Source organism: Argiope bruennichi, chromosome 3 (assembly GCF_947563725.1).
Source record: "Argiope bruennichi chromosome 3, qqArgBrue1.1, whole genome shotgun sequence".
NCBI lineage: Eukaryota > Metazoa > Arthropoda > Arachnida > Araneae > Araneidae > Argiope > Argiope bruennichi.
The window spans coordinates 44502014-44559587 of NC_079153.1; the positions used below are offsets into that span (position 1 = coordinate 44502014).

Sequence of the window (57574 nt, forward strand, 5' to 3'; positions counted from 1 at the left end):
TATTCTAAAAACAATAATTCCTTACAAAAAATAATAATAATCTGTTAGTTTTATTGATTAATTATTTTTTTATGTAATGACTGCATATGATATGTATTCAAAAGTATTTCTTAAAGAATTATCAGTTTAATGAAATGTGAAACTTACAAATGATTCATATAGTTAAATGGATAGCAAATTGAAAATTGAATTAATACAATGTTTAAATCGATAATAATGTTAAAATAAATCACCAGTTGGATGTGCACTATTATAATAAAAGTATGAAAACTATTTTTATTGTCTGTTCATTTTCTGTATATATTTATATTAGAAATAATTTTAAAAAATCCGTTAATAAAACATTAATAAAAAGTAGAATAAAAAAAGAGATTCAAATGCAATATATAAAAAAGAGAATGATATATTAAAATTAAAAATTAGTATTCATGAAACAATTAATTTAAAATTAAAGTTCATTTATTTGTAATACAAAGAGAATTACTCCATGATATGTAATTAATTAAATGACTATTTTTACCACTTTCTCATAATAGTCTAGTTTTATTGTGTTGCAAAAATACATAAAAGAAAAGTTATTACTTTAAGTTACCGAGTTGGAACTAATAAGGGTAGAAAAAAGAAAAACTTAATAAGCATAGGTTATCTATAATTAAATAAAAATATAAATTTTAAATAAGAAAGTTAGTATTAGTATCAAAAAAAATTAAAACAAGCAAATAAAGATAACGTATTTAGCTCAAGAGTAAATTTTAAAAAAACAACAACCTAATTTTGAAAAAATATTTAATTTTTATTAATTTGAGAATCTTTAAAAACAGGTAAGTAATAAAAAAAAGGAAATACCTGCCGAAATTTTTAAATCTATATTTACATTATTTTCGGAAAAAGTTCAAATCGAAAAGCACAGGTAAGTACTTTTGTATCTGTCCGAATTCATGAAAAGAAAAAAAAATTATAAGACATTAAAATAATTTTTTTTTCTTTATCCAACATATTACAAAATTAATTGCAGCACGATCGTTCTGAAGTAAATAAATAAACTTCTGAAATAAATAAATAAACTTCTCATGATCAACAGAATTCTGTACTCTAGTTAAAATTCTTACATTTGTTAAAATCAAGGATGCATTAATTCGAATATTAATATCTAAATAATCCAGATTAATGAAAACGATTTTTTTCAAAGAGAAGAAAAATAAAGCATTTCACCAAGTGATATTTTTTTGCGCTATTATCAAACATAAATACTTTATTTAACTTCAATTTGAATTTGAATAATTTTCTAAACATCAAAAAACAAGATTAATTATTTCCAAAATTACTTTTAAAAATAAATAAATTTAACTTTCAGAATTGCACTTCCTTGATATTTAGAAAACGAACATTTGACAGTTATGAAACATTTTTTACTAACTCAATTTCAATATTTTCCTTTTATCTTTCTCATAAAGGAGAAAAAATAAAATTCGAAATGGTATTGTTTATTTTAAATATCAAATGGACTATCCAGAACAGTTCCGATTTAAAATAAAATAGTTTTTTTTTTTTTTTTTTTTTTTTAAACTTTGAAGTAAACAGCAGTTCACTTCTAACAATAAAATTAAACTTCTAAAAAAACTCGCCTTACATGTTTTTGTTTTTTTTCTAAACATATAATACAGACACTGTATTTTAATAAACTTTCTCCGTTCCTTCTAGAAATTTCTTAAAATAATACCAAGTTCAGAAAATACGCTCATGATATCGTTAGTCCTAATGGGCAATAGAAATTGTCAGAACAACCTCAATTTTTCGATATTCTCATTCCCAATTTCTAGAACATTCGGGGCTGAAATTTGAAATAATAATAATAAATAAAATCTTGTCGTTTTTATTCTACAGATATTTTCGTTTCCTGACTTGCTTTCAAATAATAACAACAAAAAATTGATAACATTTGATAAAATATGTAATGATATTTAAATTATATTTATTAATAATGTTTTGTAAGCAAAAAAAAAATATGCACATATTTTATATTAGCATCAAAAACATAAAAAAAAACTATAAAAAAGAATAGTTTTATAATTTAGAGAAAGATAGGAAGACAGATTTTTTTTTCACCTCTTCGAAATCAAGAAAAAAAGAAAACTATGTGTTTTTTTAAAAATAAAGAACCAGCGTTTGTTTGTTTTTTCCTTGTGGGAGTAATTTTACATTTCAAGCAGAATATTTTTCACACCGTCATAATTGACCTTTTACCAGCGTGCGCAAAATTTGTCAACAAGACCTATAATTATACTTATAATTTATCAATGTCATTCTAAAAATATACTTTTTTTTATTTCATATTCCGAGATTATATTCGTGTTTTAAATCAATTTTCTGTAATTCTAGAGGGAAAGAAAACTCATTATAAAATAAAAATAATGTGGAGTTACAGCTATGAAAGAAATATCTTAAAAATGCCTGCACTTTAAAAATGTATAATAAATTGATTTCTGGTCAAAGGATGCAACACACAGTCAGTCAAAAAAGTACTGTGACACCATGCAAGTTCACAAGAATTTATCAAAATACATAATTTAGATAAACAATTGAAATAAAAAATAAAAAGAATATTTTGATAGATTCAAATCAAAGTAATTCAAACAAAATTCATATATTAATGCATTATAATTACAATTGAAAATAAAAGAAATCAATTCAGAAAATCTGCTCAAAAAAAGTATTGAGACACTGATTAATAAATGAAGGAAAAAAAATATGAACTTGATGATTAATATCTGATTTAGGCGAATCTTATACTTAATGATTTCTCGCAGTTAGTTTGATATGGATTTGATCAATTTTGGGCAAAATGATCCCTTCACTTTTTGCAGCAAATCATTACACATATGTTCAATAGGGTAAAGATATAACCTATGGAAGGGATTTTAACCACATTAGGGCAGTGATGAAGGACCTATAACTTGCAAATATCTGCAGTATGTTTGGGTAGTTATCCCGGTACAATTTAAAACGTCTTGAGATTCCCGTTTTGCCCGCAGTTTATTGCAAATTTCGCTTTGAGAACAGCAAGGTAGGCATATTTATGTATTGGATCATCTATAAAACCTAAGTTCTGCACATAAGGTTGCAACTTTCATATTTTGCAGTAGATCGCAATTTTTTTTAATGTGAAATGTATTTGTTTTCATCCACAAAAATGAAATTTTCTCAAAATTTCGTTGGCTGCTTTACATAAATATTAGCAAATGCCTGTCTAGCTTTTCGATTTACTTTAATGATGTAGAGCTCTCTCCGATGAATGCTGCTATGATGGTTACGTTTTCTTAAAATATTTTCGACAGTTTCTAGATTTGCAGATTTTCGGAACCTACTTTTGCATTCCAGGTTTCTGTAGTTCATGAATAAATGCGAGTTTGTCTCACAATTCACCTCTCTTCACGTTTCTTAAATGTCCTTGGACGCTCTGATCATCGCTTTTAGAACCTGCGAATAATATTATTAAAAGCAGCAACATTTACTACGTTTCAAAAAATTTCCTAGACAATGTGCTACTTATTCATTTTCCCACTGACTTGTTACCCGAACCGAACATATTAAGCGAAATATCTTTATTTTTCGCCTTGTTCCATAAGCAAGCTTTCCTACTAATACTTTATGTCTAAAATTATAGTGTAAAAAATCGGGGAAGTAAATAAAACTTTTTATTGGTGCACTATATACTACATAAATTTTCCATTTCAAAAATGACCAATACTTTTTTGCCAACTGTTTGCGTTTAAATATGTTTAAGAGGCTAAGTCAAATCATAATTTTAAATTAGTAAGAAAATTTTCCTTACATTCTGTGCACCAAATATTAAAGTATTTCTTGACTAATTTTGCTTTTGTTCCAATGTGATTAATATTTTTATAAATAACTTTAAAAATATTATGATTGCTAAGTGTGACAATTCTTTTTTTATTGACTAATTTTTTTTAAATCCTTGAAATAGTAAATAAGTAACAAAATAGTAAAATGAATAAAAACTACTGCACATTATTAAATGCATCATAACTCAATGTCTTGTATCATTAGCACCTTATTTGATGAAATCTCACATAATTTACTACAACAGAAAATCTATCTCAGAAATACTTCGAGTTTCTTATGAACATTTAAATCTTTTCTTATACAAAAATAAATAAATAAAAATAGCTCCAGAATTTTGCACATTTCAACAATTTATAAAATCAAATCAATTAAAAGAAGGTCAAAAAAGACTTCTAAAGATTAGAAATGCATCAACTTTTTCAGAAATATAAACACTGCCATTTATTGTATTAAATTTTTTTAGTAAAGCATAATTGAGTCTTACAGCTCCCATTTGACAAATCAGTGTACTAGTGCAATCAGAGATGAACTGCAATTTGATGTATTTCATATTCATTATTGAAAATTTCAGATGATGATATAAAATTATTTATAGAAAATTGAAACTATGCAATTGGTAGAAAAACGTAATACTAAAATCGGTATCGCAAGATTGTAGCAATATCATTTTTCTGTAATTACAACTACATCTCAAATCTATATTTTGTAATTGGTACCAACGTTAAATTATTCCTTCTTTCCAGTAAATTCCTTTAAAGAATATGCAAATAGCACAATGCAAAATTTATACGATTACATACAAATTATGGCTACAAAAAAAATGGAGGAAAATTACACCAAAGTATCCTATAATAAATATTAAAAAGGTAACAATATATTAATATGCTCTTAAAAGTTCTCTTTAAAAAAATCCTGCTTCAACACATTGTTATTGAGTTTAACATAAGCTTTTGAAACATTTCTAAATGCTATTTGATTTAAACAGGTAAACAGAAATAATCAATGTTATATGAAATATCATTTGTATTCAATAACATGCCTGAGTAAAATTGATAATAATAATGTTTTCTGGTCAACAGTGAACGATCCCTGCACTGATTATCATGAGAGTATCTGGCAAAATGCATCACCCACAGAAACAGCAATCATTTCTACAAGTTATTACAGTTTTTTTAGCCCATTTAAAATTAGTAACCATGAAATTGTAAACATCTAGAGTACCTTAACATTTGAAATAAATCAATCATCTCAGCTGTTTTCAATGTTCTGCAGTAGAATCGCACAATGTTCAGGAAATCCCAAACATTTTAAATTTTGTCAATTTGTATCAGAAAGCACATCTAGATCCTTTTTGTAAGATTATTATAAAATAAATCACATAGGAGAAGCAAAAGCTTTATTTCAAAATATCACTTTTACATATAGTTCACATTTTGAAAGAAAAAAAATCCAGAAAAAATGGCAAAACAACCTGATTTACTATTTAATAAACATATATTAAGGAATTAAAACTTAACAATAATAAAAAAAAGTGTGCTCTTTCAACAAAGTATGCATTTGTATGAGCAAAAAAAGAAATAGGTTAAATACAGGGAAAAAATGGACAAAAGAAAAAGAATAAATAAATTTTTTCAGAATATATATAAAGTCATTTACGAATGCAGTTTATGGATATGTTGATTATGAGTATTAATGTTTATGCTATACATAATTGAAATGACAATAAATTAAAGCATTCTTTAAAAATTCCAAACACTCAAAACTGATGATAATAATAATTAAAAGGTGTAATATATGATATAATGAGAAAAATAATGCAAATTGCATCAATTTTTTTTATGTTGTTTTAGATTTCTTTAAACTTTATAGTAAATGATAAAACTTCAAAAAATTTGTCTCAATATCATATATAATTGCATTTTTTATATAAATAAGATGCATTTTGAAATATTATACCATTTCATGATTGTTCATTCATAATATTTTTAAATTTAATCGGATAAAATAAAAGAGAATGATATTTTAACTGTTCTAAAAATATCTATAGCAATGCTAATAAAAGTAACACATCTACAATAATAGAAAATAATAATTGCTAATGATTAACTGATTTCATAGTTACACAAATATTAATAGCAGCTATAAAATATTAAAGAATTTTTACAAAATCTTAACAGCAAAATCAACTGTTTATATATATTTCATAAACAGAATAATAACATATTTTTCTTTTCAATGAAGAACAGAAAAAATAAGTTAAATAATTTTTATTAAAAAAACATTATATGGATACTTATATCACAAGATGATATTGGATCATTGGTAAAATTTAACTAACTTAGTGATCAAATAATGGATATTATCACAGATATTTAAAAATATTTTTGATTTGTTATTTTCTGAACAGCACCTAAATTCGTTCATTTAATATCCATCGTTTCATTCTTTATTTTTTAATTCAATAGAATCTCTTTTTATCCTTTTCAAAAAATCATTTAGAATAAGTAAAAATATTATTGTTACCTGAAAGTACTGAATACTTTAAATATCTACATAAAATATTTAACAATTTTTTTGTATAAAATTTTTTAATGTCTTTTTGAAACTATTTGCAGCTGTGCATATAGTTTTAAATAACTGAAATCAAATTAGATAATTATTATTAAAATCATCATACTATACAGCACCCATTCAATTCAAGGTAAGTACAAAATCCTTATCACATATATAGCATTTCATATCCTTACTATAGATAGATATTTTGCATAGGTTTTAAGAATCTCTTGCAAAATGCTACTTGAAATATATTTAGCTATAATTTATTTATTGAAAGAAAAATATAGAATAATTTGTTTGTTCTTAATACTTTTTCAAGCTCCACAGGCATAAAGAAGCTCATAAGAGAAAAAAAAATTTCAAATGAATTAAGAATTTTTCTTTTAATTTTGTAGTTTAATTAGAAAACTCAGCTTACACATGTCATTTGAAAATTTTCATTAAACAATTTTTCAAAAGGTAGGAATGTAAAATTTTCTTTAAAGGGGGGAGGGGAGAGATTTTATTAAAGTATGAAATACAAAATATTTAATAATAAATATAAATTAAAAGAAAGATTAGTACTTGTATATTAGCCACATGCCAATGACAAAAAAAAAAAAAGTCATGTTTATTGCAAACAATGATAAATCCCCAACAATGTTATGTTAGTCATAGCCATAAATTCACCAATGGTATACAGTGAACATACAAATAATGAGAGATAATAACATTTCCTGTTTTGGAATACAAATTTCAACAATTACAGGAAAAGAATATATAAAGAAAAGAATTGAGTTTAAAATGTTTTTCATCATAATTTTTTGAATTTTGAAAATTTGCAATTTGTTTAGAAGTTTTTATCAAGGAAATATATATTGAGGTCCCGAACAAGACAAACTATCTCAATAAATGTTCTATCAAATATATTCTACAAAAATACAGGCACTAAATGTAATGTATCAGATTCAATATGTATCTTAATGAATCAAAATAATCAATTTTACAAACTCTGAACATTTCAAATAAATATACTTTAGGTTGACAAAAACTGACACAAAAATTCAGTTTCAGATTTTTCAGTCAATTGAGAGATATAAAGTCAAAATTTGTTTTATTTTTATTTCATTTTAATGACATGCAAGGTAGATTGCATGTAAGGTAAGGAAATATAGATTTCTTACCTTATTGTCTAATAATAAAATTTAAAAATACGATACAATTTAGATATAGACCTAACGAGAAAATGTAAATAATGCAGTAATTATCTAATTTCAAATAATTGATGCAACAGATATGTTTTATAAATTATAGTAATGTCTAACATTAAATAACTGTTTAACTTTAAAATACAAACAAACTCAATTTCAGATCTGCTACTAAATGTTTCAAAACACCGAGATTCTAAAATAACAAAAATAAAATTTTAAAAATGCAGGACAGACAATAAATCAATGAACAATAAAAAAAAAGCATTTTTTTTTTCTTAAGTTCCAAATAAAAATGTAAAATAGCAGACTATATTTTACAATAAATATTTTGATAATCAAATCCATTTAACTAGCAATTTTAATAAAAATTTCATAAGCAAATCAATTAAGTAATTGAACAGCAAAATAATCAAGTAATATTTTATATTTTAAATAAAAGTGTGATTATTAGTACAGCATATTTTGAAAAAGTAAGAAATGCAGATTTGAGCTTTAAATATAAAGTAAAATGGTATTAAATATTCAGTAAGTGAAAATATATATAATTAATAATTAAAATTCCAAAAATGAAAAATACATAACATTATCTAAATTACATGTTACAGAAATAATCATTTCTATTCAAATCAATATCAAATCAACTTGTGTCCAATAATTACTTTTGATCAATCTGATTTCTAATCAATCATTTTAAAAATCCATTTTCAGTTTAAAAAAGTATTTAAATCATATGCAAATATTGAATATATATTAAGTAATGCATACAGATAGAAAAAAGCTGTTCTGTATCAAGAATCAAAAATTATTAATACAGAATAGCTCTAGAAGAATACTATTTTCACCAAATTATCTCAGATATTTAATAAGAAAAGTTTTTATGTTTAAACTACAAGACATTTTTATATAATTAAAGAGTTAAATATAAAAATTTTTCTTCACAGTATTACTTTAGATGTACACATTAAAAAAAATGTATAAATAAAGACTACCTGTAACACATAAAAAAGCAAAAATATGTACCACTTAATTTTTTTAAAAAATTAAATGCAAATGAAAGAAATTAACTAATTTCTTAAAATTGTAAAATGTAAAACATATGAGAAAAAAAAAAGACATTCTCTTTCATTTTTGATATTTATCATTTCAGTATAAAAATAATCTTCTCTTCTAATAATACATGAACACTTTTAATTAAATAAGGATCATTTGGCACTTATATATTTAAGTATTCTGATTTAATCCAGCCATAAGTAAAGAAATCTTTAAAAAATTTATTCAATTTAAAATTAATTTAAATCAAATGCATTTTGATCAGAATGGAATTCGTATTTCATTAAAACTAGTAATATTATTTCTTCAATTGTACATATGATCTTTGCAGCATTTATTTTATAAATGTACTTTCAAAGGATATTTCAATATCTTTTAAAATAAATCGATTAAATTTAATCAACTGTAATTTACTATAGTTCCTTGAATTTATAATAAAATCAATTGAAGAGAAGTAAATACTGTTTGTTCTTAAAAAAATCTTTTAAAAAACCGACTTTTTTTTTTTAATTAAAAGGAAAATGTATGTTTAGCAATGATTGAAACAAGTTCCACTTTTCCCAATTTAATCTATAAAGAAAAGACTTCTACAACAAATGCTAAACTGTCAAATAACTTAGAAAAATTTTAGAAAAAGAAATTAATATTTAATTCTAACTGAATTAGTCTAAGTATCAAAAAGCTGATAAGATAAAACAAAAACTATTTTTCAATTTATTACAGAAACTATGAATTAATATTTTTCATGAGAAACCTTGCAAGATATTGATTTTATAATGATTGTCATTATATGATGGAATTTGATCTCTAATTTTGTAAGAAAATATCAATAAAGCACATCTTATATCAGACTAAGAAAACAATGTTTTGGGATGTCCTTTCAGTACCAGAAACTTTGGGGAAAAAATAAATTATTTTTCTATTTTTCATGATTGATGAAATTCATTGAAATACAATGTCTATAATCTGAAATTAAAATCTAGGAATACATAGACATGTATAAATATACAGCAGAAAATATTTCTAATAATTCCTCTTGCAGAAAGAAGGGGCAAAAATGTAAGAAGGGTTAAACATATATACTATATATTTACATGATTTAAATACTTTTTATTATTTGCAGCATATTTTCAAGATTGATGATTGATAATATTACCAGATTAAATATATTCAGTAAATTAAAAGCATATGCAAAAATCAATAATTGCATTGAATCCTAATGGCACCAATATGTCATTTTAAATTCATCTGATGAAAAGTTAAAACTATTATATTTCATTGCATATATGGAGTTATGCAGATGTTGATTCTTTTACAAGTAGAATTAAGGAATATATTATATATATACACACACACACACAATGAAAATAAAATACTAAATATTTTTAATGATAAATTTTATTTTATATCATTAACAAAAAAAATTTGCATGTACAAAATTTTAAAAAAAAATAATTCAAATCCCATTAGTTATTTTAAATCTAGTTTTAGATGATAAAATTGCCATATTTGTTTATATTTAAAATATAATTTAATAATAAAGCCAAATCAAATTTTCACATGAATAATAGAATGTCATTTTAAACACTTTACTGATTTTAAAATAATGGATTTGGTATAACTGGAAAAAAATGAATGAAATTACCAGTGTTTCCAGAAATCCTATTTAATAAACAAAATTTGATCATTTTTTTTTTTTTTAATCCTTCACTCATAACTGAAATTTTAATTTCAACAGAAAAATAATTAAAGTTTATTAATAACATCAATCAGAATTCATGTGGCAGTTATTTATTTCTATTATTAATATCTATTATTTTCTTTATAATGCTTATTAGTGTATTTTAAATTATACAAAATTATACATTTGTTTATTCATATCATTAAAATATGAAAAAACTTCCAATGAAAAATGCAGGTATGTCCCGCAAATAAATAATAGTACTAATGATAAATTCCTAATTCAGCAATTACCCTAATATGAAAATATATGAATACTCATTTAAACCATGATTAAAGTAATAAGATGAGAATGATGTCAATGATTTAAATATGTACATAAGCTATACATGAGTTTGTAAATCAAACTGCTTCAAAAACATGTACTAAAATTTTCTGAAATATGAAACAATATGATAATGAGAGGAAATCTGGAAAATAGGTAAAATGTCAGATTTTCTTTACAAAATAAGTCGAGCTACTACCATTAAAACATATAAACACAAATTGCTCTCAAGGCTCATATACATTATTTACAGAATTGTACAAATATGACTTTGTATAGATTTTTCATCTGATTTGATAACATCACCACCTTTTTTACCAACAACTATTGCAGAATTTCCATAGCAAGAATAAGCATAACTTTTGCGACTATCACCAATGCTCAAAAAATTCAATGGACGAGATTTATTCATTCTTTCCTTGTAAAGAACTAGTGCAGTATCTTCATACCGTTGCTTGATCTCATATAAAGATTCTGCAACATCTGAGGTCTTTGATTTATTCATTGAAGTATAAGGCTAAATCTGAAAATACAATCTATTTATAATCATTTAAAATATTTCATTAACACATCTTAATTACACAAGCATTATAATAAAATATATATTATTTGAAAATACAAATATAATATGATGTCTTTTCTTATTAAATAGCAATACAATGAATTTAGATTAAACTAGTGAAATAGATAATAAGATTTTTAAAGCCTAATATTTTGTCTATATAGAAATTAAAAGAATATATAAGTATGTAAGTGAATCTTATTTTTATGAAAATAGGAGCAATGGTATTATTCATAATTAACAGAATTCTTTGCCATTAATTAACTGGAAATTTTAACTTTCTTACGAAAAAAAGAGCAAAAAAATGAAAAACACTTTTTAACAAAAATATAATTAAGACCTCTTCCTGCCCCCCCCCCAAAGAAAAAACAGTTGTAATAACAGCTTTATTAGAATCTTTAGTTAAAACAATCTTTCACTCTGTTTAAGATTCTTATCAGTTTCAATTTGAAAATGTACAGTGGAGAATATCAAAACATGCTTACAATTTTAGAGTTTTTAAATAATTCCATCCTAAAAGTAAATGCAGATTTGATGTCTGACAGAAATATAATTCTCAAAGATATTCTTGATAAAAAAAAATCTGCTTTTGGGAGGGGAAGAAATTGTAATGATAAAAATTTATTTCATTCTGAAAAAATGAAACAGTGTGATCATAGTATTGCAGAAAAACATTATTATTTCACATATGATTGTTTCAATACAATTGTAAAAATATTACATACATTCTTCTGCAATGATTTTTTTTACAGGATAACACTTTCTAAATACCATATACTTCAAGTTTGAATTTCTGAATTCAAATTTTTATTATTGAAGAATTCAGATTAAGCAATTAATTCAAAATGGGTTTCAGAATGAGCCAATATGTAAAAGAAAACAAAAGGAATATAAATTTTTTACAGAGCAAAGATGCAAATTTAAGGTTTAAAAAATGGAATATTCATTATTTCATTCATTAGAATTTTTCAAGTACTTTTCTATATCATTTGTCAAATTCAAAATCACTATTTCCACTTCTACCCATTGTTAAAAACCATTGGCTCCTAGTTAATTTTTTTAAAACCATTAATAAGTCTTGTAGCATTTTGTCCCCATTTTTTTTTTATACATTTCAAATTTTTGACTCTTCCAGTAGATTTCATTCTAAAGGTGAAGTGTATATATATATATATATATATATATATATATATATATATATATATATATATATATATATATATATATGAGAGAGGGGGGGAGAGTCAGCAGTACTTTAGCTATTAAACAATAAGTATAAAATTCAAAGGATGCATTTTCCTGTGAATAATGAATGAATAAATGATATAGAGCTAGTTTTCTCAACAATTTTTTTATGGATGTTCAACAGAATTTGAACACTAGTATTATTCATAATGCTGGACAGGCTAAAACAGTCCTGTCCAAATTGTAGGTGTCCTCTCAAAATTTATAAACTAAATTGTATTGGAAAATTGAAAAATAATAATAATAATTCATTTTAAATTTTACTTTTTTTTTTTTTTTAAAGATTATGTATAAACATAAATAATAAAAAGTGAGGTTAAATTTACCTATAGTAACACCAAGAATTTCTAAGCCATACCTTATGAAAATTATTTTCATATTGTCCAGAATAAAGATATTTCTTAAAATTATTTAAATAGATAATTTTTAATAAATTATAATAATAATTATAATCCTGCATAAATTTTTATGTCAAAGAAAACCTTTCAAATCAAAGAATTTAGAGTCAAACATAATAGGAAAAAAAGTAACATACAAATATCAATATTTGTTATATGTTTCAAATATGGAACAATTAATATCTCTTTATATATTGCATAAAAATTGTAACTACTAAAACACCCTATTTGATGATTCTTTTTAAATTAAACTTGTTCAAAAACTTTTCATTTCATTCCTAACAATGAAAAAGAGTAACATTAATAAAAGTATCGACTGTCTCAAAGTATAAGGTTAAAACAACAAATTAAATTCAATAATAATGAATCATTGTTATTGAAATATAAATGCACAACAAACAAGATTGTGATGGAGCTACAAAATATCATTCATTAATTATAAAATGCAATTACAAGTCAATAAAATCTAGCAAAGTGTTTCTGACAGACAAGCATAGCAATGGTTGAAAAAAAAAAAAAAAAACACTAAAGGTTAATTCAAGTTTCATAAACAAATATTAACCAGTAAATTATGCACTGTCAGATACGGCAATCAGAGAAAAGCGATTTATATTAACAATATAATTAAGTATTCTTTTTTTTTTAAGCATATTCAAATAAAACTTTCCAAAGTGCAAAGTGAAAAATTAATTACTTACATGTTACTAAGTCTACCAAATTTACAAAAGCCAGAAATATCCAATTCAACAGTTATTCAAAATGTTGAAGAGTTGGTAAGTGTGAATTTAAAATAGTCCTCATGCCAAATGCTTCGATTTCTGAAGTATTTTTATAATAAGCTATGACAACAATCCATTTTAAAAAGGATAAACACAATAGAAAAAGTTAAAAATATTTTGAATAGAAAGGCAATACTATCTTTCATTGTCTTTTTCACTTTTTGCATTATAAATTAGTATATTCATATGAAATCTATGCCAGCAACCAACTCCAAAGATAACATACTAAATAGATTCTTTCATAACATTTGATTATGTCAAGAAATGATATACAATTATTACTAAAGTTTGGTAATGGCAATATGTAAATATTAATAAATTTTTTAAATGAATATATGAAAAAGGAAAAAATTTCTCGATTTTAACAACTTACCTAATTATTTCATATGGTTACCAAAAGCAACACCAAGCAGACCTGTAACAGTATAGTACTATGAAATTTTATATTAGTAAACATTTACAATAATGTAAAATATTTTGAAACACAACAAAATAAAATTTACAGAGAACAACCAAATTCTCGAAAAACATGTATACTTCTCCTCATGAGCAAATTAATTGGATTTAAATATAATTTTGGGGATAAAGAATCAGAAAACAAAAATTTAAATATTATTTCTTAATGCAAAGTGTTAAAAAATGAGGCTACAATATATAGGGGATAGATGATAATCCAAATTTATTAGTATCTATTTTGTGTAATAAAATACAGCTATAGTTATTTACATACATTTTCCAGATATTTAATAGCATTTTTACTTTATTCATCATTAATTCCAATTTCAAGGAATTGTCATTCATAAACTTCAATATTTCTTAGAGGAATTTATACTGAAAATACAGGTTTCTCTGCAGAATTTATGATTAATTTCTAAAATATACAGTTATAGAAATTATCATGACAGACTTAAAAGTCTTGCCTATGTCAGAATTGAAGTATTTAAAAGTAATGTAAGTTGTTAATTGGTTTTCATTTTTTTTTATATCATTCATTATATCTGAAGTAAGAAGATGTGTATACTAATTCCAGATAAAATTTTAATGTAGAAATTCAAACTTATTTTCAATATACTGTAACAGAAACCTTAAAAAATGAAAAAATAAACTGAATAAACAAAACAAATGCTGCTTTAATAAATTGTTTAACAAGTTTGATATTATTTTTTTCCTTGTTCCTTTTCATTTATTTTACTGCTGAAATTTTTAATTCCTTTTATACTATTATTTTTTTACTCTCTAGCACATTATTTAAGCATCTGTTCTTTCCAAATAAAAAATTCAACTAATTATGTAAATTCATGAAGTCTATAGGCAACTTATATATAATAAGTATATAATTACACAAAGTACATAAAAAAATAGCCGCTTCTGAATTTAAAGAGAATGTAATGTTCATAGAGTTCCTTTCCTATAAAATAAAATAAAAACCGCTTTAAAGCATTATTACTTTTCTTTTTTGTATTCCTTATAAATGAAAACATCTATATAGGTTGATAATTATACTTAATAACATAATTACCAATACTTCAACTTTAATTCTAAAATCAAGTGCAGTATTTATAAGTTTAATTCAAAACTTCATATTATTTTAGATTTAAATCATCAGAGATTCTTTTAAATAAGTTTTCTACAAGTTTTTAAACAAAAAAAAAAATCTTTATCTAATGATTTTAATCACATTTTAACTAAATCTTGCTAAATAATAAAGAAATTTGCCTTAATTTTTTTCCAGATCAAAATAATAGGCAAAAATTATAAGGTAACTTTGAACAATTTAATTTTGAAAAATAACCATATATAAACAGTTTATGAGTATTGGTAATTTAACTTACCACAAAATCCTTCAATTTGTTTTCATTCAAAAATTTAGTTCTGTAAAATGTTCGCCTTTAAATCTGTAAAATATTGATAATTAATATATAATAATTAAAGAATTTCAAATATAAAGCTTATGAAGCAAAATAGCTACATAAAATAGAAACAAAAAGGAGTTTATTTAATATGTGCTAATGAATGAACAAAAATTAATTTTTCTAATTCTTCACTCCCTAAACTTATACTATCAGATAATACAAAATTATATACTTTTCTTACATATGCATATTAACGCTGGAAGTCTATTTTTGCATTAAATAAAATCTACTAGATCTATAAAGTAATCAAACTAAAAATTTTATGAAAAAAATTAGTTGTCAAATTAAAAATTATCAGTCGTTTTCAAAAACAATTTCATAAGCCTGCTTGAAACAAGGGAATAATATCTTAGTTTTATTATCATTTTAAAAAATGTGCGTTTCTAAATTTCAGTAATAAGTTAAATAATAAAAATAGAATTTAAAAAATCCTTATTAACAAGGCGTAAATGATGCATTCGTACCACATTATTCTGAGACTTAAACAAGTTCCTGAACAGGAAAACTTATTTTTATCCTAGGTACAGATTTGAACCGTAACACAGGAAAGAGCGTGGGAAATGATTTGTTTCTGTTTCTTATTTACATAACTGCAAAGTAAAAGTACTTTTCACGATTAAAAAAAAAGAGGGGGGATAATTTATTTTAAATATTTTTGCGAATAGTTTACAATTTAGAAATAATTCATATTTACATAAAGGTGATGTTTTAAAGATAAAAGAAATACATTCTAGTCATAAAATGTGTTGTTACCAATTTGAGCCAGATCCTGAAAAAGGATGTGAAAACTTTATCAATTATCCTTTCATCTGCACCTTCTTGAAATGCCAACAAGCTACATTTTTAATCCGATTGAAGGCTTAAAAGAATAAGCAATATTGATACATCAGTTGAAAATATACAAAGGAATTATAAGTAGCATTAACTCTTTAACATCAAAGCACTTTTCAAGCGGCACTTCCTTTAACATCGACTTTCTAAGCGTGTCTCTGGAAGACATGGCCTCTTCCAAGTTGAGGGGTAGTTACCCCCGCACTCGGTAGTAATAAATCTGTCGACGCTCTACCTTGAATAATTGCCTTGTGGTTTTCGACAACGAGATTCATTTTCTATCAGCTTAGGAGTTTTATTCTAATGTATTTACATATTTTTGTGTGAAACGTTTCGCTTATCGTGTTTGTGGGGTATTTTTTTTAACAAAAAATTTGAAAATTATTCCTTAATTTAGAAAATAGGGTTTTTTTTTTTTTTTTAAAGTTCTATAATTTAGAAAATAATAAGTTCTGTAATTTAGAAAAAAGGGTTTTTTTCTTATGAGTTTTATGTTAGGTTTCCAAACCATTTAAATAAAAACTGGCTTTACTAGAAATTTCATAAACATCTTTGTTTCATCAGCTATTACATTTTTTTTCTTTTGCCAAAATTAAATAATATGTCATATATTACCATGTAAAAAATTTTTACATAGTAATGTAGAACATACATTGTACGTATATCAATGCAATTAGAACTTTTTTTTACATAGTAGAGATGTCAATGCAATTCAGTGATAGACGAGATAATGTCTTAAATCTTCATTTAATACCAAAATAAAAACATTTATTTAAAAAAATATTTTATCGCACTTTTTGAAAGACGTTTCGAAAATAATACGTTCTTTCAACACTCAGCTAAGATTTTTTTTATTGTCTTCAGCCTTTTTTTTTTTTTTTTAAGTATAAGCGGTTATCTTCATTGAATTTTTAAATATAAAATATTATTTTGCATTTTCGATAGTGATACTAAGAGAAAATTCTTAGAACTTTAATTAAATTTTTAAAGAAGTTTCACATTTTGTTTCCAAAGCCTTGCGCATTCTTGCTTTTACATTAAATAATCGAAAAAGAATGTGGGGTAAATATACATTCCAAAAATATCTTTATTTTGACACTCATATTTATTAATCTTTTAAAATATAATTTATAAAATCTTTGTCTAACCAAGGGAATATATTACGTCAAACGTTATATATCTCACCTATCGAAGCAATTCGATAGATAGCATATTTTTAAAACTTCATTTAATACTGAAATACAAAATAAAATTCGGGGAAAATAATTACTCAGCGAAATATATTTCGAAAATACATTCCTTCAGTTTTCAGCCTGAACATTTTTCTAAAACATTCGTTACTTCTTCATAAACTAAATATAAAGATATAACACATTATTACATTCATCATAAATATTACTTTTTTAGTATAAACTGGGTCATACTGAATTTTTCAAGCTGAATTACTGATTAAAAAATGTTATGTTAAGTTTTCTATAGTATTGTTAAGAGAAGATAAATTTTTGATAATAAGTAAAGTACATCACATTTTTTTGACTCCTCATCTCTATCTCCCTCGTTCATCTGATCCTCGTTAGTTTCATCTCCTGCTTCTTTGTTTAGAATAAACGAGAGATCAGCTAAATGATCAATTTTTGGGTAACCATCATCTTCGCTGATAGATCACTGTCACTGTCATCAGAAGCAAGTAAAATTGAATTAATTTCTTCTTCAGCGTGTTCACGATTTCTTTTACTCATACTGAAGAAATAATAAACGTTTCAATACAAAAATTATTCTGGTAATCCAAAAACCAGATTCATAGTACGTAAAAAAAAGAGTAGAAATTCATAACTGAGGTGAAATTTTCAGAATAGCATTCGAAAAAGGAACTCAGTATTTATATAACTTATCTCACTCTGTGAAGGGGGAAGATAAAGAATACTCCCAATCTTTCAAACTACAGTAACAAGAGTCGCAACACATTTTGTGAGAAAACTGCGATGTGAATAGGCCGCAGTGACAATGCAATAGTTTGTCTTTATATCATTGCAATAGTCTTAATACAGAAAAGTGCTTCTGATGCTTATCCAAAAAATAAACAACTTGTCGGTATCCTTATATATCATTCATCGTTAACAGAGCACTTCAGTGAAATTTTTTTTATAAATGGCCATAAAATCTTTTCAATTTTGAGCTAACTACACATGAAAATCAAAACTACAACTCTTTCAAAATACAAAATATACGCCAACAACTAGGGATGACGAATATTTTACGAGCGGTTATTACGTAACCAATATTAAAAAGTCATAAATACCAGTGATCAATACTTTTCAGAGGGGTGTGATTCACATCCTTGATACGATCTTACTGGTGATATTTCGATTGCAGATTTTGGATCACGATAGAAAGTAGCAATCGATACGATATCACTGAAATTTACCGGAGCGGTGACTTCACTGGAAAATAGCAATCGATACGATCTCTCCAATGGAAGCTCTCGAACAAAACAGAAAAGGAGAAATCTGTGAATGGATTGAAAAGTGAACGGACCGGTTATTAGAATTATCGTATCATTGAATTGCATATCACCGAAATTTATCGGAGCGGTGATTTCACTGGAAAGTGTGAAGTCGCCGCTCCACTTCATGAGAGTAACCTTGACTTTCCGATATTCACATTTGATGATGCACTATTCCATACAAATAATTTTTAATTGCTTGTGACTTGACTTTGCATATATATTCCGTTTACTGCTGACGCCATCTATTGGTAGAATATAGAATTAAAATAAACAATTTAAAGAAATGACATATATATTGAATTCAAATTTTTCAGAAAATGGTTTACTCCATTAAAGAAATTGAATGAATAGTTTTGAAAAAAAATCAAAATTTAAGAAGTAAGCTGAAATAGATAAATTAATTCAATCACACGTTACTTAAATTAGTAAATTAAGTATTAATTACAATTAATAAATTTTATATTTAATATTACGTAATAATTTTTAACTAATAATATGATCGAAATAACAGATATTTGGAGCAAATATTTAAAATTAACAATAGCAGAATTATTTGTTATTCAAAAAATCGTGGATTATGCATCTCTACCAACAACCTATTTAATGAATCCCTCCACAACCCCTACCGCCCTAAGCACAGGGGAAACTACTGTGAAAAAGCCGCGATTGTCGAAGATAACGAGGACCTTCTGGAGTGTTTAGTAGAATAGCCGCTTTTAATACCCATCTCCCCTAAAACAGCTAGCAGCCGCCCGAAATCTGGCTGGAATTGAGACAGTGACAAATCTGTCTCAAAATTTAATAAGAACCTACCCATTATATTCTAGAAATCAAATTTTATGCACTAGCCACTTTTTGTTTGGTAATTATAATGTTAGTTTGTATTCGGATAGATAAGATTTTCTCAGAATGGCTTTTATTCAAAATTTGATGGAAATATGCAAATTTGGGCTAATGATTGTATTTAAAACCCTTTATCTACTCTAGAGCATTTTAAATTACTCATAGACAAGAATTAGAAAAAAATGTGTTTTAAACTTAGAGAGGTTCGAAACATGGAGATGCATCAAAAGTGCGAGATTGAATTTTTTTTAAAGAGTACAATACTTTTTCTCTGTACATTTTGTAAGGGATAAAATATAAACAGAAAAAATGGGAAGATGACATTTATGATGCACTGTATTTGAATGTTTCATAAATATGTGATTTATAAAACATTCTGAAGCAATAGTGTTGCTGATTGTAACGTCACATAAAAGCATGTACTAAATATTTCTATATATTTGTTTCGAATTTCACATTGTTTTCATACGAGTCTCTTCAGCAAATTAATGGAGAGTGAACTTATTTACAACCAATGCCATTTACTTTTGAGAAAACAATATTAAAATAGCATAGGACTGTCAGTAATTGGGCTGTAATATTGATTTAAAAGGGAATTGAATACCCTTTCTGGATTTCGTGTGTACTAAAATTATTTATAACACAACTGCCTTTTCATGTTTTTGCCCAGTACGCCAGTTTTAATGACAGCCAGCATCATCAGGGTAAAACTTTTTTAAAAATGTTGTGAAAGAATTAAAATATTGACTAAAATAATTCAGATACCAAACAAATGAGAAAATATTTTATTCAAGATACATAAAAATTAAATTTGTAAAAATTATGAAATTAAATACATGCTTATGTATTATACTAATCAGTAAATCAAGAAAGAAAAGAATGAAATAATGAATGCAAAATACAGGAATGGATCCATTATGAATATATACAATATGAAATACAATTCACTTGAAAAGATATATTGTATGATAAAATACAATTTTAAAGTATATGAAACATTTCAGGAATTTGAAATAATATTAAAAATAAATTAAAAATCAATACTAAGAAATAAAGTTTTGTTTTTATTGAAAACCTCACCATTTTAAGAAACAATATTTAACAGATTTTTTTTAAAAAATGAAATGACAAATTATAACAAATAACAATGGGATTTTTATTGTTATAATAAAACTTATTATCAATTAAATATAAACTAAAATACATAATTGCTCTTTGAAATATACGACTAATACTCTATCAACAAAGACAATAATAAAGGAACTTTGGTATATAAGCCTTTGCAAAAGAAGAAAATAAAAATACTAAAACATATCTAATACTGGTAAGTAGGACTATTCAAAGTCAGCGTGAGCTGCCTTTGCGTTTAAATTCTAAACAACAAACTCGTAACAATGTGACTGAAAATTCTGTAATACATATTCAGCTCATCAAGTACACTAACAGAATAGAATGCAATGAAGTGAATAAAACATGGTTTAAATTCACTAATCACCATAGTGAATTGAGTTGCTGTAAAGACAATAAAAAAACTCTACTTCAGAAGCATCTATATCGTCATTCATAGTACAAAAAGTGCCCAGTCCCCAATTAGCAAACGAAATTGGCGATATAGTATTTCTTTGGCGATAAAGAATTACAAAATAGTAGATTTCACCCACATTTAATTTTTAATCTACAACATTTTACCTATAAGTGACAATATATATTAGATAATAATTAAGATGGTAATAAAATTTATGGTCAAGCATACAAAATAATACTCAAGTTTGTATGCACCATTACTTTCTATTGAACTAGCTGCTGCATTATCAGATAAAATGCTATCATTTTCTGGATGTTTCTTAGAAGTCATTGAGATATTCATGCCTGGTGAATGTATAGTACTTTGTACTTTAACATGGCCCATTTCTTTAATTTTCATCGGATAGCTTAATGTAGAAGCTTCAACTGTGTTGTAATCCGATAAAAATACATCATTCTTGGCTTCATCAGAAGGAATGTAATAATCATTTTCATCACTTCGGATTGTTGTACTAGCTTCAGAATTAACTTTTGATGATATGTCTGAATTATAAGTAACAGGAGAAGATTTAGATGACTCTTGCATTTGCACTGTATCTTCAACTGTTGAATCTTTGGCACAGGAATATTTGCCTAATGAAAGCACTGGGATATAAAAATCACTCATGAGTGAAGAAGGTAAGCAGGTGCCACCATCAAGTTTTTCACAGTTAATCCTGGAAAAAAAAATCAGAAGAAAAATATGTTGAACTTGAAAGCTGTTTTAGTAGGTAAGAGGAAAAATATGTTTACATATTAAGTACAGCAGTTGCTGCTTATAGCTATCATGGATATAACAAGCAATCAGTTGTATTGATCAAAATAGTGTGGAACGAATCATTTGTATCTAAAAATTTACAAAATCCGCCGGTCCCTATTAGTATAAAATATTGTACGATATATCCACGATATTATGCGGTTGCGGTATTCTGAATGCCGGTCAATATCGTGAAGATGTCGAACAATGTTGTTGGGCATTTGGTGCTAATAGAGGTAGAATAACTAGAAAATTCTAGTTATCAATGATTCGCTAGTAATCATCAATTTTGATGGTTGGACAGGTAAGTTTAAGGCTGGCAGCAAGATCAATGCGGAAGTTCCGTCCATTCAATGACCTGATTGGTTATGACAAAAGAATATTGCCAGTTTTACAATGTGCAAATGTTGAACATGGGGAAAAAATATATTTTCTGTATACTTTTTAAATAAAAAATATTTTTTAAAAATATATTGTAAAAGTATAAAAAAATATATTTTTCATATAAAAGAAATCTATTTTTTTTCTAAAAGTATGATTAACAACCAAGACAAAGTCAGCAAAAGATGGCGGTATGTTGGAAAATTTCCATTTGTTTTTTAATTGCTAAAATGTTGGAGTTATTTTGAATCTGTAGTCCAGAAGGCAAAACGAAAGCAATAGTTGGAGAGGATGAGGACACAGAATATGAATTCAGATAAACGAGAGAGAAAAGGACAGGCATCTGAGTGAGCTGTTGCATTTACAAAAGATTAAAGATTTTAAAATAATTCTAACAGGGTATTGAATCTTTCGATGAGCAACCTGTTAGCACAAAATACCCAACAATAATGTGTCGATATCTTCATGATAATGGCCGGCATTCAGAATATTGAAGAAATTGTGGAGATACCGTAAAATATCTTATGCTAATAGGGCATTATTAATACGGATGGTTTATCAAATGAATAGACGTTCCGGGTTCGAGCATGGTTGTTCTCTTCCTTGTGTTCTCTCCGTGAGGTGCATGAATGAGCCCCCCTGTAGAAAGGGGTTGTGCAAGCGTGTGTGTGTGCTATCTTCATTTGAGCTAGAAGTCAGACTTCTGCCCTCGGGTGCTCAGGGGCCTTTACCCTCAGAAGCTACTGCGCAAAAATTTGGCTTAAAATAGTCACACGACAGACAAAAAAAAAAAAAAATCAAATGAATACACGGAAACTTAAAAAAAAAAATGTTAAAACTCAATAACTTATTTAGAAAAAGCTTAGAAAATTAGAGACATATGATTTTTTTCAATTCTGTATACTGTATTGATTTTTCAAATTAAAGAAAACTAATAACACGACTCAAGACACATCGTCTGTTTTTGAAACCTGAAAAATAAAACTGAAGAAAATTTGGCTGGAATCTACTTCAATGAGCACCTTGAGTTGTTGCCAATATTGCAACCTTAACAATCAAGCAGAGTAATTTTGCTAGCAACTCTTCAGAGATTGTTTCACTGCACTATTTGTCTTGGTACCTCCTCTTGTCGTTGAAAATTTGGTATGGTTTGCGATATAAAAGAGCACACTTAAGTAGATTTCAACAAAAGATTCACCTATACACATAAAAATTGCAATTAATACACCATGAAAAATTAGATAACTTTTACCTGCAATGATATAACTCGTTAACATCGAAGTTTTGAATATGTTGAGGGAAGCAATTACTAGTGACACTTGGTAAATTATCCAAACAAGCGGCTGTGTTTAAATAACCTGAAAACAAATAGATTTTTTTTATTTATTGCTAATCAGTTTTAATGTAAATAATATTCATATATTAAGCTAAAGTGTATGCACTTCTAATTAAGAAAACTAACACGTATATGCCAAAATAAAAGAGATGATCAAAATATTAAAAAGATGATAAAGTGAGAAACAAGTTTAATCATATTAACATTCCATTTGAAGCTACACGAAAGCTATTTTGAGACGGATACCGTAACTTTGTAGTGAGATGACGAGTCATCCTTCCTCCAAATTTTCGCACCGCTCTTACAGAAGGAACTTTAAAGTCAAACTTAAGCAGGATCGATTCAAGAATTCTAAAACAGAAGGCTTGATCATCTAACTAGTGAGGTCACTGTTGATTCCACCTGCTGTTGGAGTAATAAATTACCAAGACTACACAAGCTGGGGGGGGGGATTGAATAGGGATCTTCACATATGGTTACCAACATCTTCATAGAAGAAATTTAAATAAAGCATGAGAAGCTTTAATTTTTTAACCTCAGAGAAATTTACCAAAAATAAATTTAAACTTTAAAAGATTTTTTTTTTAAATTTCGAAAAATTGTTCTTCAAATTTCAATAAAATAATTACATATAATTTTCTTAACATTTTATTAACAATAAGTTTAGAATTTTAAATAAGAAGTTTTAGAGATCCCAATTTTTAAATTATATTTTATCAAGCAGCTTTTTTAAGACAGCTAAAAATCTCACATATTTAAAATATTAATATGAAAATGAAACAATATTGCCAAGGCTTAATATATAACTTCATTTAAAACATAATAGGAATAGATTTTGTAAAAACGATCGCACATAATAAAATTTTAAAATATTAACTAAGAAGCTAGCTTTAATTATATTAACACCACATTTCAAAGACAATGGCTAATTTGGGATGGGTCTAGTAATTTTGAGCAAAGGTCAAATGATGAGGACAATACATGAGCACATAACTTCCTTTTCATCCAATGCACCCCATTGCTGATAGGGAGATCCTGGTCAGATTTAATGTGCAGCAGACCATACACAGTACTTTGGTGAGAGCTGTAATTTAGTTATACAATAGGGTTTTAGACCCGTGACCTTCCAATCACAATTCGAAATTACCACGACGCTTTCTTCATTCGAGGAAAAATAATGAAAAAAATAAGACTTAAAAAGTCTGACTTAACTGTTATTTAAAGAGTACGTCACAGGCAAATCATAAACAGCATTCAAAGGTATCAAGTGACAAGCCGATTCCATGGAAGCCTTAAAAACGTTTGAGAACAACTTGCTAACTATTTCAATTGCATCTTCGTCACAGTCGTGAAGAATTTTGTACGGACAATCCAGGACTTCTAGGAATTTCCTAAAAACAAATGTTAGCATATTTTATTACAAAAGTTTAATTAGTTATTTCCAGTTAGCTACCAAAAATCATTTAAAGTACTGTAAAAGTAAATTTTACGTAAAAAAAACTCGTTAATTTTAGAGATGAATGGTTGAATATTTAATTGCATCAAGATAAGTGATATATAGTAAATTTATATTTTAGAGACAATATTGTAGAACAAGTAAATCATGCAAATAATTATTATATCAGTATGATCTTTGACTTTTGAAATAGAACAAATATAGAAATAAATTAGCAGGCCCTCATGAAAAGTTATATTATTTTGATGAATGATTGATTGATCTTTTTTTTATATAATAATAAACGGCGAAAAAATAAAAGTAAAAAAAAAACCATGAAAACCAAAAAGTAATGATCATGTCACAGATGATGTTAGTACATAATAAACAAACAAATTTAAAATAATAACAACAAAAAAAATCAAATTTGTTAAACATTACATGGTGAATGTTCCTAATGCACAATCCATAAAAGAAAATGTATTCGATTCTAAAATTACAAGGTGGTCATAAAGCCTTCCCCAGATTATAAAAAATATGAAAAAATAATTGAATATAAAATAGATTTTTTAAAAATTTTTTGGAATAACGGGTGTTACAATTTTTTAGGCCAAAAGACAACGCAAATAATATAGGAATAATGATTTTAAATTCAATTGTTATCAAAATGACTTCAATGAAGGAAATGTGTTCTTTGCTCCATGAATTCAAATTGACCGTCACTGTTTCAATATTAATTTCGAGGTTACATAATGTTAGCAACATCAGTTAAAGGTATCAAAAAACATGACTGAGATTACATTCCATGGTGGATTAAACCAATATGATGATAACATACTCATCGACGATATTTTTTTATTTTCTTTCTTCCTGATGTGCATATTTAAAGGAAATCAATGATGTACATACTTGCAAACAATTATGCGGCCATAATAGTAAAGATAAAAGTGATATTTTGAGTACGCTTTATTTTTAAACTAATAAACTGCTTTAATAATAGAGTTATCACGCCCATACTTTGCTTAAATAGGATATCTAGATACTATATACACAATACCTAGAGGAAGCGTATAATAATTCTCATATTTCACACTTTACCTAAAAACGCCGGGTATTGCATAAAATGCCTAGGTATTCTATAGAATGTCGATTCCTGCAAACTTGAACGACCCCTTTCATTTAAACGACAAAAATGATCTGTATTTTAACAAAAATTCCTTTTACAATTTTCCCCTTCCGTACACCAGTTTCGTGCTTTGTAGCACATATTTTTTAATAGAAAACCGAAAATATATTTTGAATGCTTTTTTATTCTTTCCGATTATAACCAAAATTCGAAATTGAAATACAATTCAAAAATGAGTCCAGATAATAAATTTAATTAGTCGTTCCGTTGTAGAACTATAGCAGTTAAATGTATTTGCAAGTACAAAGCCGTTAATAGATTTAATTCAATTTGATACGGATCGATGCTGAATTTGTGTACCTACCGAATTTTATCAATCTAGCTTCTTACATTACGATTCTTTAATAGCCAGACTTTCTGTGATTGTATTTCATTCAAAATTTGATAGAAAATTGTAAATTTATTGTCATGAGCAAATACTAAATTTCATTTATTTAGCTTAAAGCATTTTTGATTTATCTTTGTAACAGACGGACAGACATTTTCCATAAATGTGTTTTTTGAGCCCAGGGAGGTCAGAAACTGAAAGAAACGTCAAAATCTCGAGTTCAACTACAATATTTTGATAATTTCAATACTTTCTCTTATTTCTTTATATAAATAAAAATAAGAAAACCATAAAGCGTACTTAAGAAGATAAATACCTTTTCATATTTTTACAATAAGTGCTGATTAACAAAGAAATTTTTCATAAAGATTAAGAAAAGGGGTAAAATTGAATTTATTATTCCTCAAAATGAACGAACAACGTACTTGCAGGAGAGCTGCTTTAAAGTTTGACTTGAATTTTTCGTCGGCACCATACTTCCAGATATCGACATACAAGTCATTAATCTATGAAAATGACTACTGATGCAATTCCAGTGTCGATTCAGATCTAAAAATTAAATAATATTATATTTCAGGGAGATTTGAATCCACATACAAATCAACGAAGCACAGAATGAGATGATTAAAATCTTGGTTTAATTAAATTTCTTAACGATATCATCACTTAATAAGCATCACCATCTAATTCAATTTCCAATCTTTAAAGGAATTGATACGATTTGCCATTATTAGTAAATAAAGGCATTTTACTGATTACTGAAAATGATATAAATATGACATTTTGTTTGAGGCAGAATGCAGTTTGAAAATATAGACGAGACGTTCTATTTTTAATTTCGTTTTATTCTCTCTCGGCAGGCATGATACAAGAAAGCGCAGCGCGGCACAAAAGCAGAAGTAAAGAAGAGTGCAAAAATTTCCGGCCACGTGCCGATGGAATACATATGTTGACCTTTGACAAGGAAGGGCAACGGAAGTATCACTTTCATTTGATACGTAGTACTGATGCACAACCCCCCGATAGACAGGTGCATTATTTTTACAAAGGAATTAATTAAACCGAAAGTGGAAATAGATCAGGAAATAAGAGAATATTTTATCATGGGATAAATTAAAATAAATTTTTGGAAATTAATTCGGTTTAAATTAAGAGTTTAAAATATCATTATATATATACATATTGGAAATGCTGAAAGCTCATAAATGAACTTTTATAAAGGTAATACGATAATAGAATGGTACAAGGTAGTTTTTTTTTCTTTTCTTTATTTTCAAAGTATTATTTTCAAATTTCAGTAAGCATAGATAAAATTCTTCTTACAACAAATATTGAAACATATTGAGTATTTACAAGCATTATGTACCTGTTTATTCTAATTCTTCGTATGCATGCAGAATAAAACAATTTTGAAAGGGTCCTTTACAATTAAATAGTTATTATAAAGTTACTTGGCATTCATTTTTTTTTTCTATTTCTTATTTAATTCTTATTATCTAATAAATTTTTTTTCTATTTCTTATTTTCTTATTTAAAGTATATTGAAATGAAAATAAATTCATTAATGAATATATTTTCACATTTTATGTTTACTTTAGAGCGATTACACTCAAGATTCTTTCTTCAGAGCGTACAGATGTGTGGTTAAGAACTTATAGACTCACATATTCAAGCTGTTATCGGAAAACGAACGGTTTAAGAAAATAAATATTTTTATGTTCATCTATAATAAAAACAGCTTATTCTTTTTTTTATATAAACTAGATTTTACATCAGATATATTTAATAGCAAACAAATTTATTTATTTATAACTATAATTTTGATAATTTTCGCCGTGGTGAATGTCCTAATTCCTTCAACAATAAGAAAAGAGGAAATTACGAATGTGTAGAATTTTTTTTCCACATCCGGCTTGAACATTAAGACTGTTTATTTGTTTTAGATGTGAAAAAAATATGACGTATTAGTTACTAATATTCAAAAAAAAAAAAAAATGAGTTTCATTTTCTTCTTATAGAAAAATAGAAACAGTTGGCGTTGCGTATTCAACGGTTCTCGTTATATAAGGGTATCTAGAAAGTAAATTGGCCTATTATAAAGATCTCAACGTAATGGAATTAAATCCTTCATTATACTGTATGTCAAAAATCGCGAAAATTTATATATGATATTTTAAAATTTAATTTAAACTTAATTTCCTAGCTTTCAATTTAATTTAACCCATGTCAACTTCATTCTAAAATATTCACTTATTTCCTGATCCCATTCCACTTTTACTATTTAATTAATTCAACGCAAGTTCTAAAATTGCAGAATAGATTAAAACCGACAAGTGCCCACACCCCGAGTGAAGGGATAAAATACTGATGATATAAACAAATTCCACTAAAAGATCGCTATGATTCCCTTGCCTGTGATTGACACACGCAAGAAATCCCTATTAAAATCTCACACAGTATATATTCACAGTGGTAAAATTCTCATCAGCTTCTCCTCATTTCGTTTTATGTCGCTTTGTGTGTTGTGCTCGTCGCTTCTGCTTGTACAAAAAATCATGCCTCCCGGGATGGAAATAAAACGAAGTCAAAAATTCAAAGCGTCTTCTCTCACTTCGGCAACGACTCTGCTTCGAAAATTATACTTACACACACAAAAACACACACTATATATATATATATATTAGCATTATTTTGAAATTTTTGAAGATTCTATTTAGTTTTCATTTATATAAGTTATTCAGCAGAATCAGAAATCTTTAAATAAAAAAATGTTAGGTAGTTCGGTTTAAATTAATTTATATATAAAAGGAAAAAGAATTATGACAGTTTCAAAATATATATAAAAGGAAAAAAAGGTTACCCTCTTTTAATGCTTTCATTTATTCAAATTTTCATTTTCACCTTTAATGCAATAATTCTGCTCAAAGTGGCGTTGTTGCTCTTACACATATTTTTACTTAATGGAAATAATAATGCACGTGATAAAAGACAAATTCGAAGTGACATGCAACAGTTCTATAAGCTGTGGCTGTCTTATCAATTTTCCACAATTACCTACTATAGCATATAATGGAGCTTGACCAGTTTGGCATAATCCTAATGACGCCAAGGAAGTGCGCTAGCCGCTATAATATATAAGCACCAATTTTCTCTAATATTATCGCAACCCATAACGAAATATCTATTTTGAGTCGTCCCTACCGTAATTATGTCTCGATTTTAAGGTGATTCTAATTAAATAACGCAGCGGTGACGTAAATTGTTTATGGAATTTATTTTTAGGATAATCTATGTGTTCTATTAAAACAAAATATTTTCTTATATCTTCATGCTGTTTCTTGTATCTCGAAGATATTCTGGAAGTTGGACAATATTGGGAGGATATCGTAATAATATTGTTGGGCACTCGTGCGAATAGGGTAATGCTTCAACAAATTCTTAATTAGAATTCTAAACAAACAAAAAGAGATCTCAATTATAGTAATAATAAATCGTTTGCTAATATCTGTCAGTAACATATTTGTAGTTGATTATATCCGCTGTCATTCAAAACTTAGACTAAAATAATTAGTACTCATACCACCTGCCAGAATAACAACAAACATTTTAAAATTCAGATTGAGACATAATTATATAAGTCTACCTTAATTTGTAAAAATTGCATTTTTCGTTATTTTTTTTTTGCAGTTTGCAGTTTTTTTGCAGTTTAAAATTCTTAAAAATTGATTGATTTTTAAAGTCTTAAAAATTGACTCAGTTAAAGGTTTTGCCTTCTTATATGTCGCAAATTTAATACTTTATTAGGATATTTTCGATATTCTATTTTAGCAATGAATGTAAGAGGGAAATTATAATTCGGATAACTAACTGATCCTACTAAACCATTATATATATGAAAGACCAGTGAAATAGTAGAAAATAACACACACACACACACACACACACACACACACACACACACACACACACACACACACACCATCAAATCAATTCTTATCGAAACGAAAAGAAATAATGATGCAAGCTAAAGCAATGTTGCAATATATAATGAGTTCAGATACGAGGATGACCGATGCGTTTATTATTTTTTTCAGGTTTCCAGTTCGTTGACATATCTGTTTAAAAATATTGTTATATATTAGGATATTTCCAAAATAAAAATATATCTTTGCATGCCAATAGGTAAAAAAATAATCCATTCATATATACGCACCATATGCAATGTCATAACTGCATACTTCACTTGTTATAAATGTCTTAGAATTAACAAAACCAAAGTCAGGAAAAAACATTTGCAAACATTTATTGATGCATTCTATGGTGTCATCAGAACTTCTGAAAAGAAACAGTAAAATTAAAGACCCTTTGATCACGAAAAAAGCGCACGCTTTCGTATGATTGAAAGCAAAATTATTAATAAGAATAAAAATTTCCATGGCATTTTGCTTCAATAATAAAAAGACGTTTTAATGCAAATTGCTGAAAGATATGTATTTACCTACACAAACGCTGTGTACCTTTCTTGAAAAATTCTTTGAAAATAGTTGGAAATAAAGATTTGCAATGATTCACATCACAATTGTCATCTTTACACCACCCCCAATGTATCAGAACTGAAAAGAAAGATAAAACAAATGACAATGTTATTTTAGTATTTGGGGGAAAAAAATGAAGATTTAGAGCTGCACACAAATGGTCCAAATTATACTCCCGTTCTTAAAAAGACTGAAATGTGCATAATTCCAAACTCATTGGAAATGAAAAATTTTCAAGCTTGTTAGCGAATATTTTATTTTAACTAGCTATCTTTGGTGACCATCAGAAGCATCGATTGAGATAAATTTATATTAAATCTGTCATGGATAATTTGATCAAAATTCCCTCAATAATGTATATTTAACGAATCAAACTGTTACAGTCATTTTAACCAAAATATTTTAATAATTTTACATCCGTCATGTTGCATCTAATCATGTTGTCATCCGTCATGTTGCAATTAATCTTCCTAAAGGAATTATATTCCAATGCCTTTCGTAATAATGAAAATCGTCACTTTCTTACTCTACCAAATAATAAACAATCTCTTTTTCAGCATGAAAAAAAAGTACGGCAATTAAATTGCTTTTATTAGAAAATAATTTATCTTTTTAAAATTACGTCAAAACAATTTTCTGTAATAACATCTTTGGAAATATCGCAGGGGAAAACGCCAAAACGCGCTAAATGGATTAGAGAAATTCGGAAAATCGCTCTGAGGCGTACATTTTAATAAAAGTACCAACTTCTATTTATGATATATATATATGTATTAAAAGGTCAACACGCTCTCTATAGAAACTTCTGCTTTATTATTTTTTTAATATGGAAACTAGCATTCACACATTTTAATGAAAAACACATACAAAATTCTAATTATGTTACAAGAATATAAAAATTTAACAAAAATTTCAGAAGCTCAGAGCAAACTGTTGCCCTGCCGTACAGAAAATATCATAAAGTAAAAATTACTCTTTTATTTATTACACACAATTTTAAGAATGTCTGAATATACAATCTTTTGTTTCAGTTATCTTTTATACAAAGTAGCAAATTAATTACAAAAATGCAGCTATGGAATGGTAATAAATCGCTTGAAAGAAATCAAAATCGGAGCACTTACTCAATAGAAAGATCACAACAGTTCCAAACTGTTTTGTAGCAGCACCTAAAAAATAAAAAGGCACATAAATGAATATTCCAGACGTTTTTATGTATTGAGAAACAACTGAAATTTCATGCTCAAGGTTAACTAATGGATCCAAAATTTATATTAATCATCATAATTGGCAGATGGGATGTGCGAAATCGTAGTAATTCTTTTCAATATCTTTCAGAGTTTAAATTCAACTATGCATTTATTTTAGTTTGAGCGGAATTTCTCAAACAAAAATCTAGCCTTCAGTTTCCAAAGGAAAACTGAAAATTAAAAGTTTGACAACCACAAAAAACTTCAAATAACGCCTATCATCTTCATGAAGTTCTATCTGCAAAAATGCCTTTTCAATATCGGCAATAACTCCATATTTTCCTATTCAAAACCTGTTTAAAACGGAGGGAATAAGTTCAACCAAATATGGCCCCTTTTCTATCAATCATTTATTGATGGCAAGATTTTGTCTCGGGCAGATCCATCGAAGACGGGCCTAATCTTCGTTGTGGAAGTTTCTTTGAAAACAGGGTGATGAGGTAAGTAGTGTTCAGGTTCTGAAGTATCTACCTCCTCAATAATACCCTGATCGAACCAGTCCTTAAAAATGTTTTTGTATTCTTCTGTTTTTCCTAATTTCTTTAGAAATTTAACGGAATTTGCAAGTCTTTTTTTCAGAAATACCTTTGCAGCTTGTTAAGGGGGGATGCCCTTCCACCTAAGGTAATCGTATTTGGTACCTCCCTTCTTCATTTCTAGTTACAGTTCGTAAAAAAAATGCTCCTTTGCTGATTCTTCCAATTCCTCCCTAGTTTTCTTTTTAAATTCCAAGTGTGTCTAATCGTCATAAATCTGAGATGACTGCATCATTAACGTGACAGGATAGAACAATAGACGTACTGTCACTTTTTTCTATTTCATTTGACTTTCCCATCAGCGTCCAGCCTAATTCAGTTCCTACGCAAACTACTCCTGAACTAAGTTGCTTTACCTCTCCTGTGAACAGTTTACCAGCGACGTCAACTCCAATTAACAAATAAATTTCTAATGGAGAAGACTGATACAATAATAGGTCATCATAAGCATGCACTACATTAGTTAAAAACATTACAAATATTCTATTATATTTCTCTCACACAGGAGGACAATTTTTCTCCAGAAAAATCAGAACAAATCTTTTCCTGATGTAACACCTCAAAATTACAATGGTAATTATTATCGACATTACTTAAGCATACCCGATACTTTTTATGGTTTTCCGCTTTTTCAACCTCGCTAAATAAAGAATGCAAAATAGATTCCTCGCGGGTAACTTCATATTTCATTCTTTATGCGTCGTATTTTGATATGTAGGACCTTTGAGACCTTGTATCATATAGACAATGAATTTATTTAATTTCACCGTTTCCACGAATTTGAACAACTAATGTTTGTAAATAAACTTGACGTAAGGATGTTTTATTAGTTAAAGATCTGTTTGTAACACTTTTTTCTTCAGAACTTTTTTTCATTATTTTTATTACTTGTGCATTCATTATTGGCATTATACATGATAGGCAAGTGGTTCCCATTGCATTTAGGACAATTAATTGTTTATTTACAGAAACGCGCAATCTGTTTGGGTTTGCAATTTAAGCAGCGAAAACAAATTCCGCGATTTAAAAGAATTTCCTTTTTTTCGTATGTTAAACCCTTCGCAAACCTACAATCTTGAGTCATATGCGATTTATCGCAAAAAGCGCATTTTTTTTTTAAATCAATCGGATACGATTTTCTTCTCGAATTATTAAATAAATCAAAACCAAATGGCCTATTTACATTTTCACGAATATGATGATTCAGCGTTTTTTTATTATGTTTTTCTAAATCGAAAGAAGAACGCTATTTAAGAAAGTTTAAGAGATGAGTCAACCTATCACTCCCTGAACTTCCTGCTGTAATTTAGTTTGATTTCGTTCGTAAACTCTCAATAAATCGTTTGATAAACGTGACTCAACAAAAGGATATAGCAATATACTTGAAAAGTTATCTTCTGCAACTTCTAATGGTCTTAAAGTTCTGAGTTGCCCTTCTAAAGTATTATACAGTTTAAAAGCAGCGCTTTAACATTTAAAAATTTGATAGCTTCCTCATAATTTTTTCCTGTTGGCAGGAAAGATTCCACTATTTGCCTAACTGACGAACACTTTTGTGTTGATTGCAACAAATACTAAAATTTGCCATCATCTACAATATCTTCATCTTCATGAATCTTTTTATACTGCCCCACCATTGAAGCCATTCTTTAACGTTTCCACTAAATTGTTCTAATTCCAGCTCTGAAGTTTAAATTTACGATTAGTATTATTGACAGATTCTCACATTACAGTAACATCTTGTTTAGGTTTTTCTAAAGCGTTTAATCTTCTCTGTAGTTTCGTTTTCGTTTTTAAAAATCTATCTGCATAAGCAGTAATTCGCATTCCAAATTAAAATTTTCTTGTGTGTATGTTGCATCGCTTTACAAAATAGCTAAAATCTTTGTATCTAAATCATTTAATTCTTTAAATTTCTGTTCCAACAGAACTATCTGTGCCGCCAAGATAATTGTATCCTCTACTTTGTTTTCTAAAATTTCACAAGCTTTATTTAATGATCTCGTAAAATTACTCTTAGTAGGAGTTCTTAACTTTTTAATACTTTCGACATCCATTTCTAATAATTCCTAAATTCTAATTCAAAATACCCCGAATTCTATATTTACGTAGTTTCTATATGCATAAATCCCGGCAGGGATGCCAGATTTGGGGATTTCTAGGCCCAACATTCAAATCGAAATGTTAGAAAAATTCTCTCTTATCTTGTCATTCCGGGATCTTCTAAATGAAATAGAATCGAGGTATTCCAAGGTGAATTAGATCCCATAAACATCGAAATCATTAATCCAAGTATTCTCAATTTTATCATCACTTTTATTTGCAGGACGAGGAAATAGGCACAGATAATTATATACAAATATTTACATATTTCATTTTACGTGCACTAATTCTTTATAAAACATGCAACCATATTTGGTTCCGTCATACACACTTCATCAATCCAAACTCAAACCTAAATTTACATCTGCTACTCTATGGGATCAGAGAACATTTTTTTTCCCAGACATCACCAGCGCACATGCGCTAAAGGGTTACATGTAGGGATTGCAATACCGGGATACCGAATACTGTTATTTTGAGCCATTTGTACAATTTTGTAATACCTGTATTCACAAGTTTAAATACCGGTTTTTCGGTATTTACTAGAAATTTTTAAAATTGTCTCCACTATATGTTCAGGGATCACCAATACAGCAAAATAGTATATATTTTTGTTTTTATGTCTCTTTGTCTTTATGTTAGAAATTAATTAACTAATTAATGGTTTAATTAATTACTTAAATCTAAATTAGCGAAACATGGATTATCCCTGAAAGAAGAAATTGTATCCATAATGACTGATGGAGCAACAGTTATGAAAAAAGTTGGAAAGTTGACTGGTGCAAATCAGCAATTATACTGTGCTCATGGAATTCATTTAGGAGTAATAGATGTATTATACCAAAAAAAAATAATAAAGAACAGAAGAATCCAAATACTGTGAATATAGAAACTTCGGATTCCAACTTTGAAGAGAGTAAGAGTGAGAGTGATATTGACAATGAAGATAATGACAATGTAATTGTTGAAGAAGATATTGCTAATGAGGATGAAATATTAACCCATCAAGAATTGCTTCCTTTAATTTATAAAGTTCGAAAAATTGTAAAGATATTTAAACGTTCACTTATAAAAGAAGACATATTACTAAAATTCATATAACTGAAAATAAAACAGAATATACCTTAATATTAGATTTTAAAACACGTTGGAACCGTTTACTCTTAACAGCACACATCTCTATCTGAAGATTATACATTACAATGAAAAATCGCACAGAAGAAAGGCATAACAAAATAGAAAATGTCTTATGGTTTTTACATAATTATAATGATTTTAAAAATGAAAAAGAAGAAAAGAAAATAACCAATTCAAATCTGATTACGTTTATAGTAAATTTTCTTAAAATTTTTTACCCACAAACCTATCCACATTCAAAAGAATTCGGTTGAATTATCGAAGATTATGATGACACTCATGTCGATAGTGAAAAGGATTTGTCTCTTGAACAAAAATTAGAATTAGTGATAAATAAGAAAATTTCAACGAACCAAAATACAATACAGAAATCAGCTATATCCAAAACCATCCGATAAGAAATCGATTTATTTGAAGATGAAGGATTTAGAGGTAAATACTTGGAAAAAGTATATCGCGCATTGCTAACAGTACCACTAACTATCGTAGATGCCGAAAGAGCGTTTTCGACAGCTAGTAATTTTTGCACAAAATTACTTTTCAGGCTTAATGATAGTACAATTGATGCATTATGTTTTTTAAGATCACATTTCAAAAATTTGTATTAGTACCACAGACTGAATAGTGATATTTACACTTTTTTAATGATTTAAATAAATAAGTTGTTCCTTTACTTTTTTGGGATTCTTTATATACTGTTATAATTTATAAGTTACAAATTATTTTATAAGTTACAAATCTATTCATTTCAAAAATATTTATGGCAGTTTGTTAACATTTCATCTAAATGGTAGTTCACATATCCTATAAATTGTACATAAAGAAAATATTTGGTTTCAATATTCGGAACACCGTACCACATTGCTCAGGATTACAACCACAACACATGACTGAGCTCCTGACTGATGTCAGTTTCTTAAATGGATTTGGTGGACATTAAGTAGATCGCAATCTGCCGGTGGACCACCAAGACATTTTAAACCGCGTTCCGACGACTCTTGGCCTCACGGATTTGGTCATAAAACAACCAAATGACTCATTGTTGGACCACCCCTGTCAGTGGACGTCGATAAGGAGCTTCTTGCAAATTGTCGGTAAAATGAACAGATATCAAAGAAACCCGGAAAAACCACGAGAGGAGCAAGAGGAGAAAATGTACCTATCCCCAGACACGCACGGGTCGTCGGAACGGGACTTTAAGCCACGTTCCAACGACCTGTGGCCATTACGAATATGGTCATAAATCAGCCAACTGACCCATTGTTGGACCACCTCCGCCTGTGAACGTCGACCTGGAGCTTCTCGCAAATTGTCGGTAAACTGAACAGGCATCGTAGAACCCCGAAAAACCACAAGGGAGGAGAAATAGGGAAAAGTGTGTTCGTCTGGAAACAAGCACAGGTCGTTCGAATGGGGCTTTAGGGTGACCATCTTCTCTAAGATCTAAGAAGCGCAAAGAAACATCGGAACACCGATGGCAGCTAGACTAGAGAATCGGTTTTTCACAATCGATGCGACTGTGTTTACATAAGCAAGTGATTCGATAAATATGTAGAGGACACATGTACAAAAAAGTTGCATATCATTTAACCTCGTTCTTTGGATTTATCTACCTGTGTAAATCTGTATTTTCAATGATGAATATAATTAAAACAACATATCGTTCTCGTCTCACAGACGTTCACTTAGAATCCGTGCAAGATTAGAAGTTAGTAATTATATACCGACATGTTCACGATTGGCGGACAACTACACTGCTCAAAACAATTGAAGGATATTGAGGTTGAGTGATCTTGCAGCTGGAGAATTGTTTGAATGATTGACACATTATCGACAGACGTAGTAGGCTATATGAGATAAAAATGACATTTGTTTGGCAGAAAAAAACTGCGTTTTATTGAGCGTTTGGGTACAAAAAGACCCCCCCCCACACACACACAATTTGTGCATATGAGAAAAACAAAGGGCTGGGGTATTCTGTCCCACTCCTACAAAAGGACTCTTTCCAGTTGCCGGAGAGTTTGTGAGGACGGTAGACGTCCAGCAATTCGTCTGCCTAGAATGTCTCAAACATGCTCGATTGGGTTGCTGTCCGGAGAACACGCTGGCCAATCCATTCGTATGATACCTTCCTCCAAAAGGAAATCATTCAACAAATTAGCACGATATGGCCTACAACTGTCCTCTATTAACATGAAGTCATCTTCAATTGCTGCAGCGTAAGGGACTAAAATAGGTCACAGGATCTCATCCCTATATCGGCGACCGGTCAGAGCTCCATTGCGAATGATATGGAGATCAGTGCGCCCATCAATGGTGATTCCAGCATAGACCATCACTTCCTCGCCACCAAATCTTACACTTCCGTGCACGAACCCAGGATTGTTTCTAGTGCCACGTTCCCTCCAGATGAAAATACGCCTATTAGCAGGATGAACAGAAAAATGGGACTCACCAGAGAAAAGAATATTGCGCCATTCATATCTCCTGCAGTTCAAATGCTTTATTGCTCACTCCCTGCGGGCGAGACGGTTCCTTGCACACACCATTAGTCGGCGAGCATATAGATCTACAGCGTGAAGGCGGTTTCGGACAGTTTGTGTTGAAACTGTGGTGCCAGTAGCCGAGCGAAGGTGTTGTTGAAGAAGAGTGGTATTCATATTTCGGTGCCACCGAGCCTTTAGCGTTAAAAAGCGGTCTTCATTGGGTGTTGTTGCACGTCTATGCCCTTGCCCTAATCTTCGACCTGCATTTCCGGTCTCCAAAAAACGGTTCCAGATCCTGGAAATCACATGTGAAAATCTAATGGCTTCTGCTCTTCGGCTTGTGTCTGGCTCCCCTCTAACCGGCCATCAACTCTCCAAGCTTCTGATTCGGTTAAATGATTTCGTTGAGACATCGCACTCATCGAAACAACGCGCTTACTGAATATCGATCATTCTTTTCTGCTCTGTCTTACATTAAGTTGAAAGCCAAATCAAATTTGCTGCCGCTAAAGCGTCGTCTTCAACGTGAAACTCAAAATTTGTATACTGCGAAGTTTGAAAATAAGAAAAATTTGCATTTGTGACTATCTTCTTCCATTTTATGCACACACACACACACAAAATTGCTTATTTCGTTATTTTATACAATACTTATTTTTTCAATTGTTTATTTATATTTTTCACTTTGCTTTTTTATTTTTCATTTTTTTTCTTCTGTTTTCTAAATTTAAATTGCCTGTCTTCAGTAAAATTTTATTATTTACAAATTATGTTTCAATGATGCTGTTGGAATATTATGTAGACTCTTCTGCTTGGGCTATTTCGACCACTCCATTCTTTCTTCTTATGCCTGCTCCTCTTTTTTTTTTCTTTGACTGTTTTTAGCTTCTAGTACACAAAATTATGAAAAAAAATTTGAATATCTAGTCCTTTGATAGCTATTTAAATTCTATTTTCTTTTAAATTTTATTTATTAGCTTTTACCGGTGTAACGCCACTTTCTGCACACACCTAATCATCATCAGAATACAAGACTTACAATATCCTTTCATTGTTTTGAACAGTGTATACCAACGGGAGCTAACTTCAGATGAAAATGATTTATTTTTTAATTTATTTTGAATTTTTGATATTAAATAATCATTTGATATTATTATATTTGTGGGTATTATTATTATGTCTGTACTTTTCTATTATTATTATGTTTGTAATTATGTACAAGTACATATTCCGTATTTATTATTAAGTTATAATAAATATTGTAGACCGTTTTTTAAGCCCACGAGACCTATGCAACTGGGTGGATTTCAACACCTTAAAAAATTAGAAGTAACTCATAGCCTGGTAAAGTCTGCCTATCCTGCAACGAATCCAAGTGAAGAAGCAGAAGATTTTATTACAAAGTCAACTCGATTGATGGCAAGTGGTAACTTCTTGAGAGGGTGGAAGCAGACAGAGAAGAGCAATGTGAAATCGACAATACGTGAACCACTAAAAGTTCTTGGTCTTATGTGGGATAAGTTTGAAGATTCACTGTTTTGTGACATACCTAATACCGACTTAGATGACATCATAGTGACAAGACGAAACATGTTATCAATTGCACAGAGAATCTTCGACCTAATCGGTTTTAGCTGTCCTTTCACTACTTGCAAAATAGTTGGGAAACTAAATTGAGTTGGGATGCAGAGCTGCCTGAGGAAATCAGAACAAAATTCTTGAAATGGGTGAAGGAATTGCCCTTGTTAGCATCAGTAAAGATTCCTAGGCAAGTTACTCAGACCGATGGGCAGTCTTTTAGCCTCCACACATTTTGCGATGCTTCACAGGGATCTTATGCGAGTGTAGTATTTTAAGAAGCCAAAAATCAGATGAAGTCAAAATGACATTATTGCAATCTAAAGCCAGAGTAGCTCCGTTGAAGAAAACAACTATACCAAGACTTGAATTGCTTGCTTGTCTTATTGGAGCAATATTGGCTTCATTCATTAAGAACCTCAAGATCGTAATTTCAAAAGAGTATTACTAGACCGACTCTTCGACAGCACTTTTTTTTGATAAAGAATGTAGAAGCTTGGGGAACGTTTGTGAATAACAGTTTCAGAAATTAGGAACCTGGTAGACTTTGAAAACTGGCACCATATACCTGGTACAGAAAATCCAGCCGACATGCCATCAAGAGGATGCACAATGAAGAAACTTATTGAATCCAGATGGTGGGAGGGTCCTCACAGGTTGGCATTGTCGGAAGAAGAATGGCCTCATTCTGCGCCAATCGATGACAAAGTGGAGGCTAACAAAGAAAAATGTAGAGAAATAATGACGTCATTAAACCATGTGATGATTTTTCTTCACGAGTCTTCAACTACTTTTCAAAATACACGAAAATACTAAGAATGATGGGTTCGATACACAGATTTATAGGAAATTGCCAGAAGACAAAAGTAGAAAGAGAAGACGGCGAGTTAAAGGTCAATGAGCTAAAAATGGCAGAGAAATCTATCGTAAAGATTATTCAACATGATTCATTTTCTTCAGAAGACATAAAGAAGCTGAAGTCACTTAGTGTGTTCAAAGATGAGGAAGACATTTTATGTGTTAAGACCAGATTAACTGAAAGAAAGGACCATCACAATTTTATTTTCCCCATGTTGCTTCCGAAGAAGAATGCAGTTGTGGAGAAGTTGATATTTCATAAACATCTATCTTTGTTTCATGCCGGGATACATATATTAATCTCCAAACGTCGAGAAAACTTTTGGATTATCAAAAGCCGATCATCTCTCCGAGGAGCTTTATCTCGATGTGTTAGATGCAGAAGGCATGAAGCTAAAGGAATGCAGACAGTGCCAGCTACTCTGCCCGAAAATAGAGTTAGAGATGCTAAGATTTTCGAAATTGTGGGAGTAGATTTAGCTGGCCCACTAGTTTTGAAGAAAAAGAGTAAAGCCTGAATCATACTTTTCACCTGTGCTGTTTTCAGAGCGGTTCATTTGGAACTGATTTTGATCCTCTATACTCAGGGATTTTTACTTGGATTTAGAAGATTTATTGCGCGTAGAGGGCGGCCATCGATAATTTACAGCGACAATGGTAGTAATTTTGTCGGATCCAACAATCTCTTTGAGTCAATTGATTGAAATATTGTTTGAAGGGAAGCTGTCATACTTAAGATAGACTGGAAGTTTAGTCCACCAGAAACACCACGGTGGGGGGGGGGAGTTGGGAACGACTTGTGCAAATGATTAAGAAACTTTTACGTCGTATCTTGGGCCAGGCGTCTTTAAACTACGAAGAGTAATGAGTGTATTGTGCGACAGCGAATCAACTGTGAATTCCAGACCCCTTACATATGTGACAGAGGAGTCTGACGATCTCATTCCTTTGACACCGTCCTTGTTTTTAGGTGAAATTCCAGAGTTTGGTGTACCTGACTTGGATCACCTAGATCGAATTGATTTAAACAAGAGACTTAGACATCTTCAAAGTGTGCGAGAACTTCTGAGAAGATTTAGATTGGAATATCTCAGCTTATTGGTTCGACGTCCATCAGCAATGTTAATTTCTAGAAAGATTAAAATTGTGGATATAGTTCTCTTCGAGTGTGACAACAAGCGCAAAGTGCTATGACCTTTAGCCAAAGTGACTGAGATATATCCAGGAAAAGACGGCAATATTCGTGTTGTTCGTGTCAAAACCTCATCTGGAGAATTAGTTCGACCAATAAAGAAAATATTCCCCCTCGAAATACCTTCATCTATGGAGTCAGACGAGAAAAATGAAACTGAAACACTTGGAAAGGAAAATATAATTTCTGAATCATCGATGAACAATTCTGTTCCAGAGTTGTCCCAGAAGTTTAGAACTATCGTGAGTAGATCTGGAAGACAAATTAAACTCCCATCCAGATTTTTACTTGAACACTAATTAAGTAACTTTAAAGTTTTTATACTAAGAATTGAATTTTTAACTATTTAACTTTATTTAGCTTCATAATTGTTTCATTAGTGTTTTGATTAATTTATGTGTCATTAATCAAAAGGTGGGAGGGTTGTTAAAAGAGACTGAACTGGTAAAACCAGGAACGAAACATTGTCTTACTTTCTTGTAGTACTTTCACTTTTTGAAAGTGGCAACATGTAAAAATCAGAGTCAAAATAGAAGGATAGAATGAAGTTGCTCTCAATTTCGATGTCTGATCATTTTTACTTTTAAAAAGCTTTATTAGGAGAAAGGGAAACAGTTTGTTTCTGCAAATCTCAACACCAAGGTGAAAAACAAAGATGAACAAATATCACCAAATAAATAAATAAAACATCAATTGGGAACATATAATTGTCCTTTTGTAATGTTTCTAACATCCACGAACTCCTCTCTTTAATAAATTCCACATTTCAGGCCGAAAAGTGCCTTCAAAATTTACTATCAAAAAGTGTGTAATGATAATTTTTCTAATGAAGCAGATGAAATATTTGATCAGTTGTAATTTAACTGCTGAGAAGGAAATCGCATTTCCTAACCGGTTGATAAAAAGGACAGCAATTAAAGGATCATAATTATAGACAAATAAATTATTCTAGCGTTTGCAAGTAACTTATTGCAAATAGAACGTTGTTGGTTGAACGTATTTGACCTAACTAGTTTTGTTTATACAGGCCAAAACTATAATCACGCAAGCGCAATTTACGCAGAAATTTAAGACCAGGAAATAAGACAGAAAATCAGTATAAGACGGCTAGTAGGCAGCATACGCGTAGAAAGGCTGAAAAATGCTGTTCGGTCCATGACAAGTACCCGACGGAACAGCAACATGCCGCTGTATTGTATTTTTTTTTTATTTTTCAGTGCAAGCGTTTGTAGAGTTTGGCGGGTTTTTTTTTTTTTTTTGGCGTTAAAAAAATTGATCACTGATCATAGATTAATACCGATACTTTTTTTTAAATCTATGTTCTTTATGATGCGAGTTTTTTTTTTCATTTTATTTGCCATTTTTCTATAGTTTTCCATAATTAGGTATGTTGACCTTTCTTTTTATCTTACCGTACTTCTTTGTACCAATATCCATCATTTTGATACGATATGCAGTGGAAAAGAAAAATTCAGGGACGCCAAAACGGCAATTTATAACTAAGTATGAAATGCCTGAATCTTACGAAATTTTGGTAAACATAAATCGGTCCCTTTCTGCGCATGTGTCGTCTTACTGGCCATCTTATAAGTGGCAGAGTGTAAACCCACCTTTAGGCTAATAAAGCAAAATAATTTTGGGGAGGAGGAATGAAAAAATAATTCTCTCCGTTAACGACTGATTGCAGTGCGGTGTAAAACTATATAAATATTTAAATTTGAAAATTTTCGAAATTATTTTCAAGCAGTCATATGAACGAAATCTGTAGGAGAAAATGAAATAACCCATCTTTCATCTAATAGATATCCAATACTAATAAAAGTGATAGTGTACGGTATCTATTAGTGTTTAACTCGCCAGGCAGCAAGGCCTAAAGCTATCGAATTCAGCACAAATATATTTCGTACTTGGGGAATTTTTAATTTTCTTGATAATTTTAAATAATTCAAAATGAAGTGAAATTTTTATGTGAAGCCAAGATAACCGCTCATAATGCTATAACAAAATATTTTTTACATCATCTTAAAATTTAAATATCTTTCTTAAATTAGCATTTTATAATTATAGCAATTTAACTACTATAGTTTTTTTTTTAATTTCATAAAATTAATCCCAGAAGAAACAATATTTACAGTTTCAAATTAAAATTTTAAAAGCGTTAACAAAAAATTACTAACCTTGACGATTTGAGAGAAGTGTTACGGGGTGCTGAACTCAGGGTTCTTAACCTCCGGATATGACATGTGAATAGGGTAATGGCATGGCAGTGAGATTTCTTAGTAAGTAGTCGTGCAAGAAAAATTGAGGATTTACTTAAAATATGAGTTACTAACCGTAAAATTATTGCCTTGGCGCAAAATCCAACTGGATCGCATACCTCCTCCCCCCCGCTTCACTTGACACTTTCCCAATAATCCTGAGCCTTCCTTATCTCGCTTTCTGGTGACTTAATTCTCAGCCCCTCCTTCCGCGAGTTTGTGTACATATTTCTTCTTGAACAATTGCATAACAGAAGAGGGGTGGGGGTGGGGGGAAATGAAATTATTGATATTGAATATATTGTTTATTTCAGACCAATTTATTTTAGAAGTGATGGAAATTCGAAATATTCATCGTTACTGCAATAGTTTATCTTGGTTTTACTTTTAAAAAAAATTATTTTGCAAGAATTTTTTTAAATGTTAATTTTATTTTAAGAAATTCTATTAATTATGATCATAGTCCTAATTTGATATGGATTTCTTATTAAACAATGCAAACTGAATTTTTGTTATTTTCATTCAGATTTCATGAACGTTATAGGCCACGGTGGCCTGGTGGTAAGGTTTCGGCTTCGGAACCGAAGGACTTTACGTTCGAGACTCGATTCCTTCGAAGAACCATCGTGTAAGCGAGTCTGGTGTGCGCTAAATCCGTCGGGGACAAGCGTCCACCCACTGGGGTGGTGTGGAAGTTTGGAGAAAGAAATGCCAGACCAGGTGTCGTCCTCATCATCTGACCGCGATTTAAAATTACGAGGTCCGTACCAAAATAGCCGTAGTCTTGTTTAAAAAACAGGGAGGTTAATATAACTAAACTAAATCTAACATTACCTATCAATAGATTGACAGTACAAAGAGACAGAGACCTAAAATCGGTTAATATAAAATCTTGACCTTCAGGTTAGTTCTACTGTCCAGAAAAAATTAAGACATCCATTTTTATTTGAGCGCAAAAAGTGAAAATCGGTATATCGGATGACCAGAATGATTGACAGCATTATTAAATCCTGTGACATAGTAAAATATGACAATGAAACGAATTGGAAAGAAGCGGCACCAAGGCAAAATGATGTACTAAAAATGGTATATACATAGGTTATCAAAAATAGCACCAATTCTGGGGTCCTCACTTTTAATGAAGGCAGAAAAAAAAATTCAAGAATTGTTCAAAACCTTTCAGAGACCTTTTTAAAAAAATTCAAGGATCACAAAATTCCTTTTTTTAACATAAAAATGATAAACTTTAATATTTTCCGATTAACTTTCAAATGCTTCATAACTTTCTTGCTTACAATTTCGAGATTCTTAAGGAGAACACTAAGTACACCTGTTGTTATGCACATTTTGCAGTTAATAAAAACCAATATTCACATTTCAAAGTGAATATCGAGATCACTTTGGAAGCACCTTACTGTTGGCAATTGGACGGCTGCTACTACATGCTATTTCACAAAAATTACTACCAGGAGCTGAGTTCACTAACACATTCACATTCTCAAGGGAGTACTAAGCCATAAATTGATTTTATCTTCTCTCCAACAAATAACGGATTAAGATTACACCTATTTTTTCAAACTTTCAAGAATTTACCGAAATATAAAGTACTTTTCGAGGATCCTGAGTAGAGAAATATAAAATTCAAGGAGGTTTCAACGACTGTAATTACTAGATAATGGCTATGACTTCCTTTTAAACAATAATAAGAAAATGTTGAATACCACAAAGAACAATCTTTGTTTGTGTAAATAAAATTAATTTAATTGCCGCTCACACAACACGTGTGTGATGCTACCGCCAAAGGTTATTGACCGGTACTGCACATTCTGTGATGACTGATGAACGTACACAAGTTTCTTTAACACCGATTATTTCAACGATTTAACACCAAAGTATTTCACTGATACATTGGAAATGAGATTGGAAAATGGTCATTGGACCTCTCCCGGTAGGTTTACTGTTAAATTAACCCTTTGTACTCAGAAAACTAATTCGATGCAAAATTATTCACCTAATACAAAAACTTATTTACTGCTCCAAAAATTAAATATATATAATTGTTTTAAGTTGATTTCTCCCGTTTGATTAATTTGCATCTTCTAATTACCTTACAGGTATTTTTAATAATCAAAATTAAATAAAATGTCAAAATAATGCACCATCTTGAATAGTGAGTGCGAGTCACCATCCGATAGCAAAGGGTTAATTTTTCAAATATTGCCGGTATCTGATGAAGTTTGATTACACAGACGTGTTACTATTAAATTGAAGAAATTATTATGTACCTACACAAAGCTTCAAATTTCTTTTAGTATTGCGTTCAAATATTTCTATCATTATTAACAAGAATGGTATGGCCACCTGTCATTGGTAAAACTGATCTCAATAATCGTACATTTAAAAAAGTTATCTGATTCTGTAATATCCATAGTAGAAAAAAAAAATACATCCCTTGAAGGTTTGACAAATGCCATTACTCTTTAACTGTTCAAAGGAAAGTATACTCTATTTAGCAAAGAGAAATAAAACAAAAGAACCATTAAATCTATTGTTAGGAAGGAAACAATGACACTGTAAAATTGTTTCAAAATAAATATAATAAACAGATGACACTTGGTGACGTATTATTCCACTGAAGAGAAAATTGGTTTTGAATCGTAAAAGGATGTCAGCCTGATTAAATAATAACAGTCTGCTTTGAAAGAAATGTGAAAACTTTGAGAGCATAAATACAAGGGGAATACCCTAACGTTTATCCTATTATGCTATTATCAAGTTTTTAACAATATTCTAAAGGAAAAATAAGGTTTTACAATGAAGAAATAAATTTACGATGGCTATTTATATGACCATAAATAATTTATAGCTTTTAAAATTTATTAATGACATTTATGGCAATGATATTTTATTTTTTATACGTTTCTAATTCAATAAATTATTATTACAAAACAAATGCGAATTTGGTTTTAGTTGACAAAACGGTTTTTCATTTTTTAAAAAGCAAGCAGTAATCGAATAAGAAAAATCTTAAAAGAATAGAATTCATTTAGAAATTTCTTAAAATAAAATGTCATCTCATTAACCAGATAACCGATTAATTATATTCAACTTGCTTCGCATTGAATTGAAATGTTTCATTATAACCAGATAACAGGTTAAAATATAAGATTATAAAACCTGTCAGTATGAAGGTACTCAACAATTTTATGGTAGAAATTGATGGCTTTGACTCATAATCTAAAAGTATGAAATCATAAAATTTTTGTATTTTTTCTTGTCTGATGTTCCTGCTGTAAAGTCAATTCGTGCTATATTTGACTGGGTCCAACTTGTTTTTTTTTAAATTCAAATAATTTTTCATGTTGATTTGTTTTTTCATCAACAGGCTCCATGGATTCGAATATTTTGTTTTTAGCTTTATATTTTCATTAAGCTTCTGTCTATTTTTCTTTACCTTTAGGCTTTTGACTGTACTTTCGTATCGCTTTTTTTTTTTCGCTTTTGCATTTGATAACTTTTAAGGACCCATTGTCTTCACATTGTCATAATAAAAATACAAATTAATAAATTCTTTGATTAGTTTTGAAGGCTAAATAAAGTCAAAACAAACAGACACACCCACAATTTTGTTTCAAAGATTCAACCAAAAAAAAAAAAAAAAAAAAAACCGTTAAGCATGAGAAACATCTGGAATTTTCAGGAGCTAATCATTTTTACACAACGGCGCCAATAAATGTTTGATTCTTAAATTTATTTAACTAATTTCTTTCAAATTATTAAAACTTTGTTCCATGCGCATTTAATCATGTTCAAAAGTAAAGAAAAAAACGTAGATGTTTTATTTATTTTAATGTACTTATATATATATATATCTGACAAAGTCTTGCGACATCACAAACCCAATTCCATAAATATGCTCTGGCATGATGTAAAATAGATTTAGAAAACTTCGTCAACAATTAAAATCCTTTTTTTATAAAGTAAAATAATATAATTACACTATTTTAATAATCAATAATCAGATTATTGAAAATTAACATATCAAAAGGTCAATTCTTTTGATAGAATAGCTTTAAGCTTTTAGAAGGATGGTTGGTAAGGTAGATAAACTGTAATTCTTGATACGCAACTGAACATTCGATCTCTAAAGATTTATAAGTCTGATTAAAAAAATGAAAAATGCTGTTCAAGTCATTCAGAGGGTTAACTGTAAAATCCCATAAATTAGCTACACACCTTACATGTGAGAAGCAAGTGCAAAAAAAAAAAACAATATAAAAAACTCGAAACCAGGCAAATCGGAGCAGTAAGGCAAATTTTGAACATGCCGTGGTATATTATAAATGAGAACATTTTTAAAGACCTTAGGCTACCAACGATCGAGGAATTCTTCAGGAAAATAGCAATAATGTACTATCAGAAATTAGACAGTGACCAAAATGAGGCAATAAGGAAAATCCCCATGTTTGACCTCAAAAGTAACAAATAACTTAGAAGACCGCGTACATTGATATAATTTACAGGCATCGGTCCCAAGACCCATTCTTTACCTCGTCAATATGACAGAGTGCATTTCGTTAAAAGCTAATGCATTTAAAAGGACAAATCCTTTATTATATTACTAGCATTAATATAACTTTCTTGGTCCCTCTCTTTTTCAATTTTCTTTTCCTTAATTTCTTTTTACTTTTATTAATGCTTTCCCCTAATTTTTATTTTTATATCATAATACAATAACTACAATTCTCAGAAAACTAAATGAAGTCATCACTAAATTTTTAAAAGTTATGCTCAACATATTTGGTTTGTCACTAAATTCACAATTCAGGGCCGTGGAGTCTAAAGACCCCACGAAATGAAAATAATTTCTAAAATGATTACAAAAAATAACAGATTTTTTGCTAAAGTTCACCGATGGGCTCTAAAAAAACAATTTTCACGGTAAGAAAATTTTTAAAAATCTGGACGATGCTTTGCAGCATGAAATAATTAAAAAACAATATATTTGAATGTATGTTAATTGCATGCACGCAGACACACGGTAATTCGATATATCGTCATCCCCACGTCAGATATGAGGCATATATGATAGAAGCGTCTAAGTGAACATGTGGAATAAATGGGATAAAACTTAGAAAGTAATTGTATCGAAAATCAGTTGCACATGTGAACCTGATTTACAAGTAATAAATACATCGACACATGTCAAATATCATCTGGTTGTTGCGGTGATATTTGACGATGTATTTGTATTTGTGGTTGTATTAGTGCCCCGTGCTTCAGTTAATTTTTTTTCACATCCAAATTCTTAAATTTTTTTTGCTTCTAAATGAACTGAAAAAAAAAAAGGTCTTTCAAAAGCCTTAATATAAATTTTTCAAAATATTTTAGTGGTTTCCTATTAAAATTTTAATTCACACTTAATTCAGAAACAACTGGTCCTTGAAAGAAATCAATACATAATATTAATTATATAGATTTTTAAAAGTAAAGACAATGAACAAAACGAAATACTCAAATTCAAATCCAGAAAAATACTGGCTTAAATTTCATTAGATAAATGTCCATCTTACAATTCTCAAAATAATTAACCTGCAGCAGATATTTGAGGGAATTGGAATTCCGTAATATTTCTTAAAGCGATTCAAATTAAATTAACAAATGCTGGGTATTTTAAAATTAAATTATTAACCAATATTGGATATTTTAATTATTTATAGAGCTAACTGGATCCATTCCAAGTAATAATACAACAGTCTGTTCGGAAAGCCTTAATAAATTTTTAATTGGTTTATCACCGAACTCAATTCTATTTAGCACGTGATTCCCATCTTTTAATTACAGAAGATTATAAATAGCATCAGTAATTCAAAAGACGAGTATCGCTGTTTGAAAAAAAATTAGTGTGGGCAAGATTTGCAGTCATAAAAGTATAGTTGCAAGAACAGAAAATGATTGGTAAGTGAAATGAATATTCCCATTTATAAATTATATATCAGTCGATATAAAATGATCAAGGGTCAAATCAATTCGCATATTATTAAACGATACTCTGGTTAGAAAAGATTACATTAGATTTGATTCAATATCGCTTAAAATGTCTCGAATTATTGTTCTTACATTAATGTAAATAATCAATAGCAAATTAAAGGCTTTTTCGATTTTATTTTCACATATTAATCTTCCAATTATTTTAATTATAGATTTTAAACATAAGTAGAATGTGATCAAAATATTCTACTGAAAATTTAATTCCATTTATAATTCCGATACATTATTCTATTCCATAATCGGGCTTCTGTTACAATTAAATATAAAATTAAATTAAAGTTCTGCTTAAAAACAACAGAGTTTTAAGGGAAGAAACCCGATACTCTTTCATAGTGATGAGACGATGGAGGCACCAAAGCCAACACCCACAAAAAAGCATGATGAATAATTTTTCTAGTAGTTCTTATACTGATTTTTTTACTTTTTTTTTTGCTTGATGAGTTGTACATTTGCTACAGCAGTTTTGTAAGAAATGAAAATTAAAAATAATTCTCAAATAAACATCCATTAAAAAATATAATTAAAAAGCGTGTTATAATTGAAAATATTACTTCTAATAAAACATTGAATGTTATTTTTAAAGTGAACTGCGAACAGAACATTTATCCTTTTGTAATTCTTACTGAATTATGTCAGTCTAATTAAAATCACCTGTTTACGAATTTTGTCAGAACAGAAACTAAAAACATCTGCTGGAGCTTTTTGAATAGTTTGCTTTTATTTCACACTTTTATTCTTACTATTCTAAAGGAATTCTTTGTGATTTGTTGTTCTTTTCGTTGCTTTTCTGTGATTATCCGATAAGTCTAAGTATTCAATAATCTGATGTGTGATAATTGCGATAATTAGAAATATTATGAGGGATATTTTATTTTGTAAATTTGGAGTGTACATTTTGAAATATACATATGGCACCGATAGAAAAATGTTTGCATGGAAATTATTTGAAGTTATTAGGAATGGATGCTTTCATTTTTCATTGTGCTTTCTTGTTACTCTCAGAATCTAACTTTAATAAGTTAGCGAAATTATTAGGTTCCCGCTCCCGCTGCTAGCGAAGCCGTAGGACGTTTATCTAAGGTAAAAAAAAGTCTGCTCAATGCCTTCCTCAGATGCCGAAGCCATCCTATGCTAGATTTATTCCATTTCTTTTGAGTAATTCGAAAAAAAAATCCTTATGTTTGATGTACAAACGAAACTGCTAGACGAAGCCATAAGATTTTTTTTTTAAGGTTAAAAAATATCTGCCCGATGCCTTCTTCAGATGGTGAAGGCGTTATGTATTTAAATTTTATTGTCTAAAGTGCAGTTCGACGCAGCCGGTTTGCAAAAATTCGTTATTTTTGAATTCAAAGGAGATTCAGCAAAAAAAAAAAAAAAAAAGTTTCTTACTTAATAATCAATAAATCTCATAATTTTAATAAAAATAGTGAGTAACTAACTGTTTCAAAGTATTTATATGGTCAGCCATCTTATTGGCGACTTTGTGCTATTGACATCCTTGACGAAAGAAGGGGCCCACTAAACTAGGATTTTACCCCATAAAATAGAAGATGAGACTCTCGGAATGTGCTTCAATAGTGATAAAATCCAACTCCCTCTTCTTGAGACGTACTCAGAAGCCTTACACAGCCTCCTAATCCATCAGCATCCATTATCTGAGCTCTTTCTTTGTGCTGCCTGGTATTATAAATGCTCTTAAATGACGTATGCATCTGTCACTGATACATTGTTAGTTGCAAGTTTTAAATGACGTATGCATGTATTTCATTGATACATTGTAGTTGCATATATGCGCATTCGATTTATTAGGCATTTCTTTACTAATTTAAATTTTAGGAAAAGCAATTGATAGAAGAATTACTTGTATAGTAGTAACTTTTATGTATAAAAGTAATTTTTATATTAAAAGAGTCCGAGACATAAAAATAAAATATTGTAATTTTTTTAAAATTAAAAATTGTTTTTTTCTGCTTAAAATAACTTGAATCTTGCTTCAATCTTAATTAAAACGAAGGATATAATTATTTTTGTGGTGCGTTTTGAAAATCTAGCATTCAGACAATTGTTTCATGCTCTACGCACACCAGTTGATGAAAAGAAAAGGGACGTAACACTCGGTGCAAAGAAGCACGAAGGCCTGTAACTTCATAGTTAGAAACAAAAACAATGTTAGAGAGATAAAGAAGGATATTTATGCGAATCTGTAACACTGCAGCTTCATAGACTAAACCAAAACATACAACACGTCATTCAGAGCCTGAATCTTGGTGCTTCTTTAATCGAGTTCTGGTGCAAAAACAAAATACTACTACTCATAGAACAGCTATTAAAACCCTTCTGCGAGAAGAGGTTGTAGCTAGCTAAATTAATGCCCATTTTTCAAAGGCTAGCTTCTGATAACCTTTTGCAAAGGTGTTTAAAAACGCGTTATTCTATGATGCAATTTTTCAAGATTTCTTGAATTCAGATTGCTGTAAGTCAAGAACCGATAAAGATTAAGGAGTGAAATTTAGAACAAGCCTTTTATTAAAAATTTTCTTTACTTCTGATTCAGCAAATTTGAAAAAAAAAAATATTTACTTTAAAAAATGACTTTTAAAAAAAAAGTGTCTTACAGTGTTTTAGAAATTTTTATTAAAATATTTTTCATTTTTTTAATGAACAAATATTCTTTAAATTGCTGAATAAAAATTAAGTTCATATATTTAAGTTTAATTTTTTTAAAAAAAAGATTTGAAAATTGACTAAAAATATTTTGAGTTTTAAGCGATTTAAAACAACCCCACTTTTTCTTTTAAGAAAATTTCTTTAAGACTTTTATATATTAATTTTGCTAATTACTTAGATGTTTAATCAGTACAAAAGATTTAAAATTAATAAAAAAAAATTTTAATCTGTTCCGAAACCTTTTAAAATATGTTAGGAATGTTATGATTAAGAAGGTGTTGATATATTTATATCTTAAAAACAAGTGAAATACAAAAAAGTATCAATAAAAGTATAATATAAAGTCTGTAAGTACTTTAATAAGAGGTGATGGCTTCTTTGTATACACGTATGTTATTTATACCTATAGCTTGTAGCTTTATTAGGTTTATATAGTTTGTAGTTCTTTCCGAAAAAAATTGCAGAACTATCTGAAAAATTTGTATATTGTAAAATTTTCTATATTAAAGTAATTTTTACATTACAGGTGCTGTACATAATAGCCTTTTCATTCGAAGAAATTGGATTATATTAGAAAGTTTGGATATATTTTGTGATTTCAACAAATTTTGATCTAGAGAATATTAAATGTAAGCAAAAAGGAAAATTGGAAGATACAGGTCAAAAACTTCAAAACGTAGTTTCTGTCCAAGAAACATAAAAAATTGCGGATCCAAACACTAATTTTCTTTTTTACATTCAGTAAAACCTTTTCTCAGTACTGCGCATTGTCGGAGTAGTTTTCACAACCAGGGCAGTTGCAGATTGTCTCAGAATGTCTCTACTACCATTAAATATTCATCAGATCCAACAAAACAATAGAAGAATGGATTGTGAAATAGAAAGAAATGAAAATTCAAAAACAGAAAATACATATTCAATGCAGTACTGCTACAAAAATTCAATATAAAATATTAATTTAGAAGTTGATTATATAAAATATTTTAATGCACACCTTAATGAATACAATAGAAATATCGAACATAACAAAAGTCGGCAGCATAGGATACGAATGATTTAGTAAAATGCCCAGATGCAAGCATTAAATTAATTTGCTTAAACAAGAAAATATTAATATAAATAAATAAATCTAGAAAAATCGATAACAGACGATAAAGTTGTTAACTAGTGAGGACTATTGAGAACTATTGCAACATGTTTTAATATGCATATTTGAAAAATATTTTCACACATATTTAAATATAATACTGTGTAGAAAACATTTTTCCTAATGCTTAAAAACATAATTTCTTTTAAGATAGTTTATTTACATTTTGCTCTAATTAGTATAATTAACCATAGTAACATGAAAAAAGCAAAACGTTTATTGCCATTTTTTAATTGGAAATAAATTTTAATACCTTAGCAGAATTTTATTTTTCATGCATCTAAAACACACATTTCAAAAGGAACATAGAAAGCTATGAGCTATTTTACGAACAAAACTTTTTTTTTCTATAAATAGAAATAAAATGCGATCCTCTTTTTTGCATATGATGCGGTTATAAATTAGTTTGAATTTTCTGAACTTACGCATTGCAAAATTTTTTTATCATATATCAACGTATAAAAATTAATATTACATATTTGCTTAAAAATTATTTTTAAAAATTGAAAAGTTTTTTTAAACCACTTACACATTATGTAGTTATTATGACTACTTACCCATTAAACTGCTGACATTATTTACACAATATAAAAATAAGAATGATGATATTAAAAATTCCATAATTTTATAAAAAAGTTTATATTTTAATGATAATAAAAATGTTAAAGGGATTTAAAAATTATGTTATAACAGAACTTCTAAAATCTTGATTGCATAATTAAGTTTAAAACAATAATGGAAATAACATCATATAAATTATTTCATTCTTGTCTATAACCTTCATTTATCACATTTTATCCTAAATTTTAAAAACAATAACGGAATCTTCCTTTATTTAAAGACATGAAAATATCAAACATGACTTACAATTCGCCATCAAAATAGAAGATAATCCAATGTAGAACTCCACTACAAAAAAAAACAAGCCGGCAACGGATGCCACAAATCAAATGCACATAACGCCATTAAAGATGGATGAATGAAATCAGAAACGCGGTGGCCGCGCCCTCTGTGGGATGTCTGGGCAAACTTACCGAATTGAACAATGGAGAGAAACGAGAACCGAAACTTTTACGGTGAATTGTTTAATAAAACTGAGCATGCGTGTTGGATTTTACTTGATTCTCTCTTTTTTTTTTTCCCATGCAGCGGGGGAAAAATATACGGAGTGATGTGATGGTTTTGTTGCACGGTTTTGAAAATGAATAAATAAATAAAAATTAAATGAGTGGGTTTCTTTTGAACTATACAATCTACAACATTATTTATTTAACCATTTTCTCTTTTGTTATGTTTGATGCCTACACAAATAAATAGTTTTTAAAAATATACATATATAATTCGTGTACTGTACATGGTCAAATTGTATTGTTAAAGTATATATGAAATATGCCTTTTTAAAACAAATATAAAGTTTTGTATAATTATTTTTTACTTTTTTTGTAATCAAATATACAAACCTCCCTGAGGTGTTGTCTTCTATTAATACTTAAGGCTTAGTTTTTATTTATTTAAAAATTATTTTATAAATAACTAGCCGCCTTTGGCGACCAGCCGGTTCGCCAATCTTAATGTTCGTTTAAATTTTAATAATTAAATATTTTACGCAATTCCAACTTTAATACATTCTTCATCAAAATATTTTAAAACATCAAATTTTGATAGTCATATAATTCACTCATAATAATATAAAGACCTTCAGTCATAACGTAATATGTATCTCTCTAATTTTCTGTTACCTTTCGTAGAATTTATGCTTTAAATTAAAGCGGAAAGAATTAATCTGCAATTAATATAATAATATTTTTTTTACTGAAACAAAGCTTTTTTTTATAATATGATTACTGATAACAGAGTCACTGAGCGTTTAAACTTTATGGACACTAAAGAATATCTTTCTTAATTTATGTAATATCTCAAGAATTTGTGAACAAAATTTTCTCAGATACATCATGAACATATCGATTCATTAACAATGTTTAATTTTAAATGGATCAAACACTAAAATGAATAGTTTAAAATAATCAGGCGAAAACAGGTTTAAAAAAATTATTTAAAAAACAATGTACTTAAAACTATAAGCATACACAAAAAGATATATAACATAAATACAATTTAATTACAAAAGCATGCAACTAACCTAAAAATAATTTAAATCATTGAAAACAGGTTAAAAAACTACTTAAAAAACGATGTACTTAAAACTATAAGCATATACAAAAAATATATAACTGACATAAATACAATTTAATTACAAAAGCATGCAACTAACCTAAAAATAATTTAAATCATCCGTTGATAATGGTTGTCATGTCAACAATCAGAACACAATGCGCATGCGTGAGTTGTCAACGCCAGTTACGGTAACGCAAATGCGTGAATTTTTCTACGCCAGTTGAGGTAACGCTATGCAGATTATGCATTTTTAATTTCCTTTATTCTGTGTTACTTTAATTCAAAAGTACTTCAGAATGAATCTGAAAGATGGATTAATTAACAATGTTTAATTTTAAATGCATAAAACATTAAGAAAATAAACAGAATCGTTTGAAATAATCGGCCGAAAAATGTTAACCCTAGCCTCACTACTGTTGGGAAAAATTGCTGAAGCCTTACTCATTTGGCGGTGGGGAAAATGGATTTTTTTTGGCGGGAAAGTTAGTTTTTGAGTAATAATTAAAATTCTAATTAAAAATTCAAAAAAAGGGACCCCAGGTGCACATTCCCGACCTCTAAGGTATACATGTACCAAATTTGGTAGCTGTAGGTCAAATGACTTGGCCTGTAGAGCGCCAACACACACACACACACACACACACACACACACACACACACACACACACACACATTGAGCTTTATTTATAAGTATAGATATAGATTTAGATATAATAGATAACTACTGCTTTAGTTACCGATTTATTTCGAATAAAAATGTTATTTAAAGCAAAATGAATTTATTTATTCATCGAGCTTGTTTAGGCGTCCGAGAATAAAATAACCCAGTAACTGCAAAAGGTTAAGAACTGGATGAATAAAATTTGGCAC

General features: G+C 28.8%; 1 protein-coding gene and 1 long non-coding RNA gene across 3 annotated transcripts; both read right to left on the minus strand.

Annotated features, from left to right (window-relative positions):
• Positions 1–14022: 14022 nt before the first annotated feature.
• LOC129964200 (uncharacterized) lies at positions 14023–16162 on the minus strand. Its single transcript, XR_008784082.1, has 3 exons — positions 16027–16162; positions 15482–15544; positions 14023–14064 (listed from the first exon to the last, which is right to left on the minus strand). It is a non-coding gene; the product is annotated as an uncharacterized LOC129964200 (long non-coding RNA).
• Positions 16163–20832: 4670 nt separating this feature from the next.
• Positions 20833–55504, minus strand: LOC129963542 (uncharacterized). Of its 2 annotated transcripts, XM_056077983.1 has the most exons (8): positions 55397–55504; positions 32388–32432; positions 31227–31341; positions 30942–31063; positions 27154–27277; positions 24992–25170; positions 23696–23801; positions 20833–21982 (listed from the first exon to the last, which is right to left on the minus strand). In XM_056077983.1, exons 1-8 carry the CDS (start codon positions 55404–55406, stop codon positions 21451–21453), a joined length of 1233 nt encoding a protein of 410 aa, XP_055933958.1. In that variant the 5' UTR covers positions 55407–55504; the 3' UTR covers positions 20833–21450. The 2 variants fall into 2 exon arrangements, with proteins under 2 accessions (XP_055933958.1, XP_055933959.1); XM_056077984.1 differs by lacking the exon at positions 55397–55504 and having other exon boundaries at positions 31231–31341; positions 32388–32417.
• Positions 55505–57574: the final 2070 nt, after the last annotated feature.

Coding starts and splice junctions, on each gene's coding strand:
- LOC129963542 (XM_056077983.1), bottom strand. Junction 31,064..31,226: donor GGTACACAGCGTTTGTGTAG/GTAAATACATAT, acceptor GTTTCTTTTCAG/AAGTTCTGATGACACCATAG. Junction 27,278..30,941: donor CAGTTATGACATTGCATATG/GTGCGTATATAT, acceptor TTTAATTTTTAG/ATCTGAATCGACACTGGAAT.